We start from the raw sequence: 72,089 nt of genomic DNA on the forward strand, positions 1-72,089 counted from the left end.
ACCACATATCTTCTAATTATGGCAATCCTATTGATTTTAGTCAACAGAAAAGTACTGAATCTGTGAAAATCATAATTTTTACTTGAGATGTTCATTCGGCATTTAAATTTCATTCTCTGAGAAGTATTGTATCATTTTTTCTTCCTTATCAAACTCTACATTCAGTGTTGCCAAATAGAAGAATGAACCTTACTTGAATAGCAAGATTTGACAGATATATTACAGTTTCATTTTTTGACTCCTAAAAGTGGTTTGGAGTCCTGAGGTCTGTAAAAGCAAAGAAATACCTGACTGGCTGTTTATATGCTCATTTCAGTAAACAATCTGTTTTTATAATTTGCAGAATTTCCTATCAGGAGATGTAAGAAACAACCTCAATTTCTATAGCGTTTTACTTCAAAATTGACCTTGTGGTTTCTGTCCATCATGCTTCCTGCAAGGATAGTCCAAGAATTCATTTTTAATAAAGGATCTATTTAGTTTTTAGTTAAGGGACTACAAATAGTCCCCCCAAAGACTGCTTACCACAGTCTGAAAATATGAAATGTTCTTTAGAGGGTTTTGGGTGTGGATTGAGAGACACATTTTCGTAATATTCAGTGTGTCATCATCAAGTAATGTTTACAAACCCCAACACCCTGGGGATGTGTGCAAGGTTTAGCAAGCAGATGTTAGCAGTCAAGGAAAAATTATGACTGCTGCCTGAAAATATTCCCTCTTGCCTATCAGTTACACATTATTGTCAAGATCTCTTCTTTTTGGAGTGTATAATTTGCCAGGTTTATGGGACAGTTAATCTAAAAACAAATTTGAAAATTACTGAAATAAATCCTGCAGAAATATCCATTCAAGAACCTCTTGTCCATTTTTTTTTTTTTTTTTTTTGTCTTTTTGGCATTTCTTGGGCCACTCCCACGGCATATGGAGGTTCCCAGGCTAGGGGTCCAATCAAAGCTGTAGCCATCGGCCTACACCAGAGCCAGAGCAACGCAGGATCCGAGCTGCATCTGCAACCTATACCACAGTTCACAGCAACGCCAGATCCTTAACCCACTGAGCAAGGCCAGGGATTGAACCCACAACCTCATGGTTCCTAGTCGGATTCGTTAACCACTGCGCCACGACGGGAACTCCAAGAACCTCTTGTCCATTTTTATCAGTGAGTTTTTTCTATTGGAAAAAAACTAGCTATAAGCATTCTAATGATACTCTTTTAAATGACTACCTAATACTTGATTTAACATAAAAAATAAATATTTTTAATCTAGAGTTTCCATCCTGCCTCTCCATTTCTCTGAATATTGTTACTGAAAATGCTAATTGTATTACATACACTGCAACTCCAAAAACACATCAACTTCATAGTCTTAGAACTAACAAATCCTTCAGTGGAAAAAGATGAAATAAGATGAGTGTTTTTTCTTGATATTGATATTTAGAGAGCAAGTTTTTCTGTCTCTAGATAAAGTATAAGGGTTTTTTAAGGCAAGGTGAGATGGTCTTTCCAGGAAGAATAGTTAGAACTATTGGGCTAATTTCAAGTGGGTAAACAAATTTTTAAAAATAACTTTAGTAATATCATTTGTGAACTTAGCTTGTTTTTCTTTTTTTTTTCTTTTTGTATTTTTAGGGCCACACCCTCGGCATGTGGAGGTTCCCAGGCTAGGGGTCTAATTGAGCTATAGCCTCCGGCCTATGCCACAGCCACAGCAACGCCAGATCTGAGCTGTGTCTGTGACCTACACCACAGCTCATGGCAATGCCGGATCCTTAACCCACTGAGCAAGGCTAGGGATTGAACCCACAACCTCATGGTTCCTAGTCGGATTCGTTTCTGCTGCGCCACGATGGGAACTCCCAATTTGTTTTTCTTAATAGAAAATCAGACTCAATAAAAATAAGTGGACAATTGATAGATATTTCACTCTGAAGTTTGCTATAGAGTAACTTTGATTGAATCTTAATAATTTATTTTCTTCGGTTCTTATTTATATATGAGAACATCTCAGGGATAGAGTAAGGTATCAACACATCTAAGGTTTTAGACAAGGACCACTTCACACTGAAAAATTACCATTGCTTTCAGGAGTGAGATCTGTATTGATGGAGCAATTATTTGGCATGTAAATGGTAATGGCCTTTGCAGTTTCTTGTTTTTATATTTCCTTCTGTAAAAAATTGTGAATCTTGGAGTTCCCATTGTGGCTCAGTGGTTAACGAATGGGTCATGTGTGTTTCCTTATCAATGCCTTGCTTACAAAGAACACTAAATCATGCTCATGGTAAGAGAAATAACAAAATTAAAATACACAGACCATTTCCTACATATCAGATTGAGCAAAAAGCCAAAAATTTGACAAAACACACTGTTGATGGTGTAGAAAAAATAGATGCTCCCATACATTGGTAGGGAGAATGCAAAAAGGCACAAACTTTATGGATAGAAATTTGATAATAAATAGAAAAATTGTATTTTCTCTATTCTTTGATCGACTATTGTTACTTTTAGGAAATTATCCCAAAGATACACTGAAAGAAACATAAAATGAAGTATAAGCAAAACTTTTATTGTATAAGAATTTGTAAAAGGAAAAAAAAGGCTTGAAAACAATCCAGATGTCCATCAGAGGTGTTCTGTAGAGTCCTTCATAGATGTAAAAAGGAATGAGAAAGATCTCTATATACTGCTGTAAATAATTCTCCAAGATATTTACATTAAGAAAGCCAGGCATGGAGGAGTACATACAGTGTGCTGCTTCATTTTTTTTTTAAAGCATCAATATTTTATTTTATTTTTTTTGATTTTTTTAATAGTTATTTCCCCAATACAATTTTTTTTTTCTACTGTACAGCATGGTGATAGTATGCTTCTTTTTGTATTAGAAAAGGGGACAAAATATGTACATATTTTTAAGATCTTAAAAAAGAAGCAATTGGGAATTCCCGTCATGACGCAGAGGAAATGAATCCAACTAGGAACCATGAGGTTGCAGGTTCGATCCCTGGCCTTGCTCAGTGGTTTAAGGATCTGGCATTGCCATGAAGTGTGGTGTAGGTTGCAGACACGGCTCAGATCTGATGTTGCTGTGGCTGTAGTGTAGGCCAGCAGCTGTAGCTCCGATTGGACCCCTAGCCTGGGAACCTCCATATGCTGCAGGTGTGGCCCTAAGAAGCAAAAAAAAAAAATAAAAATAAAAAAAGAAGCAATTGAATGACAAACCAAAAATGAATAAAAATGCTTACTAATAGGAGAGAAAGAAAATGAGAGGCTTAACATCTCTGGATGTGTAGTCTTATTGTAGTAATACAATGTATTATAACGCCATAATTTTGACTTTAAAATTACATTAATATTTTGTGAAATTAAATAAAAAAGAGAAATTCCTATTAAAAAAAGCAAATAGAAACAAACTAGATTTCATGGCAAGTCGGCTGTATAATCATACAGATAAAGAATATTTCAAATGATTTTATTTATTTAGTTTCAAAATATTTATTTTTTTTGTCTTTTTAGGGCCGCTCCTGTGGCAAATGGAGGTTCCCAGGCTAGGGGTCTAATCAGAGCTGTAGCTGCCGGGCTACACCACAGCCACAGCAACTTGGGATCCTTAAGCCACTCTGAGTGAGGCTGGGGATCGAACCCACAACCTCATGGTTCCTAATCGGATTTGTTAACCACTGAGCCACGACAGGAACGCCTCAAATGATTTTAAAAGATAATTTTTGACTGTCTGTCCTAGGTGGACAAAAAGAATAACATTCAGGACTCCTATTGTTAGTAATAACATTGATTTGTCATGATAGGGCGAATAAGCAAATAAATAAATATTGTTTAGCAGAGGTGAAAAGAGTTTTAAATATAAAATAAAAAATCTAAGAACAAAACTCATCATGTCCAATTTGGTTGTAAAATATTCCTATGAATTCATTTTTTAAAAAATAAAAATATACATTTCCTTGCTCTGTATACTTCAAAGTCCTAGAAAGAATGCTAATCAGGAGCAATGAACAACCCTGGCACCCAGATTATGCTCTCTCCATATTATTTTCCTCTCAAAGAGTTCCTTAGAGAAATGGTTGATTTCAAGTCTGGAGCGGAAATGTATTCTCTACCCAGGTACATATAACAGAAGTCAGGGAAACTGCTGAAAATTAGAGTTTTGTCCAAAGGATAGAGAAACCATTGGCCTAAGTTTTGGCAATTTGAGCATTATAATGATATTGACTGGAAACGACTGGAATACTTCAAGTATTTTAAAATTCAATGAGTTTTTAGTAATATGAACAAAATGAAACATTGGTCATTGGAAGTGGCTGGAACACCAACTGATTCTGAAAACTGCTAAATTAAAGCCATGGATTATCGATCATGTCTTTCCCATATGCACTCTTATTTCAAGATAACTAAATAGCTGATAAGAAAAAAAAATCTTTTTAGAAGAATTCCAGTCAACAAATGCAAAAGAAAAAATAAAATGAGACGGTCATCACTTTGCAATGCCTAAGGAAATAATGACTATCCAGAGTTCTCAAAACCTTTAGTTGAAAAGTTGATGGGAAATTTTATAAAAGATGGATCAGGTTGACACCTTAATATCCATCTTAATATCATGAAGAATGGGATAATCAGACATTCTCTCCCTACTGATGGGATGCAGAGGAAATGTTCAGTACAATCTGTAAGATGTTCTGACTTAAAAGCTGTGAGTGCATCCACTAAGTCATTAGGTTTAATTACCAGTTTAGGGCATATGGGAACATGTTAGATGGTATCATAAGAATACAACCAGATGGAATCCTTCAGAATGCATAATAGGATACAAAATAGGGCCACCTTCACTTCTCAGTAGTTCCTTGATTTGTTTGTTTTAACAAATAAATGGCATGGGCCACAGGCAGTGTAAAATAAAGACAGGGAAATTATTATTATAGATAAAATTCTTTTCTTTTTTTTTCTTTTAGGGCTGAATCTGTGGCCTATGGGAGTTTCCAAGCTAGGGGTCAAATTGAAGCTGCAAATACCAGCCTACGCCACAGCCACAGCAATGCCACAATGCCAGATCCAAGCTTCATCCATGACCTATGCCACAGCTCACAGCAACGCCAGATCTTTAACCCACTGGGGGAGGCCAGGGATTGAACCTTGAACTGGCATCCTCATCTATACTAGCTGAGTTCTTAACCTGCTGAGCCACAACGGGAACTCCCTAGATAAGATTCTTAAAGTCATATCAGGCAAATGCTACATGGTGCTTTTTTAGATATTGGTGTAAATAAATTAACCATAAAACAACAAAGGAAAACTAAACATGGCTGAGCATCAAATGATTTTAAGTAGTTCCTCTTACTTTTGTTGAGCATAATGTTATTATTGTGATTATGTTTTTAAAAAGGAAGTTCTTAATAGTACTTGGTACACACAGATGGGATTTGCTTTAAATACCAAGAGAAACAGTTGGAATTGCTGAGATAGATGAAATAAAATGTCAGAATATTAATTATTGAAGGAGGATGATGGGGAAGCAGAGATTCCTTATACTACTTGTGTTTATTCTTACATCAATATATATGTTTATATATTTAATTGCATTTAAACACTCCAATATACACTATATGTGTGTGTTTGAAGCCATCCACAATGAATAATTAAATTCGAATTCGTTAATACCTGGAGTTCTCTCTGTGGCTCAAGGAGATCAACAGCATTTTTGGAGCACTGGGAAGCAGGTTTGATCCCCCACCTGGCAGAATGGTTTAAGGATCTGGTGTTGCCGCAGCAATTACAGCTTGGATCTGATCCCTGGCCTGGGAACTCCCTGTGCTGCAGGGTGGCCAAGAAAAGAAAAAAAAAAAATGTTAATTCCTTTCTTCTGTTAAACAGTAAAGGTTTGGAGGGAGAGAGGAATCTAGAGTCAGGCACCTCTTTTCCTTTAAAATGGAGAATAACCAAGATCCCTTATTTTATGAAAGCAGAAAAATGCATTTTGGAAAGATTTTCAGCAAAGAAAAAGAACTGAAACTAAAAGTTGGAATTTGAGCTTTCCAACAATTAGGAAATTCAGCTCATCAGAACATCACACAACATTCTGTGCATTAGGGTTAAACATTCTGCAGCTGTAATTTTTATTAGATTTGTCTTGCACGCAAGGGAAGTCATTTCTCAGGTAGTTTTGTCATATGTGCCTGTTCAAGGAAAATAATTTCCTATGTAATTGAACTTTGACCCTTCTTTAAGACTTCTCTTTTCTCTGGTTTCAGTTCTTAATATGCATATGCTTGGTGGCACAGTTGAAAGTGGGAGGAGTATGTGCTTTTACTGAAGAAATTTAAAGTGTGCTGACCTGAGAAAGAAACTATAAGGTTTATAGAACTGAACTCCTTTTGAAGTAAACCTTGAAGGGTTCATATTGGTTTATGTTTGGCACAACTTCACTTAAGCCTAACAAATTTACAAGCATAAATGTTTCTTTGATGTTATGACCCCCACTAGATTCTGTTTTGATGCCCTGAGAGCTATGAATCTGAATGAATGCAAAATAGGTAGATCTAAATGTCCATTAAATGTACTATTCATAAGTTAATCATTAGAAAAATGTTTCACCTTTCAAGTGCTTGGATTAAAAACAAAATGTGTGAATGCAAGTTATTACATTTAGGGGGAAACTTTATGCAATCCAAAACATTTAGCAAACTCACATTTGTGCAGATTATAAATAAGTTCCTTTGGGATCCAACATAATTGGGTTTCCAAAGTGAAGTGATTCTGGTGGGCAAGAGGAAAGAGCCCAAGGAATGTGGTCACATGCTCGTTGATGCCCAGGCTGTAATAGCAACTTCATTCTGACCTGAAGAGGGAGGGTGGGTTTTTCAGTAACGAAAGCATATTTACCTTTGCCAGGAGGGCTCTGCTTCTCGATTTGTGAGGCCATAATTTTCCAAGACTTGCCCACCTTCAGGGCCAGTCAGGTGCTGATGGCTGACCACCAGAAGTCTCAGCTGCTCAGTATGTTGGTGTCAGGGCTGAGGCCATGACTACGGACTACTATCCATTCAGCAGAACACCAGGGAGCCGAGCTCTTTTGCTCTGACTTGTGAATAGGAGGTGTAAGTCCTCTTGAAAGCCATGCAGGCCTGCTTTGCGAGCCACCACGGTCTCTTTCCTTATACCTATTGATTGATGTCTACCTGCTAACAAGTGGATAAATAAATTGGCTTTGGCCTGGCCAGGGTATTTTTAGTTACCGAATGCAAAAACTATTTTCATCATACAATGGAGCATGCAGGCAGGATTTGAGAAAAAGTATAGCTGAGTGTGAATGACAACACAGGTCCCATACATATGGTCAGTAGATCAGTGGAGGTTCTATGCTCAGAAATCAGTATGGCGAAGTAGGAGTCTTAATAAATTCTTGTTTCCCTGATTCTGGCCTTTCATTCTTCCTTCTGCTGTGATTAGAAGGCTTTACTACTGCACTCAAACATACATTTTCCTCTGGCTGGCATGCAGGTGGAAATCCAATTAATAAAAATTAGACTGATGGGGGGGAAATGGTTTTATGCTTGGAAATGGAAAAGAAATATAAATGTAGGACACAGGCTTATAGAAAGAACATTTTAGCTGTGCTGCAATGCACATTGGAAACTATGATGAGTTGGGTTATTCAAGGAAAAATCTCCAAGCCAATTTTTAAAAAATAGAGAGTAACTGAGAAGACTGATTTCTGGTTAGTAATGTCAGAGGTTGTTCTCAAGCTTTCTGTGGATAAACTGAATATTATCTTTAAAAAATCACATAAGCCGGAGTTCCCGTTGTGGCGCAGTGGTTAACGAATCCAACTAGGAACCATGAGGTTGCGGGTTGGTCCCTGCCCTTGCTCAGTGGGTTAATGATCTGGTGTTGCCGTGAGCTGTGGTTTAGGTTGCAGACGCGGCCCACGTTGCTGTGGCTCTGGCGTAGGCCAGTGGCTACATCTCCGATTAGACCCCTAACCTGGGAACCTCCATATGCCGTGGGAGCGGCCCAAAGAAATAGCAAAAAGACAAAAAAAAAAAAAAAAAAAAATCACATAAGCTTCAGGTTGGTGCAGGAGACACCTCGATGACCAACATTAATTTGCTCTTTCCTTGAGAGAAGAGATGCTATAATTGCTGCATCATAGGGTAGCTAAGGTGGCCTCTGGTCTCTTTCATTTAGTATGATGATCTTCTTTTAAAGGTTACCTAAATTGCTTCAGTCATCAAGGCCAGCCTCAGGAATAGACACAATTGTAATTAGCAATGTCACGTGATTCCAGGATTGTCCAAAAGAATTCCGGTTTGCTGCTGCTTCTTCATGCCCACTTCCTCATGCCTAAAATCCCATCATCGAAGCTTCATTCTATTTGCTTCAAACTTTGATTTTGTCAAAGCTCAAGTAACCACTGAAAGACTAATACAAAGCTATCATCCACTGTTTATATGGGTGTTTCTCAAACAGTGGTCAACAGACCACAGGAGTTCTCATGTATGTGTATCCCTCACATACTGTATTTTTACTTCTGAAATCATAAAATAGTTTTATGAGTTATAAAGTTGAAATTCTTTTTGCCCTGGTATTTGGCATCCATTTCTTTGGAAGGAAGTGAGTTTTTTTTTTTTTTTTTAAGGGTTTTTTTGTTATGTTTTGCAAGTTTGAAAACACAGAGCTGTGTGCCAGGATCCACGGATGGTCTGATGGCAGGTTTTGTTAGAAGGGAGAGGAATGTCTCAGGGAGAACAACATTGGTGCCAGGATGAGGAAGAGAGCAAAGAAAGGCAAATATCCCTTCTTTAGTGCTGCACGCAGGCTGGCCCTGTGAAGGAGAGTGAGGTTCTCTGATGACTGCGAAGTTCAATGATGGCCCCATTGGGCCAAGAGCAAATGGAAAGCTGAGCTAAGAGTGAAACTGGGAATAAACGTAGGACGCAGTGTGGGGCCTGAAGCTAGGATTGGAGCCATCATTGAAGACCTGGAAACAGATCCTTGGCATTGTCTTTCCTTTAAGAAAATGATCCGTGCTGTCTCTCAGCAAACTGTTTATCTTGGGACTTCTGCACAGCCAGCCGAATGGAACGTGGGGCCAAGAAAATGGAAAAACTGAGTCAACGGAGGTCGTGTCACTTGCCTAGGATCGCACAGGAAGGTTCGGTAATGTCAGAGTCGACAAACCGCAGAGCTATTCTGGCTTCCTGCTCATAGCTTTGGCCCTTGGATGATTCATTTGTCCTGGGTTCCAGCTCAGGCATGCACTCCATGACCCAGGATGATCAGATCAGACCTCAGAGGAGAGATCTCACTTTTAAATGGTCTTCCTCACTTCCTAGGAAATTTAGATTTTTATTGTTTTTATATGATTTTATTGTTTTCCAAGGGTGGAAATATTGTGTAAATCACTTTTGCCTTCAAAATTTAAATGAGATTATAATGGAACCTGGGGGTGGCAGGATCCTAATTTTTTTTTTTCTTTCCGATGTGCAGGAAGCATAGAGGCTTGTATCCCTGGGCCTCTCTACTTCTGCCTACACTGGTTCTTTTTTTAAATTTTTTTTCTTTTTTTTTTTTAATTAGGGTATACCTGATTTACACTGTTGTGTCAATTTCTGCTGTACAGCAAAGTGACCCAGTCATACATATATACACACACACATACATATATATATATATATATATACACACACACACACACACATTCTTTTTCTCATATTATCTCCATCATGTTCTATCACAGGAGATTGGATATAGTTCCCTGTGTTGGTAGTAGGACCTACATTAGTTCTAAATTTCTTCAATTCTGTGCCATTGACACATTTGACTTTTTTTTTTTTTTTTTTTTTTTTTTTTTTTGCTTTTTAGCACTGCACCCGAGGCATATGGAGATTCCCAGACTAGGGGTTGAATTGGAGCTGTATTTGTTGGCTTACACCACAGCCACAGCAATAGTAATGCTAGATCCAAGCCTCATCTGCAACCTACACCACAGCTCATGGCAACGCTGGATCCTTAAGCCACTGAGAGGGGCCAGGGATCAAACCCACATCCTCAGACACTAGTCAGGTTCATTTCCCCTTCGCCACAATGGGAACTCCCTGATGGAGCCTTTGGACTCCTTCTCTAGAAGTTTTGAAATGCTTAAAATAAAACACAAAAGACTACACAAAATCATAGAAGAAACCAATTATATTGAAGTGTTTTCGAAATATGAAAATACCAAATTTTTGATGAAGCCATATACATGCTTCTTTTCATTGTTAACTAACAAGGCAGAGTGGCAAATTTAATAATTATCCTGATTTCAAAGTGGTGATGAAATAAGTGGCTTGTGAAAATAGCTACACCTCCTGTAATGTGATAGAAATGTACCTATGATTTCTATTACTGATGAATCATAATAACAGTCACTGTGGTTTGTTGCTTACCTTCATAATTAAAGGAAATAATACCTTTCAGTTTGAGGTTAGTGGAAATAAAGATTTTTTTTTTTCTTTTTACGGCTGCACCTGTGGCATTTAGAAGTTCCCAGGCTAGGGATCAAATTGGAGCTACAGCTGCTGGCCACAGCCACAGCCACAGCAATTAGGGATCTGAGCTGTGTTTGTGACCTACACCACAGCTCATGGCAATGCCAGATCTTTAACCCACTGAGCAAGGCCAGGGATTGAACCCACATCCTCATGAATCCTAGTCAGGTTCGTTAACTGCTGAACCACAAAGGGTACTCACAATAAGAATGTCTTTTTTAAAAAATCCAGTTCACAGACTCTCTGAATTTCATCCAAGGACCCTAGGTGAAAACTCCTGGCCTGGAAGATTTGATGCATTATTGGGTCTGACGCATTTTCATGTTGGCTAATTATGAGGACAGGTTTTAGTATAGAAGATTCAACTGAACTTCCAAATGCTCCTGCCATATTTCCCCCCTAATTTTGTTTTTTTTTATATGCAAAAGTGGACCCCAGCAATCTTTGATAGGATGCCAGGAAACAGGCAAGTTTGACAGAGGTCATAGCCATTTCCCTCCATTCCCTTTGATGTATTAACATCAGGGAGGCTGGATTTGGTTCTGCTGCCAGAGTCAAGGTAACTGAATGGCCTCCAACTTAGGGGCCTGTTTTCCTACCTCTTCTGGCAATTCTTTAAGCAAGGAATGTATATACCCCACTGTTCTCACATTTTAGTTTATCTTCAAAGGGTCTCTCTTTCCATGAGAGACACCTCTGGATGCTGTTTCACAGAGAACAGATCATGCTGTTTCTGACTTTGCATTTTGGGGGAAATCCAATTATTCTACTGATACTGGTTTTTCTGCTGGAATATTTGGCTAAGGTGTACACAGCCATAAGCATATGCCTGCCTAATTTCATGGTCAGTCTTTCCAAAAATCTATTTTGACTGTGTTTATTTTATACTCCTATTCTAACCATTCCTGTTAACCCAAATGTTGTTTCACTTATTCACTTTTGGTTTATAAAGACAGTTCTCTTAGCTAGATATTATCCTTGACATCTGCTGTTGTGTGAGACAGAGGCAAAGGAAAATACAGGCCAATGAGTTCTTGAATTGTGTGACTCTGCAAAGTTGTTCCTAGGGGATCATGAGATGGTTATTGTAATTGTACATCAAGGAGCAAACCAGTCTACCAAAATATATACCTTGTGTGTAAATAGGATGTTGTACCAGCACATTACTTTTAACCTTGACTCTAAGTCAGTGCTGCTCTTCACCATGGACATGGGTGTTGCTTCACATAGTGTATATCAGTCCAGCTCCTATCTTGGTGTCTTTGTACCATGACTTGCATACTCAGAGACGACATGTCCTCTTGGAGGACGCTGCTTTAGCTAGCCAGCCCTGAGAAACTTCCAGGGTCGTGTGGTAAATGTTTAACAACTGACTCTCCAGGGGGAATAAAATCCAGATTTGCAGCATTTGCCAGTTTTCATGGTGTAAATCCTCCCACGACGAGTGATTTCAAGCTAAATGACTTCACTGAACACAGAGTTGGGAAGAGATGAGCCTAAGTGGCTCTTGTAAGCCAGGGAGAACTGGTTTCACCACCTCACTCTGGACTTACTATTCCCCATGGGCAGGGAGCAGTAATTGTCTATATCGTAATTGTTTTTCTCTCTTTTTGTTCCTATTCAATTATACAGCAGTTTCAGAGATAGAGAGAGACAGGGAGAGAGATTCATATACATCCAAATAAAAGCTCTTCCTCTGACACTCTCCTTTTGAAGCTGATCTCTGGCTCTTCAGTTTTGTTAACAGTCAGCATTATATGGCCTCATTATGGACAAATTTATGTTCTGTTGTAATGCTGTTCATTACTACTGATGTCACCTATGAAATGACTCCAGAAGCTAAATGTGACATCTGTTAGAGATTCAAGTCTTACACCTACATCGATCCAAGTCTCACACCAGTTTTTTTCAGGCCACACACATTCCAGTTAACTAAGGAAGCCGTACAAAATTTCTTCTGATGAAGCAGATCTGTGACTCTTTTTCAGGATTCATGAAAGTATTATCTAGAATGAGATATTATTCAAGCAGAAATGGTTCATCTTTAAAGTACTTTTAGCATAGCAAAATTCTTTTGGTTGAAATCAGGGTGTGTTATGTCTATAGAACAACTTACTGAACCTTTCCAAAGAGAAAAGGTGTGAATAGAGCATGGACCTGCACTGACTCTTAGTGGTTATTATGCCCTTTCCTAAACTTTTGGAAACTATTCTGGACTACATGGTTAAGTCATTCAGTCATTCTCTGTTTATCCTCCTTGACAAAACTTTGTCCCAGACTCTTGAGTAACTGTATACTGAAATGCAATTTATACACCATACCATTCACCTATTTAAAGTATGCGATTCAGTGGTTTTTAATATGTCACAGAGTTGTGCAACCATCAGCACCACAGGTTTTAGACTGTTTTTATCACTGAAGAGAAACCCTGTATTCATTAGTTGTCATCTCCTAGTCTCCTTACCTCATGGGCCTAGGAAACTGCTAATCTGCTTCTACCTCTATAATTTGGCTATTCTGGACATTTTATAGAAGTGGAATAATGCAATGTGTAGTCTTTTGTAACTGGCTTCTTCCACTTGGCATAATATTTTCAAAGTTCACCTAAGTATATCATGCGTCAGTACTTCATTCCTTTTTGCAATATGATTTGTAAAAATTTCCTCCCATACTGTAGCTTGTCCTTCCTCTTCCTTGACAGTGTCCTTTGCAGAACAAATGTTTTCAATTTTGATGAAGTCTAATTAAAAAAAAAAAGTTTTCTTTTGTTGTTTGGGTTTTTGTCTCATTTCCAAGAATCCCTCACCTAATCCGAGATCATGAAGACTTATGCCTATGTTTGCATCTAACAGTTGTATAGGTTTAGCTTTATACTTAGGTCTGATTCACTTTGTATTAATTTTTTTTACATCGTGTGAGTGTGGTCCAACTTCATTCTTTTGTATATAAATCTTCAGTTGTCTCAGTACCCTTTGTTGAAAAGACTATTCTTCTGCCATTGACTTGTCTTGGCATTCTTGTTGGAAATCAATTTAACCTCGAGTCAAGTCCTGATTAAACTAAGTGGAAGACTGAAGAAACACCAGATCGTCACTCAGGTGACTAATAGCGAGTCAAATTTATTGCCAGCTCTCCAAATATCATTACGTTAATTTGAATCCACATGTCACAAGTGAGTGGCTGCATGTCACATTAGACAGCAAGAAAGCTCTAATGAAGTGCCCCGGGACACTGTTCTTGGTTTTGTTCTATTTCGCATTTTATTGATGATTTGAATGGGGAATACATGTTTATTAAGCTTTCAGAACTCAAAGCTTAAAAGAGAGTTATTAAATACTACAGGTAATTAAAACAAAATTGTAAATACTCTTCATAGGACAGAAAACTAGAGTGAAATGAACAAAAAGAAGACAACCTGAGATAAATGGGAACACTTAGTTTCAAAAAATTAATTATGTAAGTAGTGGGTGTTGGAGACTTGCCTGGAGGTTTTGTTACTAGAACTATAGTTCCTAGATTGGGGGTTGATGGTCCCATTGTACTCCTTATTAATTCCTCCATATGTCCCAGCAGACCTTTATGAAGACCTGGAATCCATGGGATAACTTGGAGAGAAGATTATGTAGCTAATAGGTTTTTGACTATTATTTCTGGGCAAGGAACACCAAGGTCTAAGTGCTCCTAATAAGAAGCAGGATACATACATCCATAAACACATACATACATGAACACTATACACACGCATGCACATTGATGTATACATACACCTATGCAGATAGATAGATGGATTATACAGTTTCTAAAGATATTTTGTTCAATGTCTTCTTTTTGTTCAGTAGTTACATGTCTAAAAGTTTGGGTGAATAATAGCTCCTCTCTGTATATTTCACTTGTTTACTTTTTCCATATATGTGCATGTTTTTCTGTATATAGATTAGGGACAAATATTTTAACCCATGAAAATCAAAAAAAGGTAGAATAAAAGACTTTTATTAGAAGTTACTAGGCACCTTAAATTTCTACCCTGAATAAGATCTAAGAGTAACCCAAGTGTTCTTTCCAACTCTATCTAATAACAGCATCATTCTAGGATAGTTGCTTGGTGTTCCTTTAAGAATTCTGGAATCAAATTGGGGGCATTTCTTTGTCAGGGAAAGTGCAAACCTGAGCAGCTCTACCTCTTGTATAGTTCGGCTTTATTGGAATATATTGCACAATTCTTAGTGTGAAGACATCAGAATGATATAAACAAACTAGAGACCATTTGGGGATGGCAAAGTATTCTGAGAAATATGGAAGCAGGTCAGATGGAGAATGTTTGGGGGAAAAAAGGAAATGGTCTAGCCTAGTGAAGGAAAGATTAAAGAAGATATAGGTATATTCATATATTAAAGAAGCTACATGTTTCATGGAGGAATATATAATTTTTTAAAACTTCCTATTCTGGACATCAATACTAGGACAATGGATATATTATATTTTTACTCATGGTAATAAAGAATTTTCTAATGACTGCAACTGTATGGCCAAAGGAAGTTCTGCCATGTGAGGGATGAATACAATCCCTGTGTCTTCTAAAGCAAAAATCAGAAGTTCACCTATTTGAGATATTATGAAAAAGATGGGGAAAATGCTAGAGTAAGATCCCTTTCAAATAGTAGTATCTCTAATTCTCTCCATTCATTATTGTCAGAAGCTGTAGCCACTTGGCTCTAAACATAGATTTTCTTCTTTGCAATGACTCAAGGGACCCCATGATAGCATTAGATTCTGCTCTGCCCTAAGATATAGAGCTGGACATCCTTTTTCTCATTCAGCCACAGCCCATACATATATGGTCTCTCCACAGTGATGTCAAAGCTTATTTATCTTCTCCCAACTCATTTTTAAAAATTAGTTGAACATCTGGTCTTGATTTTGCATTATATTCATTGAAGAATCCCATCTCATTTCATAAAAAATTGAGCAGCTTGGATTAGGTTCACATAATGCAATTTTCTTTTTAAAAATTCCATTTATAAGGTAGCTTTTTGTAACCACTCCTTGGAGGCCTGATGGTCGGTTTATAAACACTGAGTCATGCTGCTAAGTTCTCCGCAACTGCTCACCCTTCAAAAGTGCAGTCAAGCCTATACATGGAAATATGAATCCTCAAGAGGCTGATGACAAAAGTTGGGTGAGCCCAATACCTGCTTCTTCCTAAATGTATCACTAGATGAGAGCAAAATGCCACAGCAGAGCATCTTTTTCTTTCTTTGATCGAAGTACAGTTGATTTACAACGTTGTGTTAGTTTCAGGTGTACAACAAAGTGATTTGGTTATACACGTGTCCTTTTTCAGATTCTTTTCTATTATAGATATTGAATGTAGTTCCCTGTGCTATAGAGTAGGGCTCTGTTGCTTATCTATTTTATATAAAGTAGTGTGTGTATGTTAGTCCCAAACTCCTAAATTATCCCCTCCCTCCTTTCTCCTTTGATAGTGATAAGATTGTTTTCTTTGTCTGTGAGTCTGTTTCTGTTTTGTAAATAAGTTCATTTGCACCATTTTTTGGATTCCACAAATACATATTTTATGATATTCGTCTTGGTCTGACTTCACTCAGAATGATAATCTGTAGGTCCATCCCTGTTGCTGTAAATGGAATTATTTCATTCTTTCTATGGCTGAGTAATATTTCATTATTTATTCATACATAAATGCATAAAATATATGTTATATATATATATGCGCTACATTTTCATTATCCATTCTTCTGTTGATGGACATTTAGTTTGCTTCCATAATTTGGCAATTGTAAATAGTGCTGCTGTGAACAGTGAAGTGCATGTATTTTTTCCACGTAGAGTCTTCATCTTTTCTGGATATATGCCCAGGAGTGGGATTGCTGGATCATAGAACATCTACTTTTGAATCATAGCTCAATTGGTCAAGACCAATAATGCCATACCTGGTAGCAATGCTTACATCAAAACTTTCATATTCCAATATGACCAAGTCTCATGTATATCCTAATTGTGAACAGAGTATAAGAAAGAATATATCCATTCTTTCTGGTTCCTAGGCTTGTTTCCATTTTAAATAAATAAATCTATGATTTTAGAGTAATCGGCACAAGGTGGTCTACAGATATGCACGCACACACACATCTAGCATATCAGTAACAGTGTAGCTTTTTTGTTATTGTTTTTTGAAAATTTGATGTTAGGCATCACATATTAATAAATTTAAAAAAAATCTTCTAATGTTTTCCTTTCTTTCGCATACCCTAAACTCTTCTCTCTTAAACACACTACACAAAATACTAACTACAAGTTAATATCAGGAGAGAAGAAACTCTACCTAGTTTCTCAGTGGTGTCACCATGAAAATATATGTGTTGTATTTCTGATGGAGGAATCAATATTGGCACATGCCCTTCAAATGATTTGGTTGAAAGGGGAATGGCCACTTGTCACCTTTCTCCCTCCTTCCACGATCACAAACAAAGCATTGAGGAAGAAACATTTTACATCTTTCAGTTGATGAAAGAAGGAAGGTTGGCATGTCCAGGGAATTAATCTCAAAGTATGGGTAAAATTTAAGATAAAGGGCCTACCTACGTGATTTCCTATTTTAACCAGGAAACAGCCACTACAGAAGTATTTATAAGTCATAGGGCATGAACCAGAAAGGAGATAATCCTTTGAAATATGGGAATGTAAACATGCATCATCAGTTAAATTGTTCCTCTTAAAAATGAAAATATTTTTGAAAACTCTTGGGAAAGCAGTAGGGTCAGGTGAAAAGAAATTTGAATTTTCAGCCCAGCACTGGTGATTCCTGCTCTGTGTTATGAATAAGGTTACTTAACCTCACAGAGTATTAGCTTTTTCACTCATAAAACAGACATTCTAAATGTCACAGCATTGGAATATTGAAAATATTCAATACATGAATATTTATAAAAATGTTAGGTATAATTTTATACTCTGTAGGTATTTGCCTATCTTTGGTTAAAAGAAATGTCTTTGGCAATTAAAATAATTATGTTGGAATTAATCTCTTGTTTTTTTAAACATTTTTAGGACTAAATATATCACTTTAAAGGTAATACATACCTTTGTGAGTCAAAACAAAAATAATATTGTGCAGTTTTTGAGTGTATGTATTTAGGGACCTATACACATACTCATACATCACATAAGTCATTTAATAAGCAGAAAAATAGTGCCACTCAATAATTATTGAAGGCCTTCCCATGAATCTCTTTTAATTTTCCCAAATTATCACATCCCAAACTCGATGAGTTTAGACTGTGAAGTGTGAAATTTTATTCCATGAATTTTCCAGTCCCACTGGAGGCACAGAAAGCTCACATCCTGTTCCATATAGTAGACAGCCCTCCAAGAGAGCTACTCAAATAAGATTCTGTAGGCATTTCTGCATACTGGCCATTAGGAAGCTTTCCACTTTGCTGACAGGGAGTATATCTGGGTGAGTTTCAATTTTAAGTGACCTCAAACTATTCTACACAATCTGAAAATCTGTCAGGTGTTCATCAGATAACTAAGTGTAGTTCTGTAGAAAGAATGTTGGAATTAGACAGAGCTGGGAATATGTGTCTTACTAGCTGTTTAATATTGAAGATATTGCTTAATTTCTCTGCATTTCCATTCTCTTATCTATCAACCCATGCCAATTCATTTGCCTAAAATAAAACTAAGAGCTTATCCTTGAAGCTTCCCTTCTTGCTCTTTCTGCTTCAGCTCCACAGTTCTTTTTTAAGCTCTTTAAGTATACTGAGCTCTTTTTCTACCTCAGGACCTTTGCACACACTTCACATTAAGTTAGGAACTTCCTGCTTCAGATTGACTTCAATTTTACCTCTTCATAGATGTTCTTCCTGACCTTCCCTATGATTTTTTTTGTCTGATACCACTTGTCATCATTTGCAATTATTTCATTTTTTTTTTTTTTGGTTCAATTGTAACTTGCTCAGCTACCTCACTGAAATGCAGATTCTTTGAAACTTTAGCTGTCTTAATCACCACCACATTCTGGGTGTGCAGTAAAGTGCCTGATAGGGTTAAGTAAAAGGTGTTGCATGAGTAAATGAGCATTTGCCAGCTGGTTGAACAAATTAAATAATTTATGACTTGGTCTACATTCTCAGTAAAGTACTTATTTAAAAAATAATTTTCAGGGGCACAGTTGGCACAAGACGCATCTAGTTCATATGTTAAAGTAGCTTTATTTGGGCTAAAAAGCAAAGTATGCCAGAGCCACTGTGTGGAGTCAAAGTCATTGCTGACCCACTGATGGGCCAACTTCTAGAGGAAAATCTCCCTCAAACAGACAAGATATTTCCCATTGAAGATATTCCCAGCTTAAGAAGAATCAGCAGAAGTTTTCAAAGCCTTCATTTCCTAAATACCAGTAAAGACTTGAGCACTCCCTCAAAGATAACATTTTCTTCACCCCACTAATGCACGACAAAGTGATCATTACAAATCTGGTTGTGGGAGTACCCATCATGGTGCAGCGGAAAGGAATCCAACTAGGAACCATGAGGTTGTGGGTGTGATCCCTGGCCTCACTCAGTGGGTTAAGGATCCAGTGTTGCTGTGAGTAGGTCGCAGATGTGGCTTGGATCCCACATTGCTATGGCTGTGGTGTAGGCCAGTGGCTACAGCTCTGATTAGACCCCTAGCCTGGGAACCTCCATATGATGCAGGTGTGGCCCTGAAAAGAAAAAAAAAATCTGGTTGTGCATCTCTTATACAAGTTTGAGATATGCGGTCTCTTCTCACTTTTTCTAAGAGCAAAAGAAAACTACTTCAATGAGCCTCATCTGTATTTTAAATAAAAATGACTGTAATTTAAAACCCACTGGAGAAAGTTAGTTAAGCTCTTGAAGGATGCTTCTACACTATTTTCCAATTGGTGATTCCAGTTTAGGTCTCTTTAAATGAGTCCAAGCAGATTATGGGAGAAAGTAGGGTTCTGCAGACGCCTTCTTAAAATCGGAAAAGGGCCAGTAAAAACTAATGATCTAACAACAGACAACCGCCAATTCTGTGTCACTGAGTCATCTTCTGTTGGGAAGTGTTTGGATTTCATTAGGCTTTTAAGTACCACAGGCTGATTTATTATTTTCATTTTATTTTCTTAGCAGGTTGTCATGAAACTTCACATCATTAATATGAAGAATCAAGTGCCAAATAAGCTATAATTTCCTAGATGAGTACAGTAATGATGATAATAATAATCACTGCAGGCTCTCACATTATTTATATCAACCAAACTCCAAGATGGTACAAAAATCATCCTTCAGAATATTTAATCACCTCCTTCTACTTCATCTTCTGATCTCTCCTCTCATTCTGATCTGTTACAGCCTTTTTTTTTTTTCTTGTGATACTCACCCACATCTAACATCTAGGCTTGGCCTTTCAAACATTTTCACATCCTTACATTCCTTTCCATTTTTTTTGATGGGAGTTTTCGGTGCAATATTTATTGTATCATCTCTAAGGATACCATCATTAAAATCACAAGAAACTTGGAGAGTGGATTAAATAAAGTTACAAAAGTAGACAAGAAAAAAAAAAAAAAAAAAAAAAATCACAAGAAAGGGATTAAATAAAGTTACAAAGAGAAAATAAAACATATTTCCTTATTTCAGGACACTGGTCAAAATGGAAAGTTTTAAATACCATTTGCATTTTTTGCATGTGTTCTCTAATTAAGAAAGTTATTCCTTCCTATATGTTTTCAGTTGATATGTGCTACTAGTTCTCCAAATGGCCATGCCTCGATGTTAGTAATATGCTGCTTTCTTAGTGATGAAATTAAATTGATGCTAAATTAAATTGTTACATGATTTGGGAGAAATCCTTTGCAAAGTCCTTTTACCCAGTGAATAAAGCCCCAGAGAGAAATGTGCTGGGGCAAGTAATCTAAGCAGCCTAATTAATTACAACTTTATGTCTCAGGATCTAAATTTAGATTATGTTTTTGAGGGTTTGTTTTTGATATGCAACAATATTACAAATATTAGATAGGTTCCTGCAGAGAATATTGAAATATAAATTCAAAGAGTTTTCAATCCTTCATCAGCAAGGGCCGTCTGACTCAGGTGAATGTCTAGGCATGCATTTTTCTAATTTTTTTTTGAAATTATGACCCAAAGTAAGACATCTATATTATATAGACCCCAGTACACACAAGCACAACACATCATGGCTAAAACTCAGGCTTCATGAAATAATACCTTCACTGGATATGAGAGATGAGTGTACTTGTCATGTTCAAGGTGTGATAAAGGTTCAATGTGGTTGAAGCAGAGTGAGAGGAAGGTGATAGGAAATGAGCTCAGAGGTATCAAGGAAGCCAGGTCATGGAAGTTCTTGCAGGCCATTCTAAGCAAGTGATGGGAAGCTTCTGAGGGATTTCTCTGGAGGAGGGACATAGGATGACTTGGTTTCAACAGGATCATTCTGACTGCTGGGTCATGAATAGATGGTAAGGGGCCAAATATAGAATCTGGAGACCAGCTAGCAGGTTATTCTAAGAATGGGGGTGAAAAATGATGGCGGTAGGGCCAGGGCAGTAGTGGTGAAATAAGTAAAAACAAAACTGAACAAAACAGTTCATTTCTGGATATATTGTGAAGGTAGAGGTACCTTGAGAGATTGTATGTGTGATATGAGGCAAGAGTAAAGATGACTTTCAGGCTTAACCTGAGCAACTTGAAAGTTGAGTATTTTATTCACAGAGATTGGAAAGATAAAAGATGAGTATATTTAAGGAAGGAAAAACAGTTTAGTTTAAGTTTGAGCTGCTTATTGTATATTCAAATAAAGTCATTTGGTTGGAGGCTAGAAATACTTGTCTCAGATTTATGAGAAGACCTGGCTGAGTATATATCTTTAGGAGTTGTCAAAGTATGTTGATATTTAAAGAGTTGGGACTAAGAATGTTTACCAGGGGAGTAAACATTGACTAAGAAAGAAAAGGTCTTAGTTTGAGTTCTCCTGAAATCAACCCTAACAAGGACTGGAATGAATACAATTTAACTGGGAGGTTGGATCCCAAGAAAGTACAGGCAAAGAGGTGGTGAAAATAAAGGGAGAAGAAGAAAACAAATAAAGTAATAAAGGGTGTGTGAGTAAGCTGGTTACCACTGAGGATGATTGGAATTAAATTCCACAGACAATCTTCTCAGGAAATCTAAGAACACACTTCACAATTATCCTGCCAAAAAAAATGGGAATCTGAAAATTTCCTGTCTTTATTAGTGGAGGGGTCCTCCTGAGGGCATTGGTGCCTTGAGACCCAAGGATAAGGAGAAGGTCCTTATGCAGAGAAGCAGAGAAGTAGACCCAAGGACATAGGGCAGGGCACCCAAGAGTCCCAAGACTAAGCCCATGTGAAGGGTCAGAACATGAGGAGGCTCCAGCAAAAGAGACTTGGAAGGAGTGGCCAGTGTAGTGAGAAGAAATCTAGAAGAATGTGTTGGCTGTAAGTCAAAAAATGTAATTCCAAAAGGGACTAGTACCTCGTCTTGGTTGTTGGATTTTGCATCATAGAATTTGAGAACCATTTCATTGCAGGGGGCCAGGATGGAAGCCTAACAGAATTATGTTCAAGAGGAAGAGAGAAGTTGGAATCAACTAGTTTCAGAGGAGTGTTGCTATAAAGAGGAGCAAAGGTGGAGGGGCTGGAGAGGTTGTGAAATTCATATGAGGGTAGAATGAAAAGGAGAGATCTGATGCATGTGTTTGAGACTTCCAGCATTATTCAGAGGAAGGACCCATTGGTTTGGCAGTGCCAGCAATGAATGAGTCTACATTTATGGTCTATGGCTATTGGCTTCACATGTATCTTACTGTTCACCCTGTTTCCCCCAAAACTAGGAGATGAATAGGTTTGGAATCTAGTTAACACTACTCATAAAGATCTTATTTTCCAAAAAATGTGATGTTAAGTTGTAGTAACTCAAGAGTTAGAATAACAGTGGTTGTGTTTATGAACTAACTTAGCAAAATTTTTCAGGATAGAGTAAAAGATCACTGAACACTTGACATGAACTTAAAAATAAACCACTGTGGTAAGTATACATGCATATATATGTGTGTACATATGTGTATGTGAAAGGACAATTTCAAATCCAGTTAAGTAAATTCTAAAAGGCATTTCATATGATTAATCTTTTTATCCCCCCCATGTTATTTATTGTCTCTGTGTTTTTAAGCTGTGTTAATTGACTTGACAAGTTAACCACTTCTGATGGCTCTGCATTGCTTAACAACAATTTGATGTATCAGAAAAAAATTCTGCTCACAAGCCCTTGATGATAAGGTGCCATTGACATGTGGTCCCTTATGTTGTAGAATAAATGGAAAGTAGTGGCATTACAAATCTCATAGATTGGAACAAATCTCATAGATTGAGCTGGTGCAAAACATAAAAGAAGAAAAAAATTGTGCAGAAGAAAAGCAAAGCCATGACATTCTTCATTTAAAACCTACATTCCATGTAGTTTTCTTTTAAAATGGCTATTCTCTTTTATCCTGTGCCTGAATGAGAAACTATTATAAGTTTGTTTCATAAATAACTGTTTTCATGAAAGACAATTGTGTCCTAATTCAAATGCCTATGTTCACAGAGACTTTTTCATATATACATAGAGATAATGTTTAACACCAAGCATATTCTAGCAATATGATTTGAACTCTCCTTTGGAACATGAGGAGTCACAAAGATGAATCAATTCACTCTTCAGTTTGAAATCTAATGGAATTAGGTATGCAGGAAAAAAATACAAGAAAATTGAAGGTGTGGGCACACCACAAATGAGTGCCTTCCGGTTTAATGTTTATATTAAAAATTAAATATTAGCCAGGTCCAGGTGTTAGATGTTAACCTGTGTGTGGTGTGTGAGTCTGTGTGAAATGAGTTGTAATAGCATGTAATAAATAATAGCCATTTTCAGAAAATAAGTTACTGTAAGGAGTTTTAAGAAGTAATACATTTATTTAAAATCCAATTCCGTTTTCCTTTAAAAATATTTTGGTAGTACTGAAGGTAGTCTTCCCTCTGGATGGTTGAACAGTGTCCTGCTAAAAGTCGGACTTAACAATTGCTATCTTGTCTAGCTGTAACCAGTCAAAGGACCAAGCAAGTGGGCACGTGTGAGATCAGCTAGCAGGAACATGTAAGCTGACATTTTATAAGTGGGGGGAGAGGTGGCACCCCCTTTCCTCAGCTGGTTCAGGTGGTTTCTTAAAAGAGGGGGTATACAAAACTTCTCATTTTTTAAAAGGGAGAAACCCCCTTTCTCCTCTTCAAGTTTGAATTTTCATGTGTACCTTAATTTTAAATATGGTTCAGTTTTAAAAAAATATTTTGTAGTCCACACAAACCATGTTTGAAGAGTGTATTTCACCCATAGGCAGTCAGTTTGCAAAGTGAATGTGCAGGCAACACAAAGGCAGCACAACAGGCATTGGGCCAGACTTTACATTTCACATTCCTCATGAATTGCCATAGATTCTTTTTTTTCTTAATGATTTTTTTTATTATAGCTGGTTTACAGTGCTCTGTCAATTTTATACTACACAGCAAGGTGACCCAGTCACAAATACATGTATACATTCTTTTTTCTCATATTATCATGCTCCATCATAAGTGACCAGATATAGTTCCCAGTGCTACACAGCAGGATCTCATTGCTTATCCATTCCAAAGGCAATAGTTTGCATCTATTAACCCCAAATTCCTAGTTCCTCCCCCTCCGCCTTGGCAACCACAAGTCTGTTCTCCAAGTCCATGTTTTCTTTTCATTTGTGCCATGTATTAGATTCCAGATATGTAATATCATATGGTATTTGTCTTTCTCTTTCTGACTTACTTCACTCAGTATGAGAGTCTCTAGTTCTATCCATGTTGCTGCAAATGGCATTATTTTGTTCTTTTTATGGCTGAGTAGTATTCCATTGTGTATATATACACATCTTCTTAATCCATTCATCTGTCGATGGACATTTGGGTTGTTTCCAAGTCTTGGCTATTGTGAATAGCGATGCAATGAACATACAGGTGCATGTGTCTTTTTCAAGGAATGTTTTGTCAAATGCACAGAAGACATTTTTGTCAGCAGGGCTAGGAAAAAGTAATTAGAGGATCTTAAAAAAATGTCACATGTAAAAGCATGGGGAAGAACACAAGAGAATCTCCCAGGGTGTTGGAAATGTTCTAGATCTTGGTGATCTGGCAGCGACACACGTGTATCCATATGTAAAAGTTCATTGAGCTACACATTTAAGATTTGTGCATTTTATACATGACTGTATATATAGGGGTGTGTGCGTGCATGTGTGTGTGTTGTGTCTCAACAATAAACTACCAAATTTAGAGCTTTAAAATAATCAGATGAAAACTTCAGAGATAAGGCAATGACCTCTTCCTTGGGGTGTGAAGCTGAAACAAAGCAAGTTTAAGCATACTATGTTATATTTAGTGGAAAAAAAGACTTCATAAAACAAAAAGGTGAACTCTAGTCCTGTCTAGTCTTGCCTCCTTCACCAGTATCTCCTCTTCCCAGGCTTGTAGGCTCTTCCTAAGTGGAGACTTATATGGGACAGTCTTCATTAAATTTTTCTCATGAGTCACAATGGACTGGGGATAAGGTTGAGTGGAAGGTATGCTCAGGCAAAGGCTACACATTCCTTTAATGAAGGTAAAAGCTACATCTGATTCCACACACACATCTACAAGAACAGAGTGGAGTGAGTTTCCCAAGCCTAAGTGTCCTTGTGAAACATCCTGCTGTGGATGCTTTGGCTCCATCAGATAAGCATCCCATTTGGTACATCAAAACACTTCTTTGTGGTCGTCTTTCAGGGTAGAAGTGGAACAGGGAATCAGTAGACACACGGACCACATGCCTATCTTCTCATCAGGTGCAAGTAACTGATGTCAACTCCAGCACATTTCCAAGAGCATATCTAAAGACTAGGAAGACATTTTGCAAGGTTCCATTTCCAGGCATCTCATTGCCCTAGCTGGCTAAGCTTCAGGTCTGCTCGGGTCTATGATCACAACTGTAGTTCAGCCAACACTCATGGACTCCCTGGGGGCACACACATATGAGGGAGCTATTATCCTTGCTGTATTCACTTGTTAGAGTTGCTATAACAAAGCCCACAAACCAGAGAGTAGCTTAGAACAAGAGGAATTTAATGTCTCACAGTTCTGGAGGCCAGAAGTCTTCAATCAAGATGTCTCCAGCACCACACTCTCTCTGAATGTGCTAGAGGAAAAAAATATATTCTACACCTCTCTCCCAGCTTCAGGTAGTTCCTTGCCTTATGGTAAGGCATCCTTGCTAATTGCATATCTCCCATCCATGTACTAACCAGGCCCAACCCTGCTTAGCTTCCAAGATCAGATAAGATCAGGCATGTTCAGAGTGGTATGGCTGTAGACTGATTGCACATCTATGTTCAATCCCCTCCCCCCCCCCAATTTTTTTTTTTTTTTTTTTTTTGGCTGCATCTCTGGCTCATGGAAGTTCCCAGGCCAGGGATTAAACCCACACCACAGCCGTAACCAGAGCCACAGCAATGACAACACTGAATCCTTAACCCACTGAGTCACCAGGGAACTCCCAAATTCCCCCCCCCCTTTTGTGCTTTTATTTTTTAGGGCTGCACTTGCTGTATGTGGAAGTTCCCAGGCTAGGGGTCCAATTGAAGCTACAGCTGCCAGCCTATACCACAGCCACAGCAACACAGGATCCAAACCATGTCTGTGACCTACACCACACCTCACGGCAACACCGGATCCTTAACCCACTGAGCAAGGCCAGGGATCGAACCCGCAACCTCATGGTTCCTAGTTGGATTCCTTTCCTCTGCACCACGACAGAAAGTCCTCTCCCCTTTTTTGAGGACACCGGTCATATTGGATTAGTGGCCTACCCCAATGCAGTAAGACCTCATCTTAATTGTTACATCTGCAATTTGTATTATTCAAAAATATGGTCACACTCTGAGGTACTGGAGGTTAGCATTTCAACATGAATTGCGGGGGGACACAGTTCCGCCCATAACACTTGCTTTCCAAGGTTTACAATCCAGTAATGGAGAGAGGCATACATGGTACTGGAGTTTGTTAAAAATTACTAGTTACTAGGATAAAATCATACTGGAATTTGTTCTCATAGCAAAGATTTTTCTACTGATATCTACCTACCATCTGTTTCACAATTTGTCAGTATGGTAATAAATATAACTGGTTTATAGACACATAAGTATTGTACACATATTTTAACCATGACAAAAAGGTGAATAAAAATACTACTATAGAGAAATATTATGTGATTTTTTTTTTTTTTTTTTTAGTATGAGGTGAAAAGTAAAAAGGCTCAACAATGAATCCATTAAAGTAAGGTAGAAGGAAATAAAAGTGATATTGATGAAAGCCTTGCATTTCAATTTATCATAGCTAAAAAAGCAGAGTATTTAACCACTTAAACTGCATCTATGTGACAGGGAGAATGGGACTTTGGTGATTATCTGGTTAATCTAATCATTTTGGGCATCCACTTGGATAATTCAAACTCCAAGTTAACAGGACAGATGTTTGAAAGATGGGGTTCAAAGAAGGAGGCTTAGAAAGTAGAGGTCAGGAAAGATGGTTTTGAGACTTTTCTCCTGGACTTTCAGGCTGATAATGATCATCAAAGAATATAAACTTTTTTTTTAAAGGATTCAGATATACTTCAACAGATAAAATAGAGAATTCCAAGTGTGGTGGAGTCTTACCATAGGGACATTGAAGTCAATCCTGCATTTGCTGCTGTGAATATTGGGCACGTAATTTAACCTGATCCATTACTGATGACTTTCCATTATGATGGAATCTGGGTATGGTTTCATCCAAATGTCACTTTATGTTCTATAGACATATTTCCTTGGGTATATTTTGTTGTACATTTTCTTGACCAAATAATAAAATATCATAAAAATTTTGCCTGATGTGGGGTGTTATCTCGGGTTTTTTATTTTACATCAAAGTATCAAACGAAGTGGCTTTTCAAACACTTTTTCTTTCCATACTGTTATTTTCTCTTCTATGTACTACTTGAAACAAATACCAATCTGATGATGACATTCCTTTGCTGAAAATGCTTAAATGGCTTCCCACTGCCCTTGAAACCAAGTCCAAGCTCTGAAAGATGATCTGCAAAGTCCCGCAGGGTCTGACCCCAATTCACTTTTTTAGTCATTAGGAATAATTTGTTTTTATTCTTTCACTTTCACAAATATTCAAAGCTTTCTGTTGACTCTGAGCATTTGTCCCTGCTGTTCCCTTTAATCTGTATTTCCTCATCACTGTCTGGTTAGCACTTATTCATCTTTCAGTAGATGTCACTTGTTCCAAGACCCACCTCTGATACCCAAGTGAACATGCCACCCCCTTTCTTTGTGGCATTTGGCACTTCCTCATTTTGTAGCATTTATCACATAATCGCCTGCTTGCTTGTGTGTATTCTCCCGTACACTATAATTTTTCCTGTGGAAGACACTGATTTTTTTTTTCTTCAGTACTGTATTCTCAATGCCTTGTGGACATAATTTGTAGACCTACCTTGTTGGTACTAGAGAGTTTTTTGAACACAAGAATAAATGATTGAAGGAAAAAAGAAATACACTCTCTGTAATCTTTCTGGAAGATGAGTAACTACTAATAGTTGTGTTAAATATACTTTCTGTTCAAAAACAAGAAAAAAATCATTGCTATTAATGAAGGTCAGAATAGCGGTTACCTTTGGGAGCACCAGCTGCAAAGAGGCACAAGGAAACTCCTGAGGAATAGAAAATTTTCCCTCTCTTGCTCTGGGAATTAGTTTCATGGATTTCTGCATTTATTCAAATTCACTGAGTGGTGCACTCAGGATCTACACACTTTATTGCATATGTTAATAAAAAAGAAAAAAATCTTTTCACTATTTTTATCTCACTCTCATGCCAAGGGTATTTTATACCTTACATTAGCTCAAGAAAGCCTGGGTTCTGGTTTTAAGAGCAGTCTTGTAGTTCTGTTTAAGACTACAATTGTTTGATGAGATTGCCCTAAACCTCTGAACATGGGGAGGATGGGCCAGGGAGGGCTTTTCCTTCTACCTCCAGAGCCCAGAGAAATTTCAAACTAGCTAAGGGGCCAGGGTTGGTCTTGGATGAGCATTCCCTGGGAATCAGCTCCCTTCCGGGCTCCCAGTCATACAAAATCCACTCTATCCTGTAAACAGCAACCAGACTGTACTTCCAAAGCTTCTTTTCAAATGGGTCTCAGCAAATCTAGGAATCCTTCTTATCATTAGTCACCCCAAACTCAACCCACCTCCAATAGTAATCACAGATCCCCTTTGACCGATGGTGGAATTCCCCATTTCTCAAATTGACGCCTCCAAGGGGGACTTCCAATGAATTCAGTGAAATTCTTGTAAAATTAAGCCATCATTCCAGCATATTATCATTTCAAATTGCTTCAAGAAATTATTCCATACTTTGAGGGGAATGGAATTAATTTTCCTCTTGTAAACTGATTTAAATGTGTATGCATGTTTATTAAATTCTCAAATTATGTTCATTTATAGTTACATTTGCTCCAAGTATAACTATCAACATTTTTCAAAATACACTCTTTATTCATTCTGGGGCCATATTTAAGATCAATTATAACATTTCTAAATCAACTGTATTCAAACCTTTCTCCCTCATCAAACTGATCTTTATTTGCTGTACTTCAGTCTTGCCGTGGCTGGAAGTGTCTTCAGCCATTTGGAGGGTTAAATAGGCTATGCACACTGAACACAAATTGTCTGCATTTTGGTCTACATTGTTATTCTGGCTTTGTAGCATCCTGTGGTTATTCAATCTGGAATAATGGTCAGACTCAAGTGCAAACTTGTAGTTGTCTTTGACTGAGGAATACTTATTATTGTTATTAGATGATGAACGAGCTATTGGTGCACTACTTATGGAGACAGGAGCATGTTTTGGAAGATTTTATCTTTTAAAGAGCACATAAAATTTTTAGACTTGCATTTCAGCTTCATAAATACACATATAGTTGCACAGAGTTAACAAGAGATCATCCATCTTGCATTTTTTATGGTTCAAGAAGCCGATGAACTAAATCCCATATAACCTATATAAGCCTGTGTATTTAAATAAGTTTTAACGAGGGGAAAAAAAAGTTTGACTGCTTGATAATTCAGGACAAGAAAATATTGTAACTTGAATTTAACAATATTTTCAACAAAGTGATGTACCATCAGAAATGTGAGCTTAGCTGTAGCTTTTTTCAGCTCTATGTACATTAAATACATAAATATTTTTCAGAAGGTTCTAAAGTCTAATTTGAAGCCATATTAAAGATTTTTACTTCTAAACTTTAAAACCAAGACACAACAGAATATTGTAGGTAATCTACTTATAGAAATATACACACACATACATAATACAGGACCAGTATTTGATAAGGTAGGTAAATAGAAATTATTCTGGAATTTAATAGCATTTTTGCCATAGTAATGATTTTTACCCTGTCTTCCCCACTGCTCTGCCTCCCCTCCCCCATTCAAGCATGGAGCCCAGTTCTGTGTTCATAACGCCTGGGAAAAGCAAGATTGGGTGAGAAACAGAAGTAGCCCGAGAATCTTTAGCTTTGGTGTTTTCAACAGCTTGAGTCCTTTATGGAGCTCCTGCTAGACGCTTGGGATACTAAATCACTTTAAAAGGAATTCTCTCTGAGGGAAAATCATCAAGATTAAATGAAAGAAGCATCTTTCCCCAGATATTAGAGTCCTGGGAGGAAAACCTAAATCTTACAGGTATTTCAACAGAGTGGGTTTAATTTCGTAAGTTGGCTCTCCAGGTTCCAAAGGGCTGAGAGACGGGAAGGGGCTCTGGGGTGCTGATCTGAAGGCAGTAACAAGAGGGAGCAAGGACCACTGGTCTGCTTGCAGGGAAGTCTCATGGAGGGGGCTCAGACCTGGGAGTGGGGGGCACCGCCCAGCTACTGTTGGCTATTCAGAGGGGCCCATGTGGAGGTTCTGGAAGTGCTGACAGATGCTGGAGCTGAGGTCTGAGCCAGCTGCCCCTCGTGGGACAAATCACCAGCCATGAGCCACCCTGACAAGACCAGCCATAAACAGGGAGGAAGCCACTTCTCCCCAGCCACCACCCCCCACTGCTTCCTTCTCCTCCACTGCTGCCAATTGGCAGGATGAGCAGAAAGGCTGCTGGCAAAAAGTCTGGGAAATACAGTTTCCAGAATCCCATTCCCAGCATCACAGAGCAGAGTGTACATAGGGTGAATTTGGAGCTGAGAGACAATAGGTAAATCACCAGCATATCCCTGTACCAGGAAAAAAAAAAAAAAAAAAAAAAAAAGAAGGAAAATGTACCACTGGATTTAGGAGAGAAGAAATTGGAAGCTGTTAAGAGCTAGAATTTGGTGGATCCTGGGAATTTGTTTCCTAGGCAGAAGCATAGAAAATAAAGAGAAAGAATGCCAAGAGGGACAAAAGTTTCTTAGCAGAGACATATGTGGATGATTACTTGATGATTAAGTGCCCTCTCCCACGGCTGATGCAACCCTGTAACTTGGATACACCCCCAGAAAAAAGGAGGTGTTCCTGAGTTGATTAAGATGAAATTTGGGCTCCCAGGCAGAGTAAGGACTTGAGATCGAAATTGATTTGAGCCTTAGAAAAATGAGGAAAGTTAATATTTCAAGTATGTCTGAATTGGTGGACTAGCAGTTAAAATCCTTTAGAGTGAACTTTCATTGCGTAAAAACAGCAGACATAGGAAAAATGTTGGAAGGTTAACACCAATTACTTTTGCAACTATTATTTCTAGAATCTAGCATTGTCATTGGTTCTTTTTTTTTCTTTATGTCTCATTATTTTCCCCAACAAGCATAGACCACTTTTACAACACTAATTATTTTTTAAAAGCTTTCTGATGGAAATGTTATATTGCAATTTATTGTTATATCCTGCCTCAAATATATTTCTGAGCTGTCCTGATAAAAATAATCTAAACTTCTCCTTTTATTCTCATATTTTGTGTTAGAAAGTTTAGAAAACAGCAGATCCTAGGAGTTCCATCCCTTAATGTGTCCTCCTAAACCTCATGCATCTTCTGAATAAAAAGAGGGTAGTCTTCATTTTCTATTTCATTTTGACAAGAAAGTATTAATTCCAATCATTTTCTTATTTGAAATTTTCATAAACCCTTTCTTCTGCCTGTCGGCACCAGAGTCTGGCTCAATTAGGGTAGCACAGGATTGATCTTGAAAACATGGCAGAAATGATTTTCCGAAAATTTTTGGAGAACTGTTCCAAAAGCTCAGATAGAGTTCTGTTTTTGTCAGAAAAAGGCAGGCAATGGAACAAGGTCTGGGAGATAAATATGATTAAAGGGAAGAAACAGAAAAGAAAGGTCAGGCACTTTATTTTCCATAAAGCCTTTACACCATAATATTTACAGTATGAAAAACTCTTTTCTATATTTAAAAAAAAAAAAGAAGAAGAACAGAGAGAAAGACTGAGATTATTTAACTTTTGGAGAAGTTTGATTCCCAAGACAGACAAGGACCTTGGAGTTTAAAATTTGCATCTGCCTGTAGGCATCGTGCCTTGAAATCTGTTGCAAATTCCCTGTGTTATTAGTCCAGGAGATTTCACAGAGAGCAACATTCCTGAGTTTCAAAAGAAAGAAAAGACACCCATCAGAGGCGCATTCCAGTTAGCATCTGTAAACAGGACACCTGAAAGTGTATTTTAGGAGGAAATAAAAACAAGAAGAAAGAGAGAAAGAAAAAAGAATGAATGGAAGTCTGTGATCATCATTAGACTCAGCTATCTACCTTGCCAATTCCAGGAAAAATTACTCTTTTTTCCTCTGGAGTGCTTGTTGGACAAACACTAACCCTACCCACTCTGGTATTAGGCTTGGCCAGGTGATGTGCACTGGCTAATGAAATGTGAATGCGACTGATCTGTGCCACTTCTGTCTTCTAAGAAGACTACGAGCCAATACCTAACCCCCCAGTTCTCTCCTGCCAGTGCATAGTTGGCATCAGTCGAGGTTCTAAGCAGACCCAAATGAATAAAAGTTGGGCTGTTGATCCTTGTGGACATGTAGCATGAGCAAAAAAATAATCTTTCAACTTTTAAGTCACTAAGATTTTGGGGTTGTTTGTTATTGCTTTATAACCTAGCCCATCGAATGTTATGATAGCCATCCTTAAAAGCATTTTAGGAGCTCCCGTTGTAGATCAGTGGGTTAAGAACACCACATAGTGTCTGTGAGGATGCAGATTAGGTCCCTGGCCTCACTCAGTGGGTTGCAGATGCATTAGGCTGCAGATGCAGTTTGGATCCAGTATTGCTGTGGCTGTGGCGTAGGCCCCAGCTGCAGCTCCTGTTCAACCCCTAGCCTGGGAACTTCCATATGTTACAGGAGTGGCTGTAAAAAGAAAGAAAAAATTTAAAGAATCTATGTTTATGTTTACCATGAGAGAGAGTTGCTGTAGGTAATCATTTCAGTGATTCAGGGCAGGGGGTTAGATATTTTATAACATGCCCTATATATAAGGATGTATGATGTTACACTTCCATTTAGTATAGACATTTTACTTCTGCCATGCCTTTCAAAAAACACTTTTTTTCTTTTCTTTTCTTTTCTTTTTTTTTTTTTTTAGGGCCACAGCATATGGAAGTTCCCAGGCTAGGGGTTGACAGAGCTGCAGCTGAAGCCACAGCCGCAGCCACGCACAGGATCTGAGCCACACATGCAAACTACACCACAGCTCATGGCAACACAGGATCTTTAACCTACTGATTGAGACCAGGGATCAAACCTGCATCCTTATGAATACTAGTCGGGTTCGTAACCCACCGAGCCCCAAGGGAACTTCTCGAAAAAACACTTTTAAACCTTGTGGGTTGAACCAGAGAGAGCTATAGCTGCCGACCTATACTACAGCCAGAGCAACTCAGGATCCAAGCTGCATTTGTGACCTACACCATAGTTCACAGCAATGCCAGATCCTTAACCCACTGAGCGAGGCCAGGGATCAAACCCACATCCTCATGGATACTAGCTGGATTCATTTCCCCTGTGCCACAACAGGAACTCCTGAAAATTTTTGATAAATGCCTGATGTACATTCCCACGAATGTAACTGACAGATTTCTGCTTTTTCAAGCATTACATTTAGGTGTCTGCATCTATGTAAAAAAAAAAAAAATTTCATTTTGATGTTTAGGTACTTCATCTGGCAACCACACATTAACTAGATTATACTCTTTTTCCCTTCAATAAACCCCTCAAGGAACAGAACAAGTAACAGGAAATTAGTGTTTGAAAAATCAGCCATTGCCGGAATGTGGGAAAAAAAAGCTCTCCAAGGACAAGACTATTATAGCTATGAATTAATGAAAAAATATTCAACTATTTTCTTTAAGTCAGTCTTTCCTCAACATCTTGTGAGGCCTTCTTCTGGGCTGCTCATAGTCTCCTTTATTCAAACTTGATCCTGGGCTTTTTGTTTGTTTGTTTTAATCATTCCATTTTTTCAGGTGCTCCCATCAGTCGGGTGAATTTCAAATTATTTCTGCTGGCTGTGGATCTTTTTGAGAGAACTGGCAAACCCAGGTGCCTTTGAAGCTGCATTTTTTCATCAGCTGGGGGCAGGAACTTGATCCCTGACTTCTGACTAGATCTGACCTGAGTGAACACAGCTTGCCTCTCACTGGATCAGATTGGAGGAAAGAGCGGGGCTGCAGGTCCCCAGCCAAGAAAAAGGGAAGGCAGGGGAAGATAAGAACTATGGTTTCAAATATCCTTAATGGGAATTCTCCATAGTCATTTGTCACTGGTGCTGGGTGCTGTCAAAGCTTTGATTACTGCCTCCTCTTCCCTGCAAATCCTTTCGTTTGGTCCCCCTAGTGTTTGGGCTTTGTCTGGAACAATTTTTTTTTTTTCCATGTTTTCCAGGTAACTGTGGGTCTGTCTCCTTAAAGCCCTGGAGTGACTGATCCGTCTGTAACAGATAGACCACCGTCTGATTTTCAGCAATCCAAGTTTTCCTCTCATATTCACGCCCTGAAAAGCAATGGTGAGATTTTTCTTTTTTCCCTTTGTTTTCCCACCTGTTATCTTGCTGGCTCAGAACACGTAAAATGTATTCAAGCCAAGGAATCGGGGATTTTTATCAGTCTTTTCACTTTGTATTTTGGGTTATGCATCCTGAAACTCAATCAACATGTTAAAAAAGAGAAGACGATCAGAAGAGGAGTGACATTTGTTCATGGTTTCTGGTGTCTGAGTCTGAAGGACCTGTCAGGTGGAGCCTGGGAATGACTTCAATTAAATGTGGGACTGAAATGCTCTATCCGTGGGGCCCATTAAAGCCAAGCCATCCGATGAAAGCCAGAAAAGGGAGACTCAAAAAGATGCGCACAGGCCAGCTGTGAACATAAGCCTCACCACTCATTTTTGCCTGTGCCTCCACCCTGCTAATAAGAGGTAGTTCATCCAGACACATTTTCCAGTTCTTGGTTTGAGAAAGTAGCTGTGCATACTAATGAAGACCCACCCAATTTTTGCCTGTTCCTAACGTAGCGCCTGAAAGGGAGAAACACAGACAGTTTTTTTTTTTTTTTTTCTTTCAAATATGAAGGGGATTCCTTGAAGAATTTCAAGTCATGTGCCAGTAGGCTTATCCTGGCCGGGCTGCAGACCCCCCGAGGGGGTTACATCGCCTTCACAGGAACAGAGCTTAGCAGATTGTACACTGGGTCTGAGAGCTCATGGTCAAAAGAAGTCCAGGATTTTCAGGGATGCTCCTGACCTAGTCTGGAGAGGGGCCATGAGATGAATGCATTGTCTGCACCTCCATTTCTGCCAGTGACCTAGTGGTCTTTTCCATTATGAGTCTCAGCTGTGACCTTTTTCTGTCTCCAAAAAGGCTAAAACCAATGCTTGGTATTGTCAGGAAGGCTACTGAAAACCCAACAGAGAAGCAGACATATTTTATTTTATTTCATTCATTCATTCATTCATTCATTTTTGGCTTAAAATTTCTTAAAAATTTAGAAAATTTTTGAAGGTTACTTTTCATTTACCATTATTTACAAAATTATGGGCTATATTCCTCCTGTTGTACAATACATCCTTGAGCTTATCTTACACCCCCATAGTTTGTACCTCCCATTCCCCCACACCTCTGGTAACCACTAGTTTATTCTCTATATCTGTAAGTCAAAGCAGACTTATTCTTTTTTTTTTTTTTTTTTTTTTTTTTAAGGGCTGCACTCGCCACATATGGAGGTTCCAGGCTAGGGCTTGAATCAGAGCTACAGCTGCTGGCCTACTCCACAGCCACAGCAACTCGGGTTCCGAGCTGTGTCTGTGACCTTTGCTACAGCTCACGGCAACGCTGGAACCATAATCCACTGAGTGAGGCCAGGGATTGAACCTGCATCCTCATGGTTCCTAGTCAGATTTGTTTTTGCTGCACCATACCTGGAACTCCAAAGCAGACTTATTCTTGTTCCAACCCTGAGAGAACCACGTGCTGACCTGGGTGCCAAGATGCTGGTGCCGTTCTGGGCGAGGGCTCCTTCAGGAATGGGGGTCGTGTAGGAGATGGCTTGTGAGAGCGAATCAGGAAAAGACCACAGCTTTTCAATCCAAGGAGGCGAAAACTGAGAAAAGACATGCTGGAAGTCCTTAAACAAGACAATCTAGCACCGATAAGAGAAGATTGTGGCTTTATTGCCTGGGAATTGTGCGGCTATATCTCGCACTCCTTTCCAACTCAAAAAACTCCCTTCAAGCCAAGAAGAATTTGTCACTGCTTCACAAACATGGCCTGCCCGTTCTTGTGGCCAGGCTCACACCTCACTCATGTCATTTTCCCCCACGTGGATGTCCTTGTTCTCTGCTACGCAGTTTACACCCAAGTGCGTATGAAAGACACGGTGCATAGTTTGCAGGAATTAGGTGGCTGCGCATAACAAAAACCTCAGGAAAACAGTTTAACAGGATAATTTTCTCTCTTAGGTAGGGAGAGAGTCTGATGTCATTAAAGATAGACGCCTCTCTTTCTGCTACACGCTTCTGCCCTGAAGGTTACTTAATGAGGCAAGATGGCAGCCCAAGTTTCATTCACCTTGTCCTCAGTCAAAAGCTGGGGAAACCGAAAGAGAAGAGGAATGAGAGGCCTCAGGACCCTTTTATGATATCTCATTGGCCAATTCATTGTCATGTGTCTACCCTTGGCAATAAAGGAGATGAGAAAACAGTCTTAGCTTGGGTCATTGCCACCAGGTATAAAATACTTGTTTTGATACAAAGGAAGACTAGATGCTGGGTGTCAGCTAGCTGTCCCTGCCTCATGTTCTGATAAATAAGTTTATGGTGCATTATTTGAGTATTTAGGCTACCAGAAAACTGAAAACCATAGGACATTTTAATGAGTTATAGAGAAGTAATGATCTGGTGGTTTGCAGACCAAATTTGACCTGAAGACATACTTTATTCAGCCAACACAATGTTTAACACTTTTTTAAGCCAAAACTTAAAATGGGAGAATGGACATAAATTCCAGTGCAAGTGAAGAAATGGAATAAAGAGCTCTTCAAAGAAATCTACTTATTCCTCAAAACCCCCCCAAAACTTTTATGTGGGCTCACAAATTGATGCATCAATTAACAGTCATGACCACTTTGTCCCCCCCTCACTCCCCATGTTCTAGTCCCACTTGTGCACCAGCACAAAGGCTTTTCATGACTACTTCTCCAAGAGTCCACTGGAAATCACCAACATTGCCAGGGTCACTCTCAAGATGATCAGTCCTCAAGGCGCTAGAAGTTTCTCTGAAGTGTTGCTCAACTTGGAGGGAATTGTGACTTCTGTCTCCCAACTTTATCATTGCTCCCTTGGAGCAGCACTGTCCATGGCCTCTCCGAGTTCTGCCTATGTTTCTTACTTGTACCCTGACCCACATCCCCAAGTATCTAATTAAAGGCATGCATCTGCTTTTGGTTCCCAGATACCCTATGTGCCAAGTTACCAATTCAATATAAGATGCCCAGAAGAGAATAGTTGCTATGCCCTCCTCCTCCTCCACTTCCTCTCCCTTTTTTTAGACTGTGCCTCCAAACCAACTCTTCTCTCCTTCACTTAAAAATAAACCTGGAGTTCCTGTCGTGGCACAGTGGTTAACGAATCCGACTAGGAACCATAACATTGCGGGTTTGATCCCTGGCCTCAGTCAGTGGGTTAAGGATCCGGCGTTGCCGTGAGCTGTGGTGTAGGTTGCAGACGTGGCTGGGATCCCATGTTGCTGTTGCTGTGGCTGTGGTTTAGGCCGGCAGCTACCACACTGATTAGACCCCTAGCCTGGGAACCTTCATATGCCGCAAGTACGGCCCTAGAAAATACAGAAAAAAAAAAAAAAAATGAACTTGGCCTTGCCCATCTATGGATGGAAACTGTTAACTACTCTGGTCTTGGGGAGGCAGCACATGGCCATATCAGAACTTCCCCTCAGCAAGTTGAAATGTCCCATTACTCAATGAATGGTCACCAAATCTCTAGGAAGCCTGGGTAGAATCCATCTGAATACCGAAGAAACTGAATTCAGGATTGCAGTATTTTTTAGGGAGTCAGAAAGGCAAAGACAGAGACATGGAAAGGCAGAGAGGGCTCTTTAATTGCTTGTTCAGTGTGGTCTCCACTGACTCATACTCCCATAACTATGAGCAAGATGCATTCCTTAAAATCTCAGAAAAAAATCAGACATGGAGAATGTCTGCTACAACCATGGGACCAAGTGTGGGACAAAAATTTTGTTGTTCCACAAGGGCTCTTTTAAGCCCAGAGGGGCATTTAATTTGATAATGCAAAAGAGATAGGATAACTTTTGCTTTCTCTGCTTCTTCCAGGCATCTGATAAGCCAGGATTAATGTTTATGTTCAGCTATGTGAGACCACGGCAACTTCTCATGGTTACCATGGGATACCTTCTAAATATGTGCCTGATGTTATTTCCCTAAGTTGTTATGCAATGAAAAGTCATAGATGCTAAGTATGGAGTTTTCTCAATTGCATACCCAGAGAAATATGATATTTCCCCCTAGGCTTGTATTGTTGTGGGCTTGGCTATGTGTCGGTAGATTTTGGTACTGGAGAATTAAGGTTTATCTAGCTACAGGGCACCAACAACTGGAAACTGATTCATCTGGGGTTGATAATTTGAATGATGCCATTTTTTTTTTTATTTTTTTGAACAAGGGAAATTTCCTTCCTAAAAGATAACATAAGAAATATTTTCCACCTGGAGATTTTTACTTATGCCAGATGTGCTCATCACACCTTGTACAGCTTTTACGACTGAACTTTTATAGAGTGATTATTTGTTCAGTGTATCTCTTCTCTACTAAACACCAGCTTCTTGAGGGCATGGACTTCATTGCTTGTTTTTAATCCCCAACATCTGATGCATTGAGGGTTTCCCATAAATGGTGGCTAGTGAGCTAGCAGGTGATGCAATGCAATGGTCTACATAGATTAGTGGTACTGCGGAAAAGAGGGCTTAGAAGAAAGACAATGCCCAGGAATAAAATTTGTTCTAAATAAAAGTCTTTGCCATGCCCACAATGTTTCCTTCAGGGTGAGAATAACAATACTTTGACTGGTACTTCGCTTCCCCACAAATATATACAAATCCAGAAAACAGACTGAGAACTGAGAGCAGTAAGACAAAATCTTCATGGTCTATGGAATGAGTCTGGCCATCCTGTCACCCTGAAGGTAATTATATTTGCAGTTTAGATGGGGTGATGCTTTGTGTTTCTCCTGTTCCTCTGTGCTTCTACCATTTTCTCTGCTTCCTTCAGACACAGCCTTGAATCATAGTTTCTTTCCAGTGAGAGTGATTACTGTGGGCTTGCTAGAGTTAAAGGAAAAGAAAATTTTAAACCAAGATATTTAGGCTTGCCTGTGTAAAACTGCACGTAGATACTTTCTGAAAGACTTAGTCATTTCTCACCTCCCTTGTACATGTTGGGTGTGTTTCCTTTGAACTCTCCTTTATTTAAAGATAGCATAAACATCCATGCACATAGATCCCTCTGTCTTTCCTCTCTTCCTCATTATCCTTTCATCTTCAAATTTCTTTCCTATCCAGTGGGAAGCTCAGATCCTCAAAGCCTATTGGTTTGCAGCAGTGGCCACAGAGAAAGCTTGGGTGAAGTTCAAGTTTGCTTATTTATTGGAGGGGAGGAGTGAGGAGGTTCTGCTCCACAGTAGTTGCTAGGTGGGGGACTCCTATCTATTTCTTCATATTCGTCATTTTTCTCTCTGAAACTTCTTGGGTCCTACATGGGTCTTGTCTTCCGAGCTGTGGTTGCCATGACTTCAAAGGTTTTTGCAAATTCAGCTCTTAGAAAGTTGTGCTTTCCTTCATGCTTGCCCATGATTATGGCCAGCAGCCATAACCAATGTTCTTTGCTTACCTGATTGCAGCCAAAAAGCCTCAGCATGATGTAGGTAAGGAACAACGTAATAGGCTCAACACAATCAGACAGCATTGGGCTCAAACACTGTCCTTAATGCTGTGTCTTTGAACGGATAACTTGCTCTCTTAGCCCTTTAAATTTTCTTTCTTTCTTCCTTTTTTTTTGGGGGGGGGTGGCGCGCCCAAGGCATATGGAAGTTCCCAGGCCAGGGGTCAAATCAGAACTGTAGCTGCCGGCCTACACCACAGCCACAGCCATGCCAGATCCAAGCCGTGTCTGTAACCTACACCGTAGTCCATGGCAATGCCAGATCCTTGACCACCTGAGCAAGGCCAGGGATCAAACCTGTGTCCTCATGGATGCTAGTCAGATTTGTTTCCACTGAGCCATGATGGGAACTCCTAGTGTCTTTATCTTTAACATGGGAATAGTAATGTCCACTTTGCTGAATTGTCATGGAGTTAAGTAAGATGATGTATGTAAAGTGCCCAGGAAAGAGTTGGTGCTTTATAGACAGTGCAGAGTAAATCCACTTTTGATTATCTCCCTTCCTCTCCCCTGGTAACAGAAGCTGAAAGATGGAGAAGATGGGAAAAGTGGCTTTGCTGTAATAACCTGTTCACTCTTTCAGGCCCACTTCTCCTACATTCTCTGGATAGAGGAGCTATGAAAGTCTCAGACGGGATGCATGAGGGAAAAAGAAAGTGAAAACATGTTGTAAGTGACAAGTCTTAAGATTTGCCACAATACTTCATCTAGAAGATTCCCTTTCCTCCAAATTTAAAAATTACAAATAACCACTGTATATGCCTATCACTTTATTTGAATGAAGTCCAAAAAAAGTTCAAGGTAAAAGAGCTGATTCTGACCTGGGAAGCCTGTTTCTATGGCCACATACACTTAAAGTGGGCAGGGGAAGAGGGCAGGAAGAGAGCACTCTGAATTCACAGGTTAGGTCAGTTTTAATCCCCAAGTTGATAACACTCCTTTGTCTGATCACGGCATTTGCCCCATCTCACCAGCAATGTATTTGAGTGCGTGGCATTGCATATGGAGTGTCAGGAGCTAGAAGACCAATTTCGACCTAAGCCTCTACCTTCCCAGACCTTTAATCTAGCAAAAGACACACAAGAAACATTAAGTGAGGTCGATAGACATGCCTCTTAATTAGCCTCTTTCCAAAATCATGTGAGGCTGGAGAGGCATGTTAGGCCCTCTGGTTCTGCATTACTTAGGAGAGCAAAGTGTGCAGAGGAAATACCTTTAGCCACAGAGTCAGTCCTGTCATATGCATTTGCTGGATCCAGCTGTATTTCCTAAATGCTGAACATATTGTTCTGGCTGTTGATATTCTTGGCATCCAGCACCACTGTGCATTCCCAAGCGCCGAGAGCACACAGCACAGCAGTAGCTTTCCCTAAAAGGCCTGTAAAGCCACCACTAGTTTATTCCCCCAAAGATCCAAGGTACTTGTTAAAGCACAAGATCTGTTTCAACTGACACGGCTCTGAGTTAAATGTGTCGCAACACATTCTTAGGGAGATGGAGTTCCTTTGACTAACACTCTCCGTGTTTGTCAAAACTACTGTAGGCCAAAGGTTAGCAGCAGCATCTGGCAGCACAAAACCCAATTTAAAAAGCTAAAATAAGAGCTGGGCCAGTGAGCCCAGTTCCTGCTACGGCTTCCTGTCTCCACTACTCAAGGTCTGAATCCATGCTGCTGCAGAATAGAAATGTACAGGTGACATTGGCTGCGTGCAAACAAAGCCTAAACTTCAGTGGTTCACTGCCAGAGAAGGATGCACAAGCCTGCTTTGTAACAGCTCTCAGGGGAGGTTATAACATTTCCCCAAACATTTATTTCTGTATTCATGCAGAAGAATTTTGAATTAATGTTTTGAACGCTTTAAAGGAGGGGAACATAAATCCCCACCACTTTGGTGTGGATTTCACTTAGTGATGTTCTTCCATAGCACGACATGGAAAGAAAGACAAATCCAAATGAAAGACACTCTACAAAACACCTGACCAGTACTCCTCAAAAGTATCAAGGTCACCAAGAATGTGGAAATCTGAAAAAATATTAAGGTCTGAGGAGCCCAAGGAGACATGACCACAAAATGTAATGTGATATCCTGGATAGGGTCTGAAACAGGAAAAGAATATTAGGAAAAAACTAAAGAAATGTGAATAAAGAATGGGGTTCAGTTAATAATATTGTATTAATAAAGGCATTGATAATAACAAGATATCGATATTTGTGGTGCTACACTATGTAAAGTTTTAAAAATAGGGGAAATTGGGTGTGGGCTATATGGGTATCTGGCATTGTTTTCACAATTTTTCTGTAAATCTAAAACTATTTAAAATAAAAACGTAATTAAGCAAAGAATATATGCTGTAATTTTCCTCAATTTGTGATTAAATAGGTAGGTACCAACATATGTATGCATGGAAGACAGATAAAAATTTATATAAATCGAAATACTAACATTGATTATTGCTGGTGATGAAATTAGAGAGTTGTGTCTTCTTCTTTTGCTCATCTATACATATAATTTTAAAATATAATGAGAAAAAAGAAAATTGTAAGCATTCATTTGGGCCAGAATACTTCCCTGATTTAAGTACAAAAATAAGAATTATATAGACTATTTTAAGTGCCTAAAAATATTTAAAACACATAGTATGAAACAATTCTGTCAGGAGGTATGTGTAAAAATTACTCTTTCTTTTGGCTGTGCCTGCAGCATGTGAAAGTTCCCAGGCCAGGGACTAAACCCATGTCAGAGCTGTGAGCTGAGCTACTGCAGTGACTCTAGCTGCTACAGCGACAACGCTGGATCCTTAACCTGCTCCGCCCCAAAGGAATGTCTAAAATTATTTTTTCATTTGATACTTTCTACCTAGTCTGTTCTTTGATAATACCTAAGGATAATAGTGAAGAGGAATACTTATATCTGAAGTAAGAATTTTATAAGATGTAATCAAGAAAGAATCTCAAATTAACCTTTAAGAGGAATTCTAATTCCCCATTTTAATTCCTCACTCTAAGTTCTTAGTAATTTAAAATGTTTAAAACCTCTAGAGAGGCTGCCATCCGGTCCAAGATGTCCCTTGAGTTCTGTTCCAAGCACACCTGCTAATACTGTCTCATGCTGGAGAGGAGAAGACGGCTGCCATGACAATATCAGAGTCCTGGTGTTGTCGTTACTGCCTCCTCTAGTGAGAAGCCATTAGCTGCTTTAAATAGAAATGTATTCTTTCATTCCCGTGATGGCTTGACTTATGCTGCATTGAATTATTAGAGCTCTTTTTGCCTGAGTTTATTGGGAATAAGCTACCTACATTTTTTTTTTCATGGATCATTTCATTGACTTATTTTTTCATTATATAAATACTTATTAAAGGCTTACCATTTTTCAGCTTATGTGTTAATAACTGAAGCATATGAAGGCATGAATAATAATAAATAAGTAATAAATAATAATTTTAAGGAGATTCTAGGAAAGAGGGGAGTTTGCAGTGAAATAGATGAATTTCTCCACTTACTAGACAGAATAAATGCTATAAAGAAAATTTCAGGTAAAGTGAAATGAGCACTCACAGCAAAGAGAGATTATATCTATGTGGAAGGATATAGGGAAGAAAGGGCAAAAAAGATGACGAGAATTGGTCCTGGTTAATATTTGGGAGAGTGAAAGAATTGGGAGGATGTTTCTTCTCCTTTCTTATTTTCCCATGTAGAGGAAATTCAGCTGCAGTAACATTCCTGGCCTTTCTCCTCACTCATTACTTCTCCACAGAGGGTTAAATAGTGAGTTTGAGAGCAGAAATTGAGCATGCTCTTCCCCTTCTGGTTTCTCTTTAGCTGGAACCTCTCTGCAGGACCATTATGTGATGGTCTATTTTCTGCCATGCAGTGAGAGATCCTAAATGGTAAACTAATAACAGACTTGGACATGTTAAGATAGAAGTGAGGGGACAAGAACAGCAGAGGCACAGATAAAAAATCTGGAAAAACATTAACTATGTTAAGTTGACAGGAATTCAATGAGCATGAATAAAGGGGGGAGTATAAAATGAAGCAAAAAGGGAGAGTGATGCTATGAACTAGATGTTTGTGTTCCTGCAAAATGTATATATTGAAACCCTACTTTCTAATGTGATGGTATTTGGTGATGGGGCCTTTTGGGGGTAATAAGGTCATAAGGGTGCTGCCCTCATGATGGAATTAATGTCTCTTATAAAAATAGCTTGGAGAGAGCTTGCTTCTCCATCCCCTCTACACCTAGTGTGAGAATACAGCAAGAAGATAATGGCCTACAGGCCAGGAAGAAGGGTCTAGGCTGAACGAGACCATACTGGCACACTAATCTTAGACTTTTACCTCCAGAACTGTGAGAAATACATATTTGTTGTTTGTCACCCAGTCTATGGTATATTTGTTATAGCAGCATGAACTAAGACAGTTGGAAATTATTCCCATAGGATCTTAAAAGCCAGATATAGGGTGTAGAATCATTCATAGTTAACAGAAAATTTCTGGTTGCATATAATTGCAGAGTATCTTTTTTTTTTTTTTTTTGGCTGCACCGGTGGCATGATGAAGTTCCTGGTCCAGGGATTGAACCTATCCCACAGCAGTGACCTGAGCTGCTGTGACCTGAGTGACAATGCCAGATCCTCAACCCACTGTGCCACAGGAGAATTCCCATAGTATCTTATATTGGACTAACACTCCCAAAGAAAACAATTATAAACTGTGACCAAAGAGTTAAAAACAACTGAAGACACTGAGAGTAACCAAATGTAGGCAGGAACTGGAGGAGATGTGATCCAAAAAAACCAAAACCAACCAACCAAACAAAGAAAACCAATGCTGAGTGAAATCCACCCATGACTTTCCCACTGGATGCAGTCCCCAAGCCCATTGAGCTGGAATTAAATCCCTACTCTTATTATAGGAGTTGGAAGATAAGAGAGTCTGGGATTGGCAGAGTGGCTAGAAATTGAGGAGTAAAATCTTAGAGAGAAGGGAGTCATAAAGAGGTAACCCCAAAATGTGCATATAAATATCTCTTAATCCTTGGTTGACTGCTAAACTATGCATGTGAGAGGTGAGACCCCAGGAACTCAGCAGGACCACTCCTAGAAACTTAAAGAGCCAAGAAAATAGTTTAGCAGCTGTCTAATGCAAAAGAGACAAAGGCTGGAATTAGAGGGACTTAGTAAAAATTTCGAGCTTTCAGTAAACCCCAAAAGAGCCAGGGCTTAGGAGTAAAGACTATGTTCTAGGACTGATGGATTTACCCTAGGTCTGAGGAGCAAGCTAATACCTCTTCAAGATGATATGACAGCAATTTAATTCCTGGCTAGGACAAATCTCAACACTTTCTAGAAGAAGATGACTGAATTTATATTATCTCTATAGTATTCAGTATATAATAAAAAAAAGTTACTAGTCATGTAAATAAACAAGAAATGTAATCTAGAGTCCAGAGAAAAAAATAGTCAAAAGAAACAGACTCACATATGATACAGATTTTGAAATTTAATGAGAAGAATTTGAAATTAACTATGAAAAATATACGAAGGGAGCTATATGAAAAAATGAATATAATGGGTGAAAAGATGGGAATTTTAGGAGAAATATGAAAACCATCAAAATGGACAAAATGGAAAGCCCAGAACTAAAAAAAATCTTAAGTAAAAAAATGCATTAGCTGTAATTGACAGTACAGTGGACACAACAAGAGAGGCACTGAAGTGGAAACAGATCAATAAAATCATTCAAACTGAAGAACAGGGAGGAAAAATTGCAATAGTAAGCTCTCAGTGACCTGGGCAACAGTACCAAGTGGTCTAAAATCATGTATTTGGTGTACAATAAATAAATAAAGTAGGGGAGTGGCCAGAAATAGAGTATAACAATATGAAGAAATATAGGACAGCATGTTTCCAAATTTGATCTAAAACAACATTTCATAGATCCAGGAATCTCACTATAGCAGAATATACAACAGAGAATAACAAAGTTAAGGAAAGAAATCTTTTTTTTTTGTCTTTTTTTTGTCTTTTTTTGCTATTTCTTGGGCCGCTCCCATGGCATATGGAGGTTCCAAGGCTAGGGGTCGAATCAGAGCTGTAGCCACAGGCCTACACCACAGCTACAGCAACGCAGGATCCGAGCCACGACTGCAACCTACACCACAGCTCACGTCAACGCCGGATCGCCGGATCGTTAACCCACTGAGCAAGGGCAGGGACCGAACCCCTCAACCCCATGGTTCCTAGTCGGATTTGTTAACCACTGTGCCATGACAGGAACTCCAAGGAAAGAAATCTTAAAAGAAGTAGGTGAGAGGATAAAGTAAGAGAGAGAGACATGACATACAGTGGAACAAAGATAATATGAGCTGACTTTTTATCAGAAAACAACAGAGACCAGAAGACAATGTAAAGTTATTACTAAAGTCTATTATCCATGAAATATCTTTCAAAAATTAAAGTTAAATAAAGGCATTTTCAGATGAACAAAAACTGAGACCTTTTGTCCCAAGTACATCAACACTACAAGAAATGCAAAAGGAATACATTCAGATTGAAGGAGGATAATACTAGGTCGAAATTTGAATCTGTAGAAAGGAATGAAGAGACTGGAAATAGTTAAACACATAGGTATATGAAAGAACATTTTTCTTTTTAAAATTAAATTTGTTAAAAGTCAATAAATGTTTAAAGAAAAATGACAATGTATTTTGAGGTTTACAATATTTACAGAAGTGAAATATATATAAACAACAGGATGTAAAGATAAGGATAGAGTGTGAATGAACTCAGTCAATGATGACGTAACAAGTTTTGAACGAGGGAATGACAGAGGATTGAAATAATTTAAATTGTGCCTTTAGAAGAATCATCCAACAGCAGGACACAGGGTAGATGAGAAGGAGGAGCCTAATGTATCGAGGGAGAACACTAAGACTTGGAAATTGATTGGAGTGGTGCAGGGAAGATAATAGTGATGTTAAATAGCACTTCCATTTTTGGAAGTTGGTGATAAAGAAGTTGATAACATCATTAGAGAGCAGAGACCCTGTGTGAAGAATTGCTATGGGAAGAAAATAGTGAATTTACTTATAACTTTATCGACTCTGAGGTGTAGGTGAGACCATGCAGGAGGAGAAGGATGACAAACAATTCAAAATACAGGTCTCTCCTCTCAAAAAACTTTCAAAATGCCAGTCCTGGCAAATGTATCTCTATGTGACTTTTTTCACCATATGCTACATGATTTATCATAAACATTTTAATATACCCAAGCTCTGAGCAAGATAAACAAATGTGAAACCATGGCAGAATAAGGAATTTGTTAGAGTTTTTGGTCCAGCCTCCCATCTCTGAGCAAAGGTCCAAGGCCAAAAGCCAGCAGACCCTGAGCTTCAGGCCAAAGGTACACATGCTTTGCTCCATAGACCTGCATGCAGGTTTCTGACTACTCTTTAGCTCCTGCCCATATTTCCACTTGCCCTTCCTTCTCTACATGCCTAATTTTTTGATGTTCTACATCTATCATCATGAACCCAGAAAAATGATAAGATTGACAGCAAAAACCAAGAAGCCAACCTTTCCTCCTTTTGTTACCCATCCCCTTCCCTCCCCTAGCAGTTATCACACCGAGGAACCATTTGTGCACTTGGCTGTGACAGGTATCACTGGAGTGATCAGCCTTATGCCTACCTCATACTCAAGTTCTCGTTCGGGAATCTTTCTAAGTGTTCTGGAATCAGTCCTACCCTCAACCAAACTGTGAAGTAGGTAGGTATATTTTGTCACTCCCTCATTCTGCAATACAGTTCCACATTTGGGATCTATTACCCACAGTGACCAGTGCCATCTCACTGCCCTTGGACTGCCCAATGTCGATCTCTGATGCCCTTCACACCCTCCCCTCTCCATTCTTTTCTCCCACTTTTACACCCTCTAACTTTTGAAAACTCCAAGTTCCTTAGTATTACTAACTTCCATAAGGAGTTAAAAGAAAAAAACAGATTGATTAACCTGATGCAAATAGTAGTTAATACTGGAATCTGTGCCTCATCTAGAGCACTTAAAAAAAAAAAAAAAAAAAAAAGCCCTTACATACTTAAGTGACTCTCTGTGTACCACATGACAGAGGGGTGAGGAAAAGTTCATACTTTATTTAATTCTATAATTTTATGATATTTAAAAATTAGTGCTAACCCATGCTATTCATTTGAGTATATTCTGTTTCATAAAATCATGTTTAACATTCCAGGATAAAACCCAAATATAAAACAATGAAATAGTAATATCCTTAAGTTACATGTGGAAAAACTGCTAGACAGGGCTGCTTTCCTTCTCCTTCTCTTGTGTCCTCGTTGTCTCCTCTTGGGAGCAGCATTGCTGATAGGCAGGTGGAAGTCCATTTTCTCTCCATCTGCTTCACAAACTTATTTTAATGACTTGGCTGCCTTACTCCCTTTTCTCTTTATTCAGGGCTATTTTCACCCTATTTCACCCTCTTGACCACTCAAGAATCAAATAATTTAGGCCCAAAGAGCTATACTTTCTTCCCTCTTCTGGTCCAGGTTAAGACTGAAATCTATGTAATTCTGCAAGAGTTAAACAAAAGAGAGGAGTAACTAGGTCATTTCCTTACCCTGAGAGTAACTCTTCATTATGTAGATTGTTTCTCACCATTGGAATGTCTCTGCCCTCCTCCCAGTTCACCAAAGTCCCTTCCATCCCACGAAGCACGTCTCCATCCTCTTTTACTCTCCCAGGAAGCCAACACCAATGTCTTTCCTCTTCCTTATGCTTCATAGAACTTCTTGCCAAGTCACACACTTTTACTACATTTCAGCCTTCTCAACTTGCTCCACGTGTAAATACTACTTCCTCATTGAGACCATGAGTTCTCAGAGATGAGAGCATTGCCCTATAAATCTTAATACACCTTGTGGTTCAACGTGTGTAGTAAAAACTCAGTGACCAAAAGGGTTGAATTCTTTACATTAACAAAGAGACCCAATGCTTCTAAAATAACTTAGAGGCTTGTCTCTTTGTCTTCAATTTTCCAGTTAATTTTCTAAAGTGAAAATCCCTAAATATTCATTGAGTATAAAGCACGACAGAAGCAATGAACACATGCAAAGTATCACACCCCAAATCTAATTGTTGAAGGAATTCTACATTCTTTCAGCTGATGTGTGCTAAACGTTTCCTGTGTTCGGGTACGTGGTTGCTTGGGAAGAAAGTTGAAAGAAGACACATTTCCTGGGCTCCAGGAATGCAAATGAGACACTAGCAATGTAGAATCAAGGAATGACTAGATTCATGTGTTTTCAGGAATGAAGAGAATAGTAAATAAAAGAAAAAGTTAGAGAAGGCTAACGAGGATTTGCCCATTTCATCCTAATCATTATCATCAGTTCATCCTTAATTTTGTGGCAAAAGTATGCAAAAACATTGTGTTACTACAGTGAGTTAAAGTATACATAACAGAACACCAAAAACATGTATCTTCGTGGGTTTAAGTAAGAAAAATCAGAATTTAGATTATTATATACTGACTAACCGGGTGGCACTGATGGGTAGGGGATCAAGCGTGCTTATTAACAGTATCATTTAAATATCAGCTTGACACATTGAGAGGAAAAGTAATTGCATATAGCCGAGACAATTTTCATGGCTGAAAAACACATTATATTGCCTTTATCTCTGAGCTGATTTGCTTTATATGTTTCACTAAAACTGAATCATAAGAAGCCAATGGAAACAAAGTAGAATGGAGCATGTTATTCTGCCTTTTATTCCTTTGGGAATAAGCTCAGTTCTGAATATACTGATGAAAGCCGTCTGGCCCTGTTTCTGCTGAGAATCAACACCAATATGTTGATGGAGTCTGTAGTCTCTGCCCCATGGATTGACATCTGGTGGAAAGTAAAAGGCCACAATCTCAAAATCTAGGTGGGAAAAAAAATGCTAGAAATGCTAATTACTCTCTATCCTGCTTACTTTAATATGTTCATTTTATTAAAACCTTGGAGAAGAGCAGTACAACTTAAAAACCAATGAGCGTTCAAGACTACGTTATAAGAACACACACAGTTCTACACTATTCCATCCACCTGGAAGGGTCTTCCCTCACCTCTTTAACCACACAACCACTCACTTTGAACAAATGTCACTTCTTCAGAAAGTATCCAAGATCACCTTACCTGCTCCTAACACTCCTTGACTCTTCATTAGGCTTCCAGGCAATATAATCTATGTTTGTGTTGCCATAATAACCAACCCCCCAAATATCAGTGGCTTAAAAAAATTTGGTCACTTACAAAAAAATCCACTGCCTGCTTGGGCAACTCTCATAGGCAGTCCTCCCCAATGAGTCCTTATCGGTGGGAGCCAACACACTTGCCATGGAGAGGTGAAAGTGAGGAGAGTTGAGGCCAGCAAATAAATGCTTCCACCCAGAAATGACAGAGATCACTTCCACTCACACTTCATTGCTCAAACCAACTAAAGCACAAGTAGGTATAAAGTACCATCCTGAGTCCAAGGGCACAGAGTAATGTCTGATGCATCTGCTTTATTTACAACACCTCTCACCGAACATCATGTATTTTCGTGATTATTTATCTCTCTTTACTAGACTATGAGCACAGTGAGGACATGGACCAGGTCTGTTTGTTCACATATACTTTCAGATCTTAGAATCTCAACAAATATTTGTTGGATGAACAAATAAGAATCCAAGAAATTATAGCTTTATACCATAAATTACAAGCTCATACGCCTAAAGAACCTAACCCTTTATATAACAAGGGAAGCAAACAAGATTGGAACTGTGGGAGTTTCCATTGTGGCTCAGCAGAACAAATCCAACTAGTATGCACGAGGATGTGGGTTTGATCCCTGGCCTCACTCAGTGGGTCAGGGATCCAGTGTTGCCAAGAGCTGTGGTGTAGGTCGCAGATGTGGCTTGGATCCCAAGTTGCTGTGGCTGTAATGTAGCCAGCACCTGTAACTCTGATTCAACCCCTAGCTTGGGAACTTCCATGTGTGGCAGGTGCAGTCCTAAAAAGCAAAATTAATTAATTAATTAATTAATTAAAATAGATTGGACCTGTGGTGAACTTTTGCCACTGCCTAAATCTTGCCAGATGTTGCCTTGATGGGCAATAGGTCTAGGGTAGCCAAATTCTCTAATTTCTCAGAAGTAGAAAATCAGGACTTTTAGGTGAAATTCCTAATTTTTTCATCATATTACTCAAAAGTTTTAAAAACGATCTGCAGGTCATACCCAGCAAACATGATGTCAGCCTGTGTCTTTCACTTTAAGTGGAAAGACCAAAAATGTGTGTCTTGACATTGACCAAGTTTGAGTTAAAGGGAGAAAGAAAGAGAAGAGAGAGGAAGAATGGAATCTCCACATCCATTTCACCATCACCTAAACTGCAATTGTGAGGAATCTCTGCCCTTGGTCTTCACCCCTCCTCCCTGCCCTCTTTACCCAGGAAATAGAAAAATACCTCTTGTTATTCATAGCACCAGTTCCTTTATGTATTATCCAGTCCTCTTGTGAAAGTTAAGAAGGGATCAGCTCTGCCTTCACTGATGCTATTGTGTGTCTTACATAACAATATCTAAATAAATAAGAAGCCCTGGGGAAAGGTCTTCCAAGGTTAACATATTTAGAATAAAGAACTGTTGTGATGAACATGGCACTGGCAGAATAGAAGATCTAATATCTACTTCATATAACAGATGAGGTCTAAACCAGGAACTCTTCTCAGTAACCAATAATTTGACCTGATTACATAATGAGTGTTTCTTTTTCTTTGCCCTAAAGTTGAACTTTGTATATAGAGGGACTGCCAAACACATTTTCACTGTAAAGAAATGTTGTTTTTCAATTGTATCACCCAAGAGGCTTAAATTCAGATGAAAATGTTCAAAAATCAAATTTCTGTATTTCTTTGGAGTTATTGTGGCATGGTTTAGCAAGAAGCATCTACTTTTTTTTCCAGAGGGAAATCTCTCTGAGCAAGCTCAGTCAAACTTTACATATAATTGTTCATTTTGGTGAACCTAAGCCCATACTTGGGACTTTTCCAGCTGTAGAGTCAATGAAAAACGCCCCTGGACTCTCCAGTCAGGGACACAGTCCTGGATTCTGGGCAATCTGCTTTTCTAGGAAGCAGTTGAATTAAAACTAGCCTGCCCCTCCTCCCATGCAGAGAATTCCTGCCACTATGTGCCTGACTGTTCAAATATCCCCACATGCTCTCTTCCCTGCATAGAGCTGCCGTTTCAGATCCCTGCTGCTATGTCTGTCAGATTCTGGTTTAATTCTAGGATAATCAGAGAAATAAATATTCAGTACTTCTTTCACTGCCCAGTCCTATCCTCCGGTTGAAATCCTTGTAAGAAATAGACTTCTGGTGGATTTTTGATGTATTTTAGCCTTCTCATTAGGCTACCTTGCTCAGCAATGGACACCATGAGTTTGACTAGGGCCTTGAAATAAATAAGGTCACCAGCCTATAGTTTTTTAAAATGAAATTATCAAGACTGAAATTGAAAATCTTGTTATTACAGGGGTAAAAGAAATTTGAACGATCTCTGGAGATAGTTCGTGGGCAAAATACAACTACTTTCATAGAATTCTACCAAAGCATCCATTTTAGAAATTTGAACGTTGACTCGATTCTGAAATAATTAACACCATGACCTTGCCAAAAGAATGTTCTTCAAGGTGGCCACTTATTTAGCATACAAAACACAGTTTTGGTCAATATGGAATTTTAAAGCTTATGCTTTGATATTACTTTTGCACATACACAATTATAGCCTAACAAACAGGCAAGGAATGTCTCTGGGTTGGTGACTGAATTTTAAATATCTCCTAAATTGGTTCAGAATTAAAAGATCCTAGAAGGCTATGTGAAAGCAGGTACAAAACTCCTAAATAGGAATAAGGCAGTGATGGTGGAATGAGGGAAGAAATAACTTTAGTATGAGAAAAACTTATAAACCGAAGCACTCAAATACACAAAGAAATAAAATACAGAGAAAGACCCCCCCACAAAAGCAACTATTGACACGTTAGTTCAATAGCAAAAAGATTAAAATATTAGAATAGTGGAAAAAAAGTTCTGAAAATGAGTGTGCTTAGCTTCTTCAAAATGATAAAATATGGGGAAAATTCAAAAATAACAAGAAATAACGAAGCAAAAGAGGAAGAAATAAGACAATAGATGGATGAGAAAAAGAACCAATTAGAAATCTTGCAAATGAAATACATAGTTAAGACTGAAGACAATTCCATAGATAAGACAAATAGGTTTATACACAGGTGAACAGTTTGTGGACTGGAAGGTTGTCCTAAGAAATTCACCAGGAATGAAATACAAAGGAACCAGCATGTCAGAATTATGAAAGGAAAGTTAAAGACAGGGAGTGTAGATTGAGTGGCTCCACCATATTTTAAACAGAAGTTCTACAGGAAGTGATATAGGAAATAGCAGAACCCTGTTAGAATAAATAAGATGGGAATATACCCAGATTTAATTACTTGTCCTTAGATCCAAAATGCATGTTATACCACTCAGGATGGCAATATTGAATCTATACCTAGACAGAAAAGTTACACTTAAAAGTATTAAGAATAGAAAATCTTAGAAACTGTCAGGAAGAAAAAGAGAGATTATCTACAAAGGAAAAGCAATCTGACTTGCAGACAGCAGGTGTCTAGATAGCAACAATAAAGCTGAAAAGTATAGATGTCAAATATAAAAGAATAACAACTCATATAAAACTTGAAATAGACTCCATAGCTTCCAAACCAACAGATTAGAAAAGAATTGGGAGTCCCCATATGTGGGTCAGCCAGTTAAGAATGTAACATAGTCTCTGTGAGGATGTGGGTTTGATCCCTGGCCTTGCTCAGTGGGTTAAAGATCCGGTATTACAGCAAGCTGTGGCATAGGTTCCAGATCCAAGCTGTGGCTTGGATCTGGTGTTGCTGTGGCTGTGGCTTAGGCCTCAGCTGCAACTCCAATTTAATCCCTAGTCTGTGAACTTCCACATGCTGCAGGTGTGGCTGTAAAAAGAAAAAAAAAAAAAAACGGAAAAGAAAAATTAAGAAAAGTATTTGTTGACAATCCAACAGGAAGGAAGAAAAAATACAATATATTCAAAAACAATATATTAAAAATAATCAATTGCATTTCCATATGGCAGCAACAATAAGAAACTAAAATTTTAAAACAATCCTATTTATATTAGCAACAAAATTTTTATTTTTTTTATTTTTTATTTTTTTGCCTTTTAGGGCTGTACCAGCGGCATATGGAAGTTTCCAGGCCAGGGGTCAAATAGGAGCTACAGCTGCCAGCCTACAGTATAGTCACAGCAACATGGAATCAAAGCCGCATCTGTAACCTATGCCACAGCTCACAGCAACACCAGATCCTTAACCCACTGAGCAAGGCCAGGAATGAAACCCACATCCTCATGGATACTAGTTGGGTTTGCTTCTGCTGGGCCACAACAGGAATTCTGGCATCAAAAAAAAAAAAAAAAAATAGAGATAAGCATAACAAACCAAAAACTAAAACACATTGAGGAGAGAAATTGAAGATCTTAATGAATGGAGACTGTGACCCTGGGTTTAAAAGGTCAATTATATTTAAGATATCATTCCTCTCCAAACTGATACATAGATTCAACACAATGCCATTCAAAATTCCAGCAGGGCAGCATTTCACCAAATGTGAGTAGATACTTCACAGGATTTAATAGATGGATGACAAATAACCACATGGCAAGATGTTCAACATCATGGTCATTAGGGAAATACATATTAAAACCACAATGAAGTATTGCTACATGCCCATTAGAAGAGCTAAACTTGAAAAAGTCTGGTCATACCAAGAGTTAGCAAGGGTGGGGATATAAATGATGCGGCCACTTTGGAAAACAGTTTGGAAGTTTCTTAAAAACTTAAAAATATCTGAGATAAGATCCAGGCATCCAATCCTTGGTATTCATCTAAAATGAATTAAAGGATATGTCCGCAAAAGACTCATAATTGTTACACACATTAGAATATCTAAAATCTAAAACACTGATGATGTGGAACAGCAGGAACTCTCTCATTCATTGCTGGTTGGAACACAAAATGGTACGGCCACCCTGAGAGAGAGTTGGGGGTTTCTTACAAAACTAACCATACCATACAATCCAACAGCTATGTTTCTTGGTATCATGAAAACCCAGATTAATTGGAAACTTATGTCCACACAGAAGCTTGCACAAGTATGTTTATAGCAGCCTTATTCATAACTGCCAAAACTTAGAAGCAACCAAGATGCTCTTCAGTAAGTGAATGGATAAATACATCCATTGTACATCCAGACAATGGAATATTACTTAGTACTAAAAAAGAAGTGTTATCAAGCCATGAAAAGACATGAAAGGACCTTAAATGCATATTATTGAGTGAAAGAAGTCAATCTGAATAGGCTACATTCTGTAAGATTCCAACTATATGACATCTTGGAAAAGGTAAAACTATGGAGACCATAGAAAGGTCAGGGTTGCCAGACATGGTGGCGGGGAGGGTGTAGGTTTTATGCAGAGGATTTTTAGGCAGTGAAACTCTTCTATATGATTTATAACAGTGGATATATGTCATTATACATTTGTCAAAGCCCACAGAATGTATAATACCAAAAGTGAAACCGCATAGCTACGGACTTTGGGTGATAGTGTGTCAATGTAGGTTCATTATTGTAACAAATATATCACTCTAGTGGGAGAGGCTGTGCATGGGCAGTAGGAGTACATGACAACTCTGCCTATACTTTCTGTTCAATTTTGCTATAAATCTAAAACCCCTTTAAAAAGACATTAAAAAAAAAACTTATACGCAAATATTCTTACCAAATGTATTTGTAATAATCAAAAATTAGAAACAAGCCCAATGTCCATCACAAAATGAATAAACAAATTACAATGTATCTGTATGATGGACTACTAGTCCACAATGAAAAGAATTATTGACACATAAAGAGCATGAGGAGCTTCAGAGTAACTATGCTGATTGAAATGTCAGGCAAAAAAGAGTACATGCTGTATGAGTCCACTTGTATACTATATGAATTTGAAAGCAGATCAGTGGCTGCCCGGGATGGTGGGTTAGGGTGGGGCAGGAAGAAGGATTACAAAAGGGCATTAAGAAACTTTGGGGATAGGTTTGCTATCATGGTCGTGGTGATAGACAGATAGATATATAGATATAGATAGAGAGATGGATGACAGATATCAGAACTTATCAAATGGTGCATTTTATTTATTTATTTATTTGCTTTTTAGGGCTGCCCACACGGCATATATGGAAGTTTCCTAGCTAGGGGTCGAATCCACGCTACAGCTGCCAGCCTACATCACAGTCACAGCAACTCGGGATCCAAGCTTCATCTTCAACCTATACCACATCTTCAACCAACACCGCAGGAGTTCCCATCGGGGTGCAGCAGAAACGAATACAACTAGGAACCATGAGGTTGCAGGTTCGATCCCTGGCCTCTTTCAGTAGGTTAAGGATCTGGCGTTGCCTCAGGTGCAGCCCTAAAATGCAAAACAAAAACGAAAAAACAATGTTATGCCAATAATATGAAAGTTTGGTAAAAAGAAGCAATTTTTAGAAGAGTATAAAATATTGAATTAAGAGGGAGTAGAAAATAAGAATACAGCAGAAATTATTTGCTATGGGTTGAATTATCCCTCCCGTCAAAAGATATATTGAAATCCTCACCCCCAGTACTCAGAATGTAACCTTATCTGGAAATAGGGTCTCTGTAGAGATAATCAAGTTAAAATGAGGTACTGGATAGGTTCCAATACTCAGTGTTGCTCCTACAGTGGCTGTGGCTTGACCCATGCCTAGTATACTTTTAAAATAAGGATATTTGAACACAGAGACAGACTTGTACAGAGGAAATAAAATGTGAAGACATACAGGAGGAAGCATGTGAATAGAGCAATGCCATCTGCATACCAAGCATGCCAAGGATTGCCACAAACACCAGACGCTGGAAGAACAAAAAAGGATTCTCCCTTAGAGTCTTCAGAGAGAGCATGGCCCTACTGATACATAGATTCCAGATATCTGACCTCCAGAATTATGAGACAAGCAATGGATAGATGGCATGTGGTAGAGAAATGAGAAAGAGATGGTAGCTGATTGGTGGATGGATGAATAGGTAGGTGGATGGATAGATAGATGGACAATGGGTGGATAGATAGATAGATAGACAGATGATAGATAGATAGATAGGTAGATGATAGATAGATGATAAATAGATAGATAGATAGATAGATAGATAGATAGATAGATAGATAGATAGATAGATAGATAGATAGATAAAGTCTTTTTTTAAACAATAATGCTCCTGGAAACTAAATGAATTGTTAACTATTTACACAGAACTGAAAGTATCTTTTTAGTCCTTTGCTGATGAGTAGAAATATGGTTTCTCAGTACATTCTTCTTCCCTTAACTCATTAACTCAGTGGACACTGATTAGCAGTGAAAAACTGCCACTCTACCAACCAAATGGTGAGGGTTTTTTTATTATTCTTTCCAATGACTTATACACAGCCTTGCTTCTCCAAGACTCATGACACCAAAGAGATCTAAGTGCTTAAAAAAGAGAGCGAGAGAGAGAAAGAAAAAAAGAAAAGAAAAGAAAGGGGAGAAAAGGCTAAACTCATCCCTAATTTTCACCTTTGTCCTATCCTCATCAAAGAGCAGAACCCGCCTTTGCTATCAGCCAGTTTCCAGAAATGACTACTTCCTCATTCTCTTCTTTGGTCTCAGGATTTGCCAGCCTTGAATTTCTGTCTCAGTGCTGCTTTATCTTTCCAGCTGTACAAACATCATCTCAAGTTCTCATTAAGTGTCGCCAGCTTCCTCTGCTTTGTCTGTATCTTTCTCATACCAGCTCTTCAGCAAAAGGTGACAAGCAAGAACATCTTAGTGTGTGGCGCTGATGTCCTCACACCATTCCCTGTGTGTGCTTTTCTTTGTCACATGGACCAAGTCTTCTACGTATCATTTTACCTGTGCTTCCCTGCCATATCCTTTTGGTTCAACCGTCTCTTTAGCAACCTGACTAAATTCTTTGGCCTCTTGCCCTTTGCTAGAAAAGGCCTAGCAAGAGGCCTAGGCTGACCATGAGTCAGCATCAAGTCCCTTTTTTATTCCATTTTGGAAACATAAAGGCCCTCTTCTGAACCAGGTACCCTGCCCTGCCCTCTCTTTGCACTCCCAGATCATAGACCCAGGGGCTGGGACCTCTCTTGTGAAGATCGACAAATGGCTTAGAACCTCTCTATCTCCTAGTAGAATTTAGTTTTGTGTCAGAGCACCAAAGCATAGAGATTGGAATCTTACATCAGTGCTTAGCAATATTTTTTCTACATGTAAACTGGAAACACTAAAGGTGTATGTCGTTACCAAAGACACTTATTTGTAACCTAAAATGGTTCGCAAATGACTGAGGCCTCAAATGTTTGTAATATAAAAAGATAATAAGGAAGTATTAAACAATACATAAGCATGAGATGAGGAAAATGTCTCTGCATGCCAAGAGTATGCTTCATGTTGGTTCTCCTTAAATGCTCCTAAAGTCCTTCTCTGCTATTTAAAACTCACCATCTGAACAGTCATCCAAGCTGGCCCAGGCAGTGGCTGAGAAATGGCCAAATTCATGCCTCATGTGACCTATCTGTTATATTATCTGGTAAGTTACTTGGAAACAGCAGGAATTTCATTTTTTTAAACAAGAGAATAGAACTGACCTGTCCTGAGTGACTTCAGTATAAGCTCCATTTGACAATCCATGAAGATGATGTAACCAAAAGCAGTTCATTCATCTCAAATCTTAAATTCCAAGTCACAGCAAATCAGGTTTAGATTTTTTATGGTGTATAGAACATTTTATTACTTTATAGAGTTTTGTTTCACTGAGCTAAACTCCTCTTTTAAAAAATAAATTGCTTGAGTTCTTAATTACTCTGAGATGCATGAGAGCTAAGTTTCAAACTTAGTAAAAAGAATTTGAATACCCTTTAATGCATAGGTCAGGTTGCTAGTTAGGAAAAGTATTTGTAGAATGTGCTCTATTCAAGCAAATTAAAAGTCTGTTCCTTAACACTTTACACCAGTGCTGTTTACAGAAATTTCTTCAATGATGGAAATGTTTTAATGTCTGTGCTATTCAATATAGTAGCTATTAACACTTGATATGAAACTAGTGAGACTGAGGAACTGGGTCTTTTAATATTATTTCTTTTTAATTTACGGTAATTTTAATGGCTATACTTGCTGATGTCTACCTTGTTGGACAGAGCACACTAAGTGAAATAAATTAGGTCTAAGTCATGATTGTATTATTATTAGTAGTAATGGAACTGAAAGTGAAACTATCACAGCAGCCTTTACTGATCATATCACCATTGCCATTGATTTCCCCAGGCAACACTCTGAGGTCAAAGGCATAAGTAACATCATCATCGCCATGACATGTGAGGAAACTGGCGCTATCAGACACATTTCATCATTTAAATCATGATTTAAGTGACCTGTCACTCAAACTGCTTGTTCTTTCCACCAAACTGCATGAGAAACCATGGAAGAAGATGGTGACTTCCATGGAACATACCAAGAGGTTCCTCTGAAATAAACCTTGAGAAACTTGAGAAGGGGGGCAGAGAGAGGAAATAAAACTACATAGCTAACACTGGACATTGTTTTAAGTAAAGAGCTAGGTCAAATTTTGCACAAGCATATTCCACTGCTGCCAAAATTCGATTTATTGTGTTTTCGACATGCGTAGAGCCCAACCTAAGACACACACATTGCTGCTTCTGTCACTGCTGTGAAACCCATAGATTTTTTTTTCTCTGTTGTCTATCTTTCTGTCTCTCTTTTTCATTGTTTGTGCTGTTCTTTTTTCTCTCTGTATTATGTGATGTCAGCTCAGAGACTTTCTGTATTAAAATGGTAATTCCTATATAACAACAATCTAATAAAGTATGGGTGACAATAACATGTTTTCTTAGTCTTTAGAAAATGTGCTGGAACTTGCAAGGAGAAAAATTCATCTTCTTTTTTAAATTAGCATAATAAAATATATTAAATTGAATATGTATGGTGGGTAATAGCTTAGGGAAAAATGAATTGCATATTGTAGTATCTAGTCTGTTTGCAGACATATTAATGAAGACCCTATAACCTGTTTTTGTGATAAGCCTGCATGCTAAGGAAATAGGGCCCATATCACTGAGAAAAATTCTGGGCCTGCTAAACAGCTTATATTTTATAAATTTACATTGGAAAGGCAAACGTTTAAATTGGCCCATCTAAAACCTAAGACTGTGGTTTCGTGGATTCTTGATAATTGAAAACAGGGCTTCAGTGCACTAAATCCACCTCTTCTGGGCTCTTTGCCATACCACACTCCAATCTGAAAACACTTGTTTTAAAAGAAACCTCTTATACAAAGGCAGAAGAAAGAGGGAAACAGTGAGGAAGAAAAATTTTTATCAGCATATTAAAGCAAACATACTTGTCACTTGCTAAATACACTTTGCTTAGGTTGCCTCTCTGCTAATATCACAACTCTTCAAATAATGCTTAAGGTTCCTAAACCACCCATCTTGCTTTTGCAAACTGTATAGGAAGAAAGCCACCTGAGCCTGAAGGACTGGGCCACTGACTGTCCATCCCCACCAGTGACTACAAGTTTATAAACCCAGGAAGCCTGGCTGGGGGCACTTCCTGCTGCAGTCAGAACACAAGAAAGCATTGATTTTAATTCCGATGGCTGGCATGCACCATCACCATTATAAGGATTGTTAAATATGGAGAAAAATAGTACATATTTTCTAGGCAGAAATATTTTTAAAAAAATACTTAGGAAGAATTTACAATTTTGGTTGGAAATACTGGCAAAACAAAACTGCATGAAATATATAAATATTATGTATGCTGTTTTGGAGGTAGAAATAGAAATAGATTGCCAAATAAATTAAATCCCACTTCCTTGTTGGTTATTTATTGGTAATGATTTCATTTTAATGAAAAATATAGAAAATTTAATGTTTTGCAAAGTTTGAGTCTTTTTAATAAAAGAAAAAAAAAACAATAGCACAATTGGTGGGTCCAGTTGGAATTCTTTCTTATCTTTCCCCAAACCCTTTGGCCTCTCTTCCTCCTCGGATATAATTATATCTTCATCATTTGATATTCTAATTTTTTCACTAAGTACATACATAGCCATAAAATAATACTATTTTGGTGTTTTAAACTTGACATCATTCTGAAACTATCCTTCTGCAACTAGATTTTTATTGTTCCATTGTATGTTTGAAGAATATAGCCACCTTGGTAATATAACTCAAGTTCATTCATTTTAATTACAGGTTAGCATTCCATTGAATGAGTGTACCATAGTTTATCAATTTGCTCTCCTGTTGATGGGAGACTTTGATTTTAAACAATGCCACAATGAACATTCTTGTACATAATCTCTTTGTGTACATTGAGAGGGTTTCTCTCCTAGTACCTGGAATTGCTGGCTTCCAGGAAAGACACAGGTTTAGCTTTATTAGATCTAGATATTGTCAAATGCTCTCCAAAACAGTTATTTGGTTTTTTCCGTGTTTGCCTTCTTACTGTCTATTCTCCACACAGAAAGTCACATTGTGTCACCCTCTGCTCAAGACCCTGCATTGTCTCTCCATTACACGCCAAATGGTCAACAAAGCCCTAACCGATCTCATCCTGGCCTCTGTCCTTATTACCTCTAAGGCCTCTTTTTCTCACTTGCAGCTCCTCAAACACACCAGGTCCCTCCCCACTTAGGGTCTTTGTTCTAGCTGTTTGCTTTGCCAAACCAGCTCTTCTCCCTGACTCTGCAAAATTCTTCACTTTCTTTTAAGTCTTTGTTAAAACTTTACCCTAACAATGAAGCCTACTGTTATTATCTTGTCACACACTCCATCCCTGTTTTCTTGCTTGTTATTTTTCTTTCATAGTACCCACACCCTTAGACTGCAATGTATAATTTCTCAGACTAAATTATCTAATGTCTCATCTTCCCCCTAGGCTGACAGCCCCATGAGGGCAGGAATCTTTGTTGTATTCACTGACATACCGAAGCACCAACAACAGAGTCTGATGCCTGGTAGACATTTAATTAAATCTAGGAAAGGTGAATTGTGTATGTTTGTGATTCTCATTATACTTTACAGGATGTTAGCTGAGAAGGACTTGTGATATTTTTCTTGGTAATATATGGAGGCTTTGGTTTGAGAAATAACTAAAATTCAGTCCTTATTCAGAATATGAGCTCCTTATGGACAGGGACCAAGTATGTCTTTTTACCATTGTGTTCTTAATGTCAATATAATTGCCTGGCATACAGCATTTACTGAATGAATGAAGAGAGATCTGTTGAGAAGTTTACCCCACAATTTGAAAGCTGATAATATTGAAAGTTAGATTTGTCAACAGATCTAACAAACCTGACTTGTTGTAGATTTGCTCATCCAAAAAAACAAGCAGCTGACACTTCCTACTTCTAAATTTATTCATTGGGCCATGAATTGCCCTTTTTGGAAATCCTTTCCTTTTAAAAGTTCCTCTGTAGGGAATTCCCATTGTGGTTTAGTGGTAATGAATCCAACTACTATCCATGAGGACGAGGGTTCAATCCATGGCCCTCTCGGTGGATTAAGGAACCGGCCTTGCCATGAGCTGTGATGTAGGTCGAAGAGGCAGCTCAGATGCTGCATTGCTGTAGCTGCGGTGTAGGTGGGCAGCTATAGCCCCAATTTGACCTCTAGCCTGGGAACTTCTATATGCCATGGGTGAGGCCCTAAAAAGACCAAAAAAAAAAAAAAAAGTTTTTCTGTAAAATCTGATTGGGGAAGAGAAAGGATGGAAATTTGCTCAGTCGAACACTTGTTAGTAGAATATTTCTCATATTTGACTAATGATAAGAATCTTTCAGGGAATGTCTGTCAAAAATACAGATTCTTAGACCTAATCTCTAAATCAGAATCTCCAGGACAGAATCCTGAGAACCACCCCGACAAATTTTTTTATCATCAGATGTGAAAGGGAAACAAACCTTAGTAAACAGGATCCATTGTTAGGTCAAAGAACAACATGGTGCCTGAAATGTCTACAGGAGACAATGCCTACAAATAACTGTGTTCAAAATAATAGTCAAACCGCTGGTAGATGCAAGATAACCTCCTGCATTCTAGTCGAGTCTGTCCTTCTGCTGTGCCTACCTAACATGGTCATCGGGGCCTCAGGGAGCTTGGGAGTGACTCATAGCCCTGTGTTGATGAGTTAGTCATAGGGAGCACAACTGGAAGTGAGGAGGCTGCCTGCTGGTCCCAGCTGTTTCCAACAACCCATCTCCATTCTGCTTACATCAGCTGTGTCGCAGGTCGATGAAGAAGATAGAATGGAAAATAAAGGTCTGGAAGGAAGCAACCTAAGCGTCCATCAACAGAGAAATGGATAAGGAAGATGTGGTATATTTTATACAATGGAATATCACTCAGTCATACAAAAGAACAAAATAATGCCATTTGCAACAATATGGATGGACTTAGAGGTTATCATACTAAGTGACGTAAAGTAACTCAGACAGAGAAAGACGTATCATTTATCACTTATGTATAGAATCTTAAAAAGAGAGAGATACAATGAACCTATTTACCAAACAGAAATAGGCTCAGATATAGGAAACAAACTTATTGTTACCAAAGGGGGATGAGGGCATGAGGGATAAAGTAGGAGGATGGGATTAACACATACACACTCCTGTTGTAAAATAAATAACAACAAGGACCTAATGCATAGCACAGAGAACTGTACTCAATATTTTATAATAATGCATAATGGAAAAAATATGAAAAAGAATATGTATATTAATATATGTGTGTGTATGTAGGTGTGTGTGTGTATTTATATAACATACCTAAATCACTTTCTGTACACTTGATATTAATATGACATTGTAAATCAACTGAACTTCAATAAAAGAAAAGAAAGATCTAGGTTACTCAATAAAAGGGAAAAGTAACATTGCAAAACACAAGGAGAAAAGATGGGGTCATTTAGGCTTGTGAAGAACTATGGTCCAGGACTATTTTATCATTCTCCCAACATAGAAGCCTTTCTTTATACGGAGGTCACTTGGTATACATTTAACATATTCTACCAGATAGTGACATAGATATCAAGGTTCTAAACAGCTTAAACTATAATCCCCGCTTGAGAAGAAGAGGAGTTTACTACCTCTATTGTGTGTTTATATTTATTCTGTTGAAGTTGCTGGTAAAATTGGTTTTGAATGTAATTTTTCTACTTCAGCTTTTAAACATTTGTATTCTGAATCCTCTTCCCAGAATCTTTCCAGTAAAAGACATTTTATTAAAACCTACAGAAAGGGAAGTTGGTGGAAAAAGACCTATAATTTAATCAAATGAAAACCCTCTCCACTTTTAAATTTGGCATATGTTTTAGGTGCTCGTGTTTCCGGTCCATTTTAGTTATTTCATCTTTTTTCCCCTATTTTGGCAACCAAGTTGAATTTGGCTGATGGGATGAGAGGGGAAAAGGTACACTGGAGACCCTATGGGATTTCACAACTCTTTGCTGAAATCAGCACATGTTTATTAAGAGGTGGGCATGAAGCTTCCCATCTGCTAGTTTTCTCCAAGTGCTGACGGGAACATTCCAATTTCTAGCTTTAATATATATTTTAAAATTTCTTTTCTCCACCTACTCTAACCAGAGAGAGGCTGTCTCAGTGTCCAAAGACAGCAAAAGATAATGCTTTCATTTTTAAATACAGCATTGCAAGTAATAGAACCAGCCAAAACTTCAGGCTTACAGATATCTTTGCCAGCTTGCAAAATAGGTATTAGACTTACCTAATGATACCTACTCTTAGAATTGACCCTGATTTTTTCGGTTGTTGCCCCTCATATCCCTGTTTCAGGAGAAACCCAGACCTTGCTACAGACAGATACCCCCTGAGTCCTCCTCTAAAGGCAGTGGAAAAAGGAGAACTTTGGATCTGTTGCCAGCTTCCTTGAACATAGAAAATGCTCAGTTTTACTTGCTGGGAGTAATAGGGAGAGTCGGTGAGTGATTTCACTTTGCTCCATTTCAGGTCATATTAATTAACCTAATTTATGTCTTCTACTCCAGCTCTGCTCCCCTCCTTTCTCCATCCATTTCCATCTTAGCCTTGCTGATGCCAGCCTGCCTGGCAAGTCTCAGGGAGTCTCCCCAAACCTCTTAGTGGAAGTTGAGCCTATAATTCTCCTTCTCAGAGAATGGGTTCTAATTGTTTAATAATTTTTCCTGCAATTACTTCTTTACTATCTGTTGTAGACAGAGCTCTAAGATGTCCCTAAAATTTCCACCTCCAGGTGTATAAGCCCGTATAATTGCCTCCCTTTGAATGTGGGCAGGACCTGTGAATACAGTGACATATCATACCTGTAATTATGCACCAGTATATGGCAAAGATGAGGGAATTTTGCAGGTGCAATTAAGGTGCCTAATCAGTTGACTTTACGTTAATCAAAGGAATAGTATCTTGGGTGAGCTAGCCCTTTAGAAGAGGGTATAAGTAGTCCCTGGAGTCAGAGACACTAGCTTACTGGCCTTGAAAAACCAAGCCGACATGAGTTTCACAGCTGCAAGGAACTGAGTTCTGCCAAAAACCAGGAAGCTTGGAGGAGAACTTGGAGCCTCCAATGAGACAGGAATCCTTGCCAATGCCTTGATTGTGGCCTCATGAGACTGAGTGGAGGATCCAGCTGAGCCCTGCCTAGACTTCTGAACTGTGAGATAATAAATGGGTGTTGGTTTGGCTGCTAAGGTTGTGGTTATTTGTTATGTAGTAACAGAGAACTAATACAATATCTCAGAGGCAGTGACTCTGAGACCATGTGCCCAATGCCTACCACAGCATCTGGGCCTGAAAAGCTTGCTAAGTATTTACCAAAAGACAGACAGACCTGAATTGATGGCAGGTTCCATAGATGGTGAGCTGCCAAGTGTACATCAAACTTTCAAGAGAAATTTCATGAGGATAAAATATAAATCAGCCAGCTTTAACAAGCCTGGCTGATCACCTTCTAAGTCACTCTTCTACCTGATGAAAGAGATCAAGAGGAAAAGAGATGAAAAGCCTTTAATAAATCTCCCTCACATTTGTTTCTGTTTTTAGGTAAGTCTGCTGAATTTTAAACTGTTCTCCAAAACCTCCCTGCATTGACCAAACCTTTTGAAAAGCAACTTACCCCATCCCCACCACGCCATCCCCTCCAAGAGACCACCTGTTCTGTCACATTGGACTCAGCTGCAAGTCTGGACCATGGATCCTGGGCAATTACCCAAGCAAAATCCATCCAAGCTCCAGGACAGGCTCGTGACTCAAGGAGAAGCAGTGTTTCTCCTTGAATCAGCCTGAGCTCAGCCACATCTGAAGGAAGGCACAGCCACGAGCTCAACCACGGCCCGGCTGTGTGTGGACACAGGGATTCTGCACCGTCTCAGATGAGACTACATGTCTGCTGATTCACTTGCACCTGGGGTTTCCTGGCTGGACATCTGGAAAGGGCTTCTTTTGCTAGCTCAAGTTTTATTTATCCAAAGCAATCTTTAAAAAAATTTTTTTTTAGATTTCTTCAAAGCATCTGGACACACTGTGGAATGTGGTTTATTTTTGTCCACATTGCAGCAGACCCTGATGTCGTAAGGTGCTGATGGGCCTGCCATCAGGATACAGGCTGACACCAAGTTTTACTGAGTCACAAGGCAGAACTGTGGAGGAAAACAGAGGAAATAAAAGGGTATCCGCACACCACTGTGCCAAATAAAGCTTGAGCTCAGGTAGCCCACAGGTCTGAAGAGTGTATTACCAGAGATCAAAGCACACACGCTAATGGAGGATTTGAAACTGGATTTGTTAGAGATGATAAGAAACAAAATTTATCCGCTGTGCTTAATAGTTTACAAGAAGTTTCATACGCAGGAGATCATATATCCTCATAACACACAATGAGGTAAGGAGAACGTGTAATCTTAACCCCCTTCTTATACCTAAGGGACAAGACAAGCACAGGGATTCAGTGGAAAAGAGAGAACCGGATCCAAGTTTGGGTCTCAGCCCTGCCATACATTGGGAAAATTCATATTAATGAGTTTCCAATTATTCACCTGTTACTGTAATGCAGTTAACAATTTCTTCCAGCAAAGTTATTGTTAGGATAATGAGTGTGTACCTAAAAGCACCTAAGATTCTGACTCCTGATACAACACTCAGCTAATTTTAATTTAAGGCTCAGACATGTTTAAGAATCTGTCAAGGACCCTTAGCTTGTAAGGGAAAGAGCTGGGAATTCGGTTGTCCCTTCTTGATTCTTTTATTGGCCTCTAGAACTTGAAGCTTTAAAAAAACAATATCCTCCCCAGGCCTTCACGTTCCCACTGGGCTCTAAAATGGCCTTGGTTTGCTCTTTCTTTGTTACTAGCTTCCTTCTCTCCAGGCCCTTCCCCATTCCACCCGTCTTAAATCCCTTTTTCCCAAAAATCTCTTTCCAGATGTTCAGGATATATTGTTAAATAAAAAAAAGGTAAGTTCAAAAAGCACATTTAATAAAAATGATAAAAGATGTACCATCCTTATGGAAGAAAAATGTGATAATATTTTAAAAGATGGGGGATAAATATTAACACATTGATAGTGGTTATTTTTGAGTGGTGGGATTAGACTCAACTTTTATTCTAGGAGTTCTCATTGTGGCCCAGGGGAAATGAACCTGACTAGGAATCATGAGAATGGGGTTTCGGTCCCTGGCCTCACGCAGTAGGTCAGGGATCCAGCGTTGCCATGAGCTGTGGTGTAGGTTGCAGATGCAGCTCAGATCTGGCATTGCTATGGCTATGGTGTAGGCCAGCAGCTGTAGCTCTGATTCGACCCCTAGGCTGGGAACTTCCATATACCATGAGTGTGGCCCTAAAAAAAGCAACAACAAAAAACCATTTTATTCTAATTTTTATTCTTTTTTTTTTTTTTTTTTTTTTTGGAGTTCAGGCAATTTATTTATTTATTTATTTATTTATTTATATTTTCCCACTGTACAGCAAGGGGATCAAGTTATCCTTACATGTATACATTACAATTACATTTTTTTCCCCACCCTTTGTTCTGCTGCAACATGAGTATCTAGACAAAGTTCTCAATGCTTAATTTTTATTCTAATTTTTGCCTTTCTAGAGTTTCCAAACTTTCTACAATAAATATGCATCACTTTAGTATTTGGGGGTGGGGATGGATCCCCAATCCTTTTTATTTTTATTATTTATTTATTTGTCTTTTTAGGGCCACACCCACAGCACATGGAGGTTCCCAGGCTAGAGGTCAAATCGGAGCTGTAGCTACAGGCCTATACCACAGCCACAGCAATGCTAGATCAGAACCATATCTGCGACCTATATATCACAACTCATGGCAGTGCCAGATGCTTTAACCCACTAAGCGAGGCCGGGGTTTGAACCCGAGTCCATATGGACACTAGTGCAATTCATTACCACTGAGCCACACTGGGAAGTCCCCCAATCCTTTTTTAAATATCTCTAAATTCTCTCTTGAGCAAACTTAGATCTTTTGTCTCTGGATTGTATGTTACCAACTGCTATATCCTTGACCTCTACATTCTCCACGTCTCCTCTGTCTCAGCCCCATGAAATCTGCTTCAGTTTCATTCTTCTACATTAATCCACAGGCTCCAGGAGTCTAAAGCTTTCTTGAGAGCTCAAGTCGTGGAAACAGCTGTCAGCTCTTCCACTAAATGTGTAAATCCTTCCCATGATTAAAGTAATAATTCACACACATCTGAATGCCTACATCTAAATACAAGAAGCCCCAACCTATAAGGAAGACGTAATTCCTCATCAAGCCTCTCAGTGTTTGCCAGCTCTCTTACACGACTGTTCACTTACACACTAGGCATGATAATCATTTCTTCTCTTAGATTACAAACTCCCTGAAGGCGGGAATTGATTATTTCCATCTTCTATAAATTTCAGGAAAACCACACATTTCTCTCTGAGCGTCTCACTGTGTTTATGAACTGTGAGTAAATTATGTCTTGGCAAATTAGCAGATTGAAGTGTTGAATTTACACATCCTTAGACTTGTAAATGTAACCACTATTAATGTTTCATAAAAGTTTTAACTTTTTTTTTCTCTTTTCAAAATTTGGGTTAGTATTTCCCACTGAGGACTTCTTTAAGCCAAATTTAACACTTATAGCTCCAAGTGTCCTGAAAGTCAGGCAGCCAGACAGCGAAACACATTAGAAAGATTTTTTTCTATGTCATGTTTATTTCCTTCAAAAGCAACTGAAAGATATTTCTCTCCAAGCTTTTAGGAGATCACCTATCCTGCGTATGGCAACTTCACACTCAGAAAGAAGTAGACTGCAAAGAAGGAAAGTGTGTGTTTCATTGGTTAACCCAATATTTGTCATTTTGGCTGTTTTTGATGATGATTTCTCCATGAAACAAGGCAAAGGAGGTGAAAGCAGTTGAGACATGAGGGGAAATAGCAGATGCCTTAAGTGTCTACAAATTTTACAGAGTCAGCAAAGGTTTCTTATTAGCTTAACACTGAGTCATGCTTCTTGAGACACCTCTGGCCAGGGCTCCTGGCACAGAGAACCAGCGAGCAGGCCACCCACCTGCTCTGAAGATGTATTCCATCTTGTAGTAGGATCCTGTGGGAGTTGCAGTTGAAGTGGGAAGGATAGCCTTCTTAAGACAAACTGCAGTAGGTAGTCACCTAAGAGGCTTTTTTTTTTTTTTTTTTTTTTGCTTTTTTAGGGCCACACCTGCAGCATATGGAAGTTCCAGGCTAGGGGTCAAATTGGAGCTGCAGCTGCTGGCCTACACCACAGCCACAGCAACATGGAATCTGAGCTGGATCTTTGACCTACACCACAACTCACAGCAATGCCGGATACTTAACATGCTGAGCAAGACCTGGGATCCAACCTTCATCCTTATAGATACTAGTTGGGTTCAAAACCAATGAGCCACGGTAGGAACTCCCAAGGCATGTCTTAAGGAGACAAAGACCCATCTGCCCACAGATCTTCAGTTTTCACCAACTGAGTCAATCCTCTGGATTAGAAATATTGGCTCCAATTGGCCTTTTAAAATGGGGGCTTGGAGACCCACTAAGACATAGGTATCCTTTGAAACCTAAGCACAAAGCATTTATCATATATGTTGTTATTCAATCATCCATCAAGTGTCTGAGAGAACATACAGAAAATATCATCTCTTAAAGTTGGAAGAGTAGAGAGTTGCCTGAAATTAAGACATCTAGTTGAAGAGAAGGCATCAAAGGAGAGATCTTATCAGTGAAGACAATGAGAAAGCCTGGAAAATATGGTGCCATATTGGAAGAAACCCAGGAAAATCACTTGATTATCAGTTTTGTCTGAGTCAGGCCCAGAGATAGGCCAAATCAAAGGAAATTATGAAATAAGGAAAAAGGAGTTGGCGATATTAGAAGAGATTTCAATATTTTTTGTAATTATTTTTATTTTTTCCGTTATAGCTGATTTACATTTTTCTGTCCGTTTTCTGCTGCACAGCAAGGTGACTCAGTCACACACCTATGTATACATTCATTTTTCTCACATTATCATGCTCCATCACCAGTGACCAGACATAGTTTCCAGTGCTATACCACAGAACCTCATTGCTAATCCATTCCAAAGGCAATAGTTTGCATCTATTAACCCCAAATTCCCAGTTCCTCCCATTCCCTCCCTGTCCATCTTGGCAACCACAAGTGTGTTCTGCATGTCCATGATTTTCTTTTCTAGGGAAAGATTCATTTGTGCCATATATTAGATTCCAGATATAAGTGAAATCATATGGTATTTGTCTTTCTCTTTCTGACTGACTTCACCTAGTAGGAGAATCTCTAGTTCCATCCATGTTGCTGCAAATGGCATTGTTTTGTTCTTTTTTATAGCTGAGTAGTGTTCCATTATGTACACGTACCACAACTTCTTAATCCAATAGTCTGTCGATGGACATTTAGGTTGTTTCCATGTCTTGGCTATTGTGAATAGTGCTACAAGGAACATGCAGGTGCACATGTCATTTTCAAGGAAAGTTTTGTCCAGCTATATGCCCAAGAGTGGGATTGCTAGGTCATGTGGTAGTTCTATGTATGGTTTTCTAAGGTACATCCATACTGTTTTCCATAGCAGTTGTACCAATTTACATTCCCACCGACAGTGCAGGAGAGTTCCCTTTTCTCCACACCCCCTCCAGCATTTGCTATTTGTGGACTTATTAATGATGGCCATTCTGACTGGTGTGAGGTGGTACCTCATAGTAGTTTTGATTTGCATTTCTCTAATAATCAGTGATGTTGAGCATTTTTTAATGTGCTTGTTGGCCATCTGTATATCTTCTTTGGCGAAATGTCTGTTCAGGTCTTTGCCCATTTTTCCATTGGGTTGTTGGGTTTTTTTCTGTTGAGTTGTATAAGTTGTTTGTATATTTTAGAGATTAAACCCTTGTCAGTTTCATTGTTTGAAACTATTTTCTTCTATCCTGTAAGATTTCAATATTTTGGAAAGGATAAATTCTCCCAGTCCAGTCCTGCTAGTGCTAGAGTGTGTATGTGTATGTGTGCGTGTCGGTGTGTCAGTGTGTATGTATGTTTGTGTGTGTGTGTGTGGTATTGGTGGTGGTGATGGAAGTGATGATGCTTGAAAGTAACC

The sequence above is a fragment of the Sus scrofa genome, chromosome 15 (assembly GCF_000003025.6).
Source record: "Sus scrofa isolate TJ Tabasco breed Duroc chromosome 15, Sscrofa11.1, whole genome shotgun sequence".
NCBI lineage: Eukaryota > Metazoa > Chordata > Mammalia > Artiodactyla > Suidae > Sus > Sus scrofa.